The 72,089-nt window shown below is 41.0% G+C and overlaps 1 protein-coding gene across 1 annotated transcript; it reads right to left on the minus strand.

The window, feature by feature from the left end:
• Nucleotides 1-5,348: 5,348 nt before the first annotated feature.
• On the minus strand, nt 5,349-42,008 carry LOC136882945 (uncharacterized). The gene is made up of 2 exons (XM_067155164.2): nt 41,905-42,008; nt 5,349-7,029 (listed from the first exon to the last, which is right to left on the minus strand). Exon 2 carries the CDS (start codon nt 7,026-7,028, stop codon nt 5,349-5,351), a length of 1,680 nt encoding a protein of 559 aa, XP_067011265.1. The 5' UTR covers nt 7,029; nt 41,905-42,008.
• Between the last annotated feature and the right edge of the window lie 30,081 nt (nt 42,009-72,089).

Consider the following 72,089-nt stretch of genomic DNA (forward strand, 5'->3'; position numbering starts at 1 on the left):
TTATTAGTTGCTACAGGTTTGTACAGTCCTCACTGGGGGTAAGAAGGCAGTGGAGCGGCAGAAAAGCGCCATTGTAGGTCCACACAGCTCGCTAGTGAGGCAGGGAGGTCCAGCTGCGCCGCGTTAGTCTGTCCACATGGGATTCCAACTTCGATTTCGGGGCCTTGCATTGAAAGCAGGCAGAAAATATTTCGCATGTGGTTTTCTTATAGCACATCGGTTATGTTCACCTAAATTTTAAGGTAGGTTTTAGCATCAAGAGTGGGACATTTTTCTTGTCTGTCTACGCCCAGTCATTTAGCACCGGAAACTTTCGAGCGAGGATTTTGTTGTTTAAAAAAGCACGTACGGAACGGATAGCATACTTCTACACCGTATTAGGTTTCGCTTGGTTATCGTAAGTTCTGGGTCTCTGAAAAGTGTGAGCGGTTTGCTGTTCCGGCAGTTCTGCTAGATGTAGTAACGATATTAAAACATCTGTCATTGGTAGAAGTACAGTCAAGAAGTTGGACAAACTTGTCTTCAACGAACATCGAAGTGGGGTGAGAACTGTCAGGACTTCACCACCTAAGTGGTTTACATGAATTTAAAAAGAACTAAGTATAATGACTTCTAGGATAAATGCTGGTGGAAATGAAGCTACTTTCTCCAAATATCTACCGAAGTAGCCACACTAGACACAGTTAAGAGATTTAGAACATCCGAGCTTTGAAGTTTCAAAAGAATAGTTGTCATTTTCAAGATATTCGGCAGAATTTTACACATTCAATGAAGTTGTGCTATTTCTAGCCGCGTCACTTCTTTTCCTGTCTTTAACCTGTTTGACAGAATTCATCCCCATTCTTATTGCCATTACATATATACAAGTTATCTCACAGGTCTCTTACGTATTAACACTCACTGGGCTGATTGACCTGATGTCTCTGGTTTTTAAATGAAGCATTGCCACTAACAATGTCACTGATATTTGTTACAAACTGTAACATGTGTATTTGTTTTGTACTTTTGTTCTCCTGGTAGCTTAAATTTGCTCACAGAAAATTATAATATATTTTCGGGTTTGGTGGAAGAAGTATGGAGATCCAATAAATTAAATAGAGACCAAGAATTCTACTTATCGGTTGTTCAAAACACGTACAGTCACTAAAAAATAATGAGCACCTGGTAATGTTCAAATTCCTCGCTGGTATATTTTTCTCAGAAATAATTAAGCCTACAGATATAATGTTTATTGTGGTAATCCAAAGTTTTGTATCTGCATGGGAGGTTCATTATATTTTGATATTAATTCATATTCTGATAAAATACTAAATACCAGGAATATACATTACCATGCGCCTTTGTCTTTTTTTTTTTTTTTGCACGACTGTACATATCCCGAATTTACAATGAGACTTGCTCAAATAATTCATGTCTGGATATAAATCTTCATATAATTGTTGTAAATAAGTTAATATTCTGGAATAAAACAAAGACAGCAGCCATGTTCTGGATATTACATAGATCATATCTCAGAACTTCAGAATACAGAATGACTCTCTTAACTACAATGACTACTGCTTCAAGATTCAAAACATATCCTTTCGAAGAAAAATCTATATTTTTAATTTCTGTGGAATTTTCATGTCATAAATCTAGATTTTAATCATGCTACACTAAATTACAGCGATATACTTCTTCTGTCAAATCCCGCAGTTCCTAAATTCTGATGATGAGTAATACACAACAGATACGTAGAGGAAATGTTCCTTTTTTTGTTTATAAATATTAGAGGAATTACTCCTTTAAATATAACAATGAATGTCATCTTAAGTACAGTTTACTCTTCCCACAGCTGTATATTTTCAAAAATTTAGTATTTCTTCCCTAATTTGTTTTACGTCGCACCAACACAGGCAGGTCTTATGGCGAGGACGGGATAGGACAGGGTTTTGACTGGAAAGGAAGTGACCGTGGACTTAATTACGGTAAACTCCCAGCATTTGCCTGCTGTGAAAATGGAAAACCATGGAAAAACATATTCAGGGATGCCGTCAGTGGGGTTCGAACCCACTATTTCACGCATACAAGCTCACAGCTACGTGATTCAAACCCCGCACCCAACTTGCTCAGTAAAATTAAGTGTTAGTTACAATATAAAAATATAAGGAGGATTTAGGCCTTTGCTGGCGGGACCTAGTGTTGACAGTGCACTATGTCTTCTGTTATAGTCTAGAACAATTTTCTCAGTCTTATCCTTGGCTTTGACATTGTGAAAGTGACTGAGGTATGAGCGATGCTAGTAATGCCATTGCTTATGCAGCCAGTCCCTGCTATGAATGGTGTGAAAATGTTGCTCAGAGGGTCGGTTGATGCATGCATTTCAGTGGGCTTGGCAGGCTGATATGTAATAGCAACTTCTGGCTCGGTGAGGAAAGCAACGGGAAACTACCTCACTCCTCATTTCCCTAGTACGCCTCTTCAGTGATGCCTAGGCCAGCTGATGGCAGAGCTGTTGAGGACCCAACCAGGCCCAGGGCTGAGGACTGAACATACATACAAGGAGGATTCACTAAATACGTCTTCACCGAATTAAAGTATACGCTTATTACTACAAAAACTTCGAAATGATTTATAATTTGTTAATTTTAGGGAAGAAGTGATGAAAATTTTAAAATTATAAAAGTTGCCTTAATAATATTATCCGTATGGTACGCCATGTAATTACACAAAGCTTGTCAGTATCATTTGCATATTTTTCAAATAGGCTAGGTCTGAAGACACTCTTATGTATATTTCTCGGAGTAATTCCCCTTATTATTAGGAACTATAAAATGGCTGAACCTAATGTAATTATTGAAATTAAGAATTTGAAAACGGGTAGAAGATATATGAAAATATAGCAAATAATATTTTCATTTTATTTATTTAAAACAGTGTAACAGAATTTAACAATTTAAAATAAAGAAATACCTTTATATTCATAACGTAATGCTCTGGTAAAATATTCTCTATGTACAGTATATACAGTTATACAATAATGTACGAATAAAAATAGGTACAGTATTTGAAGTGGTTACAAACTAGAAAAATTGGATCCTCGCACGTTTATTATATCCATATGTGTCATTTTTTTCATAATGGAGTAAAATATATAAACTAAATAACTTTCTATGAAAGCACTGTAGCAATTTTTAACTCTGCGGTAACAATGAAATTTCTGAATTGAACAATTATTGTAATAAATGTTAAGCCCTTCCTCCTTTTTAACTCTCGTAACTAGTCACTAAATGGCAGCTCACGCTGTTATCGGTTGCGATATAGACACAAAATAATAATAATAATAATAATAATAATAATAATAATAATAATAATAATAATAATAATAATAATAATAATAATAATAATAATAATAATCGACTGGGGATAGCTGCTGCATGCCAGAAATTTGATTTGACACGATTTAGGCCGCCTGCTTGTCATTTTAGACGTTCCACCTTATTTTACTAGGTGGCAGAGAAGCGGATCTCTGTTGGGCAATCTCCTCCTGTGTGTGGGGGTGGTAGAATGACATGCATGGTGTTTCCTTCCTGTCATAGGAGGCGACTAAAAGTAGTCCCAGGGCTCTTAACTTGGGAGCGTGGGTAGGTGACCACGCGGCCCTTAGCTGAATCCTGACATTGCTTCCAATTAATAGTGCCAGGTTGCTCATTTTCATCTATCCTGCCCAACCTTCCTTGGTCAACTCTTGTTCTTTTCTCGCCCCTCGTGGCCCTTGCCTTTCTTTGACCGAACGCTCAGTTTTCGAAATGTTGGATCCCTTAAACATTTTTCCCTCTGAATAGTGTGAATGGAAGATGGTTGCCCAGTTGTACTTTTTCTTAAAACTATAATCACTATCACCACCACCACCTTTTGGGCGATCTATGGCTAAGTTTTAATTAATTTTGTCGGGTAAACACCAAATGTATCATCTGATAGGCCTACCTTGTACATGCCGATATCGTACGACATGGAGTGCTGAATGTACTACCTTTCGATATTCCAACTACCTCTGTAGGTTTTAAACCCGCGATTGATAGTGGACACTTTACCAATGATCCATAGAGAGAGCTTAGGTACATGATGTGAAATACAGTCGAATCTCACTTATACATCATAAAAGTTCTATAAGAGACAGTCAAGTGAAAATGGGCGGTCGGCGGATACAGAGTAGGTTTCGGTCCACAAGTGGCCACGACTGGTCCGTGGTCCGACAGTTCTGCACTCCAACCGGTCAACTGAGCAGAGGAGGGGTGGCCACGGCTCTGCCGTGGCTCTACGCCTCTGTATTCGAGAGACGGCGAGGGGCTGATCCCCACCGTCAGCTGTCTTGAGAATGGTTTCCCGTGGTTTTCCATTCTCCTGCACTAAGGCGAATACCGGGACAGTTCCTAGTATAGGCTACGGCCGCCAACCCTCTCACCTTCTCACATACAAATCTCCTGGCCTGAGAGATAGTGTCACCGTCTAGGAGGCCCGCCTCTCCCTTCAGGGGAGGAATGAAACCATTTAGTAGTAGTCAAATTGGGCCTCCTGCCAAAGAGGATAGTAGAATATTTTCAGCCTCAAATGTAATCACCAGGATTGTTAAGACACCCACTGGGTGATGATATGGTCAATCCCATGCTTGAAAACTTTTGTGGGCTATCAATGAAACCACATCTGTACCCAGTCACACATCTCATCGCCCGATACAAGCCGATATCCACGAATGTCTTTCTTCAGATCAAGTATAGAAGATCAATTTGACATCTTGTGCCTGTTTTTATAACCATTCCGCTATCAACGTGCGCTGCCATTCAAACCTTTCATGCTTCCACAGTCAAGCTACTTATGTATATCGTGCGCCAATGGTTAAACATAATATATTCAAGCAAGGGAAAGAAAACTTTTCTGTTTGAGTATCTCTTTAGTAGTGCCATCACATAATCTCGTGTTGTGGACTTGAAGAGATCTTTGGCAGGCTCACTATCAAAGTGTCAAGACAAGTGAACGAATGAAGTCACTTATTGCATTGAAGTGTTGGTTCGTTCAATCTCTTGCCTCACTACTGTAACATGAAGCAAGATCCGTTAGTTCCTATATAGAATGCCTCGGATGAAAGTATTGAGTGGGTCCAGAAATTCGTCTCAAACAGCACTGGAAATCTAAAATCGATGAGTTATTTTCAAGAGTTTCTTTTCAGATTATGGTTGACGTTGTTGATAATTTCCAAGGGCAAACACATCTTGAACCTGACTATTGGGAGGGGCCGTATCCTCCAGTATTCGTCTGGTCTGCTGGAGCAGTCGGCTGTGCTGTTGTTGTCGCCGATGCTGGGGACGATGTCACTTGGTATCCGAGTGACTTATCCCCGACGCTGTGACTCCTATCCTTCGCCGCACAACGGGCTCCTCACTGTCTTCCATGTCGCCTTCCTTGTCTTGGTGAGCTGTCATATGCCGCGTGAGATGATGTCGCTCCCTGAAACTCTCATTACACACAGGACATTTCAGTTTGTCCTGTTCCCGACGACGTCTGAGAGGGTCGGTAGTCGCCTGACTGTCACTCTTATGTTGGGAGCGCATGTGATACACCAGATCGGACGTCATCCGAAAGTTTATATTGCACTTGGCACATACGTTCTGCGCAGGTAGGGATAGTGCGGCGAATGATGGCGGTAACAGAGACGCCGATACCATGGCAGCAGCTGCAGCAGGATTGGTCGCTGCTAGTAGTCCTGTCGGAGGTGGCGCTCTTGTTACAAGCAAATCCGTCGAAAAATTGGCGGCAAAAGGGTACGCCGCCGCTGCTAGTGTTGAATACGCTGCTACGGACTCTGGGTGAGAATATAACATGCTTGACGAAGGACGTAACTTGGCAGCAGTCGTCGCCCCGCTGCTCATGCTACTGCTTCCCGGAAACCCGCTCAAAAGGTCCTTCTCACTCACACCACCATACAACTGATGGCCACCACTTGATATAGAAGCCTTCATTAGATAGTTGTCAATGTCACTCCTGAAGGATGTCCCGCTGTTAGCGGCGTTCACGACACTGCTACTGGAGTGCATATTCCCGTTGTTACACAATCCGTTGCTGGTTTTGATATGTTTACCGTTATGCTCCTGCTGTAACAGAAAAGCTGCCGAAGTATATGAGGTAGGAAGAGATTTAGATGCTACAGTTGAAGATGCTGCAATATGACTTTGCGGTGACAACAAAGGCATTGTCCCTGGAAGTGATTTGGTGGCCGTTGGCATGAAATGTGTTGGTAAGGGAGATGATGTCGGTCCCTCAACGATAACAGGTGGGCTCATACTTCCCTGATAGGTCATATGGTCCGGCGATAATCCTCCAGATAGAGACGACACCGATGAAGGAGAAGGTGGAACAGGCATACTCAAGAGAGACGATGCGTCGAACTTCGTTGACGTCGTTACTTTGGTGAATGCGCTTCTTATCATTGCTGTGTTGCTCAGAGAATCAAGTTCATGAGGTACAATAGTATGAGCTCTACTCGACTTCTCAATGATATCGTCCGGGAAACTTGAACGCAATCTCATGTTGATCAGATGAAGTTCTGGGCTCTTGCTTATATTATGGTGAGGTTTACTGACTTTCTCAACGAGGTCCTCTTGCGTGGTTGGTGAGGGAGGAAGGAGTAGACCTGGTACAGAGTGTTCGAATAAGACAGGCTTGCTGATAGGTAGACGAGGACAGGGTGAAGAAGGTTGCAAATGTTCTGGGGATGAAGAGTTGGCCCTCTTGAGGAGGGAGTTAGCAGCCACTAGACGTAACTGCTGTTTCTTGGCCAGATTCTCGTCTGGGGCCATGAGAAAGGCCACGTCAAAACTGCGTTTGACGGTCCGCGGCTGCGTGGTTGCCGTGGTGGGTAGACTAGGGGAGTAGGATGGTGTGGCTGGCGGCGTGGTACTGCTGCTGGATGTGGCGCTGGGGCTACTCACGTTCGTCCCGCTACCGAGGAGCGAGCTGGAGCCGCGTTGCTGCACGTTCATGTCCATAGTCATTCTGCTGAAACACAATGTGACAGTTGGTATTTATTATGTTCCGTTCCAAATCACTGTATATGGGGTGAAAAAGACATAAGTTTACAACATGTGAAGAACATATTGTAATTCGTCAACAAAGATGAGATAACTACATTTTAATGAAGCATTATTTATTTCATCTGATAACATTTCTGGATCAAATACTTTAATACACCAATACCGGACAGCTCTATCTCCACAGCATTGAGTGGAGTGCGAACAGCGACGGTAGTGACATCTAGCGTGCAGGTGTGACAAGCCCAGGCACTGCAAACTTGACTACGCTATAGTTAAGAGGAATGCATCTACACTCATTAGAAATATTTTTGTTACAATAATTGAACAATCACAATAATTAGGAAATAAATTTTAAAATATGAAATGCCTCCTTCATAAACCTCCAAACGAGCATTATCTTAGCCGTGTATTTCGATATGTCTTAAAAATTAAAAGCAGAATTTGTTTAAGGATCCACCCAGCCTCTGGGAGGAATTATTTAACAACTACTCTCTCCTCTTCTTTCTAGCCTTTTCCCATTTACCTGGCGCAGCGCTTTGTATGAATTTCGCCTAGTTTTGCGGCCGCATACCTTTCCTAACATCAACCTTATGTGGAGGGATATATATTCACTATTGCGTGTTTCTGTAGTTGTTTTTCGTGTGGTGTGATGTATATATTTGAATATGCGTACGAATACGAACATAAACTCGTAGCCCCCGACCTACAGGAATTAACAGACGCGACTAAAATCTCCGAATCAGCCGGGAATCGTACCAAGGCCCTCTGAACCGAAGGTCAGTACGCTGACCATTCCGTGGTGGTGATTATTGTTTTATGAGGAAGTATAACTGGCCAACTATTCTCTATTAACACTAATCAGAAGGGAAATGGAAGAGGTCCAACACTCCGAAGAATGAAGGTATCATCAAAAGAAAGAGAAGGGCCACGAAGCGCTAACCATTCAGCCAAAGCGCCAAAGGGGGCAGATAACAACATCCATGATTTATTAAGATTTCGAGAAAGAGAAGCTGTAATTAAAGAACAGGAATTTTGGTTCTTTATTTTGATATCTTCTTCTTTTTCCTCCTCTTCGGTACGACCTATCTTCCCGAACTCTACAGGGGAACTCATCTCACGCTGCTATCTCGCTTTTGCTGTACCGATACTCTAATTTTCCGTTTTACCTCTGAAGACAGAAATACATAATCTGGATAGGTCTATAGGTAATACATATTGAGGTTACGTGAGTGAATTACGATGTTCCTGACAAGGAAGAAATGTTCACAATTTCCTAAAGCCTCTTTCACAAATTTATGCGTGGAGAACTATCACACATACGTATTAAATTAGTTGGACTGGTGCTCAATCCTATGCCAATAATACACTGAAATAACTTTCTTACGCCGGGCTGAGTAGCTCAGACGGTTGAGGCGCTGGCCTTCTGATCCAAATTTGGCAGGTTCGATACTGGCTCAGTTCGGTGGTATTTGAAGGTGCTCAAATACGTTAGCCCGTGTCAGTAGAATTACTGGCACGTTAAAGAACTGCTACGGGACTCAATTCTGGCACCTCGGCGTCTCCAAAAACCGTAAAAGTATTTATTTGGACGTAAAGCCAATAACATTATTATTATCTTCTTTCCAGCCCCTCCCCCCATAAGTGGACTTTCCGAAAACAAAAAGGTACGTGTTTCTATTTCTTAGAGAGATTACAAATACTATTTTTCACGTCTGTAACATATTCAGTTTCTGAGATATAATTATCCTCATAAAAAAGAATTCAACATCTTCTTCACTTCTTTCCACCTTACTTTCTCCTTAAGTGGACTTTTCGAAAACAAAAATGTACGTGTTTCTTTATTTTTAAAGCAGATTCAAAATACCAATTTTCACGTCTGTAACATCTTCAGTTTTTGAGATATAAGTACCCTCATAGAAAGAATTCAACTCCATTTCAGCCCCGCACCCCGTTAAGTTGATTCAAGGCCCCCCCCCAATAAAAGTGCGTGTTGCTTTATTTTTAAAGGATTACTAACAACAGTTTTCACGTCTGTAACATCTTCAGTTTTTGATTTCAATAGTATTTATTCTGTACAGTCGCTATTAAGTAGGTTCTCTAGCAGCTGAAGATGACCTATTTACAGGTCGAAACCGGTACTGTCTTTTTATGTGAATAACACTGTGTAAAATAAAGTATTGATTAGGTGGAGAACTCATCCTTCATACTGTGAACTATCAATTCGGACCATGAAACTAATAGATTATAGTATGTAAGTATCCTCATAAAAGAATTCAATTCCTTTTTCAGCCCCGCCCCAAACGTTAAGTTGATTACCCCCCTCCCCAAAAAAATGCGCGCAATACGTTCTGTACTTAGCTGATTGCTAAGCGACTAACACTTTCATTAATATACTGATATATGTGACTTATCTTTAGTAATGTCATTGCATTCAGCCATGTTTGATTACTACCTGTCAAGGCAGAGAGCATACACTTCCTCTGATCACGGAAGAATACTATTTCCTGCTAGATACTCTTTGATTCTCTAGCCTTTTCCAGCTTCCGAATATATCCAACAGATGGCAGAGCGTTCCTAATAACTTACATGTTGCTAAGAGAAAAAAGTCTACGTGCAAATAGACCCCATCATAATATATGCCTTAGACATTATCTGGGAACACCTATTGAATGATAGCCTACCTACGCTAGAAAGAGTGATGGCCATGTATCTTAAAAAAGTTATCTACCTGACAAAAACCGCTCCTTCAAGACTAACCTATGAACTCACAAGATAACCGTTCTATATAGAAGAACTGCGATTAAAAATACCTTTGCCTTCTACGACACAATACCAGGCGTTACATAGATTTTTACCAAACAGACGGCATGATGGCGGCAGAATGAATGAATTTTCTGACTACGAACTCCGACATACCACAACGCGCTTCTTATTAAATGTTCATAAAACCATTGAAAATGGCAAGTAAAACAATATGACTACGAGTTATCTGACCTATTTATAACGAATGCTGTGGAACAGAACTGGTCCTCTAGTTTTCACTTAAAATTCATGATGCATATGACCAAAGAAACAATAAACCAACCTTTTAAAACTTCTAGTTTATATCTGGTTTGCCTTTTAAGGTAACTTGAACCATTCGAACATTTTAGGTGTAGATGGGGGCCTCCATGATGCCACATGAACATTTAGGTTTTAATTTTTAATAATGTTATTTGTTTTACGTCCCACTAACTACAAGTATAAGGTTTTCGGAGACACCGAGGTGCCGGAATTTAGTCGCGCAGGAGTTCTTTTTACGTGCCAGTAAATCTACCGACACGGGGCTGACGTATTTGAGCACCTTCAAATACCACCGGACTGAGCCAGGATCGAACCTGCCGAGTTGGGGTTAGAAGGCCAGCGCCTCAACCGTCTGAGCCACTCAGCCCGGCCATTTAGGTTTCAAATATGTGATCAAGTGTTATTCGAACCTCAGCCTTCCAGGTTGCAGTCAGCAGCTTAGCCACACTCCCAAATTGTTTAGTAAATGATTATTCAAAATATGCCCCAAATAAGGGAAGTATCATACAAGAAGTTAGACTTCAAATCTTAAGTTATTGAAATCATAGTTCAAAGATACATTATAAAGAAATAAAACTAGTGGCAAAGCCTAAATCAACGCTGGTGTGCTAAATTTTGAAATGTCTGGAAATGTTTGACAACTTCTAAGAGTAACTAAGTGATATATTTAAACATTTGTTAAACAAAACTAAAAAGCCTCACGCAAGAATTTTAATTAACCTAATATTTACATCAGACGACTAAAACAAAGAAAATGCAGTGAAAAATGTTGGTTGATCGGCCTGCTACTGTAGTAGACCAGTATACAGCGTGTAATATTTACTTCGTAATGCTTATCTATGTTGTAGCCTCTGATCTTTAAAAGTAATTTGCGAGTTGTCGGACTCGATTGCCAGAACTCAATATCGCTCGGCCACAAACCCGTCTCTGACTAGCAAAATCCTACCACTCTCCCCTATCTTTTAAATAACTATTGTATTGTCTTCTTATCGTTCCCTCAATCCTGATGATCGTAATACTTGATAGTGGTTGGTGTTTTTTCTTTTTGTCACCATTCTTTGATGTCTTCTGACATATGGGTTGCTTGAATGTGAGATGTCTTTGTGGCACATTTTATGCCACATTTTATGAGTCCATGGTCTCATGATCGGAGCTCGAGGCGCAATCCCTAAATTTCTTGTACAGCCATGGCATTCTCTCGGTCTTAACCGGACACGACTTCACAACATCAATACGAGGTTCTTCTTCCTCGTCTTCTTCATCTGCTTACCCTCCAATGTCATTTTCTCCCTCGGACTCAGCGAGGGATCCCACCTCTACCGCCTCAAGGACAGTGTCTTGGAGAGTGGGACATTGCGCCGGGGGATACAACTGGGGAGGATGACCAGTACCTCGCCCAGGTGGCCTCACTTGCTATGATGAACAGGGACCTTGTGGAGGGATGGGAAGATTGGAAGGGACAGGCAAGGAAGAGGGAAGGAAGTGGCCTCGGCCTTAAGTTAGGTACCATCCCGTGCCTGGAGAAGTGGGAAACCACAGAAAACAACTTCTATGATGGCAGAAGTGGGAATAGAACCCATTCCTACTCAGTTGACCTCTCGAGGCTGAGTGGACCCCGTTTCAGCCCTCGTACCACTTTTCAAATTTCGTGGCCGAGCCAGGAATCGAACCCGGGCCTCCGGGGGTGGCAGCTAATCACGCTAACCACTACACCACAGAGGCGTACAATACGAGGTTCAATAACCATATTCCGCAATCGTGTATATAACATTTGAAGAACCATACATCATGCCACATTCCAAATTTATTCCCGAGCCTTGTCATTGATATTTCTATCTGGCACACTAGCAAACTTACCAATAACTTAGAAGACAGAACACTATGTAGTTGACATACTTTGTCCTTGTGGCATCCTCCTCGTGGGGGAACTTGTATTAATTAATTAGTTAGTTAATGGTCCTAGAGGAACAATACCCATGATGTTTGACAATTTCTGTAGTACATTCGGCCTGAGACAAACTATGATTATTTGTGTCTATAAGCTGTGAATGTTTCTCTATGGATCCTTAAGGAACCTTTATACAGCAATTCATGAGTGTAACAGTATACTACCGAGCTCGATAGCTGCAGTCGCTTAAGTGCGGCCAGTATCCAGTATTCGGGATATAGTAGGTTCGAACCCCACTGTCGGCAGCACTGAAGATGGTTTTCCGTGGTTTCCCATTTTCACACCAGGCAAATTAAGGCCACGGGCGCTTTCTTCCCACCCCTAGCCTTTCCCCGTCCCATCGTCGCCGTAAGACCTATCTGTGTCGGTGCGACGTAAAGAAAAAAAACAGTATACTGATGTACTTTAATGTAATATATTATACACTAGTTTTAGTATAATTTGGTATTAAAGTTTTCTCTAAGTTAATACGGCTCTAAGTTTGTTGACGTATGGTGTAACTTCTCTAAAAAAATTGTATGCTTTCTTTCTTTCTTAATCTGCTTACTTTCCAGAGTTGGTTTTTCCCTCGGACTCAGCGAGGGATCCCACCTCTACCGCCTCAAGGGCAGTGTCCTGGAGCGTGAGACATTGTGTCGGGGATACAACTGGGGTGAATGACCAGTACCTCGCCCAGGCGGCCTCACCTGCTATGCTGAACAGGGACGTTGGTGGGGGATGGGAAGATTGGAAAGGACAGGCAAGGAAGAGGGAAAGAGGTGGCCGTGGTCTTAAGTTAGGTACCATCCCGGCATTTGCCTGGAGGAGAAGTGGGAAACCACGGAAAAACACTTCGAGTATGGCTGAGGTGGGAATCGAACCCACCTCTACTCAGTTGACCTCCCGAGGCTGAGTGGACCCCGTTCCAGCCCTCGTAACACTTTTCAAATTTCGTGGCAGAGCCGGGAATCGAACCCAGGCCCCCGGGGGTGGCAGCTAATCACGCTAACCACTACACCACAGAGGCAGACATTGTATACTTTCTGAAACATAATTTTACCCTTTTAACCAGTTTTATTGGTAGTTTTATTTCTTTATTGCAGACAACCTCTAACTACTGCTGAAGTAGCACAAAGATAGAAAAATGTTTAAATAAATCACCTACGCTATATCAGAGCTATATTGCACTCAACACTCTGAATGGTTCCACAGCCCTCCTCAGGAACCACTTCCATAGATTGAGACAAGTATTCATGAGTAATTCACCTGTCATATCACCGTTTTGGTATATATTCTAGTATTTTAGTAAGTATGATTTTTTGTAATAAACCTGTAGGTTTAATTAATTTTGAAAGTGTATTTTATTTTTTATTTTATGTACTAGTATTTACAGAACAACCTGCTCTCAGGGCAACCTCACTATCTGCAGATTCTTGCAATAAATAAATACGATTATCTTTACACAGGGAACACTATAAAGGTATTCAGTACAATTAAATATGTTTTGATTTTTCAGTACGCTTTATTGTACTTGAACTTTGAAGATCAGATCCACTCAGACATAGTGTCATTATTCAATAGCGGGAATACAGTACAAGTAAAAATGGTTTTCATAATGGAACAGGGCTTAGGAGCTTACGATTGAAGTATATTTTTCTTATGTCCACAACAAAATATGCTACTTGTGGCAATAATAATTTTAATACATGTTGTTTCAATGAAGTGTCAAAAAATTATAGAGCTGATAATCATGGTTGTAGGTCGACATCAATACCTCTTGTGTATCGAGAAAATACCTTTAGAAAAAAAATAATTATGAAATATAATTAACTGGCTAGATATGAGAACCTCTTATGGTTTACAACCTTAAAAGTATTTTTTTAAAATATTATATGTAAGTCAAAAAATTTAACTCGTCAAATTATATTGATTTTGCTACCTTTATAATCAACATGTAATCAACATACGTCTATATACGAAGTTTATCTAAGCCAACAATACCTTATCACATACTAATACTAAATTATCACCAGAAGAGATAAAGAAAACAAGAAATATTTACATTAGTCAATCCTCCTTAATATCAATACAGAATGTTTTTTAGTATTGCCCTCTTTATTCTTTTAAAACTTAACATTAAACCCTGGATAGTATAATCAGTCTTCATCACCCTCATCCTACAAACCACCCACATTGTTCCATTTTAGAATATATTTATAAAATTGTCTTCTTCCTCATACTGCGAAATGTATGGTAGAATCTGCTTAATATCCTTCAACTTGTTAGTGTGGATGGGAACAGAACCCCCAGGTAGGCCAAGCTGTGTGGAAGCGTAATGTCTCCTACACTTGGCTGAATTACCTTAGCCCTTTACTGCATGAATTATTTTTTGTTTTCGTTTGGTGAAGAAAATTTCAAGCTTCAATGTTCAACTTACATTCAGTGTTTCAGATTTACCAGAAATTCTTAACTGGGCTAATAGCTTAACATTGTCATAACGGGGTATAGGCCTATATACGATTTTTGCAAGAACATGTATGCGACAGGTATTTACACAATATATCAAACTGCCATACAGTTGTGTAGAATGTACGTGCCAATTATAAGCTTTCGATTGGTTTTGAAATTATCGCTAAAAGCGATGGCATACTGATAGAAAACGCGTTCTTTTTGAAGCGGGACGTAGTTTTACCCTAAGTAACCTTTCTGGTAAATTGGAGGCAACAGGCACCTGGTGTAGTGGACTAACCACATACGTGTTGACGCATGGTGTTTTAGATTTACCAGAAATTCTTAACTGCGGCTAGTAGCTTAACACTCGCATGTGATGTGGATGGCCATAACGGGGTATATATACGATTTTTCACGATTTCACGCTAAGCTTTTAACATTCAAAGACCGAACATTACTGCCTACTGGCCATTTGTACGTACTGCAAGGCGCAAGTACAACTTGCACGACCATAGGTCGGTAATGTCTTTGAGGTTGAACCAGAGGTGCTCCTGAAGCCTGTAGTAATGTGATAGGGAGGGCCCACGTAAAATAAACGGTGGTTGGTACGCGTGGATGTTGACGGGGTGGAAGGAGTACCTTTGGTTGGAGGGCTGTTTTGTCTTATGTTATGTAAAAAAAAAAAAAATAAGGCATCACTGATATATGTCTTTAAATGACTGTACAGTTGAAGGTGTGCCATAAAACTACCTGTATCTGTATCCATTTATACAGGTGAAAAGTTGTATGTTGCCTGAGGACAATAGTATGCAGTAAAGGGTTAAATGTGTGTTTCACAAAACTCCCAATGTAGGGAGAAACAATGACACATCCAGGATTTGGTCGATTTGCCTTTGCTGGATACCAAGTCGCGTTTAAAGCACTTACTGCGTCTTCACCGCACGACTTTTGCAAGAACATGTATGCGACAGGTATTTACACAATATATCAAACTACCATTCAGTTGTGTAGAATGTACGTACCAATTATAAGCTTTCGATTGGTTATGAAATTATCGCTAAAAGCGATGGCATACTGATATAGATTTTCTTTTTCTTTTTTTCTTTTTTTTTTTTTTTGAAGCGGAACGTAGTTTTACACTAGTAACCTTTCTGGTAAATTGGAGGCAGCAGGCACCTGATGTAGTGGACTAACCACATACGTATTGACGCATGTTGCGTTGGTAGCTGGGCTCGAATCACGCGAGCGATATATATTTTTATTCACATTTTAAATTTTGAGGATCAAATAAGATACCATTCGTGACACATTCGAACAATAGCATGCAATCCTGGTCATTTCTTCGCTATGTATTCAATAGATGAGTATCTTAACATTCACTTCATCTACGGTGAAGCACACAGACAGGAGGGTGGAGCGACGTTTGTGTATAACTTAGTCACTTTCCCGAACAGGTCCTGTAAGAGAGGCACCAATTACGTCCGGCGAAACTTCTGAGATGGTTTTGGACACCTTCCGGGAGAATCCTCACACGAGTACCCGGACAGAAGCGCAACAGGCCAACATCAGTCAGTCGTCTGTTGTAAGGATATTGCATTCCAGTTTTCTTCGTCCGTATCACCTGCAACTACATCAAGAACTCCACGGACAAGATTTCGAAACTCGTGTTGATTTATGTGCGGGATACTGACGCAAGTGACAATGATCCAGCGTTTGTATCTCACATTTTATTTTCGGACGAGGCATGATTTCATAATAATGGCTCTGTGAATCGTCATAATATGCACTACTGGAGTGTTGAAAATCCCCACTGGGTAAGGCAGGCGACATTTCAGGCACGATGGGGAGTAAATGTCTGATGTGGTATACTGGGTGATCACCTAATTAGACCATATTTCTTCGAGGATCATTTGACAGGAGCCTGGTACCTACAGTTTCTTCAAGACCAACTACCATTACTGCTAGAGCATGTGCTCCTGGGTGAGCGTGTAACCATGTGGTATCAACACGGCGGAGCTCTCCCTAACATGTCAGCAGATGTTCGCAACTACCTGAATATTACACATCCCGGTCGATGGATAGGAAGGGGGAGGATCTGTCATCTGGCCTCCTAAATTGCCTGATTTGACGCCACTGGATTTCTTCCTATGGGGCTATTTGAAGGATGTAGTGTACGCTCAGCAGCCGGAAAATCCTGAAAACTTTCGAAACCTTATTACGAAAGCCTGTGAATCCGTAACACCTACAATGCTACAAAGAGCCCGAATGGCAGTTCAACGGCGTGCTAAAACGTACATTACTTCAGAAGGCCATCTATTCGAACACTTATTGCGCTAACAGGCTGTTGCTCAGTCAAGCGGATTCAAACCCCCAACCATTCTATCCTCTTCCAGCCCAGCTTATAAAACATCCACATAAGCAGCCATAATGGCCTAGAACAGTGCCGAAATGAATAAATAAATAAATAAATAAATAAATAAATAAATAAATAAATAAATAAATAAATAAATAAATAAATAAATAAATAAATAAATAAATAAATAAATTATACAACCCACTACGTGAGGGCATTCGGATACATTGGCTCTGTGGATGATTCTCGAAGTACAAAATGCGAATAAAACTTACAGGCTCAAGTGAGAATCGAACCCACCTACCAAACGCAGCTATATTAACAGCACCGCACTTAACCTATGACATTGCGGCGACTCCAGCGAGTAGGTTTCCAGAAAGCCTATTACATGGACTACTACTTCCGCTTCACAAATGCACACACGTTTTCTATCAGTATGCCATCGCTTTTATCGTTTATTTCATACCCTACTGGAAGCTCATAATTGGCACGTACTTTTACATAACCGTGTGACAGTTTGATGCATTGTGGAAATGCCTGTCGCATACGGTACATGTTTCTGCAACGGTAATGGTCCAGTGAGTGATTAAAAGCTATTGTTGCTTGGTATAAGGCAAAGGAGAATAGACCATAACGACACCAGCGACGTTCGGTGGGATACCGGATAGCATAAAACTTCAGGCGCGGCTGACTCACCCGGCATAAACCGCCAAAATGTGGACTTAGTCCTTTTTAGCAATTCACGATCCAATTGTATTCGAGCAGTGTATTCTTCCTGCACCCATCAACGGATTTCAAGCTTGGACATTTACGGAAATTTATCAAGGAAAAAAGTCGGAAGATGCAAGAGACAAAGGTATCACAAGGAAAGATCGAAAAAGAGCAAATGACGTAGGCCTACGGTCTATAACGAAAGGAAAGGATGTTACTTCAGGTATGAAGACTGTGAAATGGCAAGACAAAAGGCACACTGCAAGGAGATCTGACGAAAAAAGGATAAAAGTAACATGGAGTGGGTGGTTGTGGTGATTATTGTTTTAAGTGGTCGTGGTGATGGTGATTATTGTTTTAAGATGAAGTACAACTGAACAACTATCCTCTACTGCCACTAATCGAAGGGAAAAAATGGAAGGTGTACGACACTTCTAAAAATGAAAGTATTGGCCAAAGAAAGGCATGGGACACAAAAGGCGTGAAAATACAAGACTCCCTAGGCCTCGAATGTTCTAATACCGTCGGGGTCAGAAAAGAACAAGAGTTGACAAAGAGAGGTCGGATAGGATAGATGAAAGTGAGGAGCCCTGGTACATGTAAGTGGAAGCAATGCCAGAACTCAGCGAAGGGCCCCATGGTCGTCAACCCACGTTCCCAAGTTACGAGTCCATGGGGTGATTATTGTTGCAAGGAGAAGTACAACGAGACACCCATTCCCTCTTAGATCTAATCAGAGGACAAAAGAGATTTCCGACCCTACGAAGAATGAGAATAACGGTAAAGGGCAGAGAAGAACCGTGGAGAACATGAGGTCCCCTGGACCTCGCTAATTCAATACTGTCGGAGTCGCAAGAGAACAGGAGTTGGCTAACTGAGGTTTGATAGAAAAGATGTGAGCAACGTCAGACTCAGACAGGAAACCTACGGTCACAAAATTATGCTCTAATTTTTTGCCAAATTGAGAGCCCCAGGGGTTAACCCCTTTACCGTGGATGAATTACCGTATATGTCCCCATACACAGGGTAAGGATTACCACCCAACTGTTGCAACTAAAGAATCAAGAAGTTAACGAGAATTAACAAGCAGAGGACTCCGCAGACAATTGTGACGAAATTGTTGAATATCGACTTATTGTTATACTTGTTGAAGCTACATCCGGTAAAATATTCAAGTAGCTACCAATAATAACAACAACGTGCATTTGTAGACCTAGAAAAGACATTCTATAATGTCGATTGGACCAAACTAAATGAGATTCTGAAGGTAATCGGGATCAGATACCCCAAAAGAAGGATTATCTATAATCTGTACAAAAATCGGTCTGCAGTGATAAGAATGGACAGCTATTAAAAAACAGCAATACAGAAAGGAGTGAGACAAGGCTACAGTTTGTCCCCTCTCCTCTTCAATGTTTATTTTAAGAAAGGCGGTTAAGGGAATCGCAATCCAAGGAGAGGCAACGGAACTCTGAGATTTGCCGATGATATTTTATTGTTATTATTTATCCGAACCCGCAGAAGACGGAGAAATCGCTGAATTGCATGGACACAGTCTTGGGAAAGTGAATCCAAAACAAAAGTAATGGAGTACAGTCGAACGAAGTCAGGTGATGCAGGAAATATCAGATTAGGAAATTAAGTCTTAAAGGAAGTAGATGAATATTGTTACTTGAATAACACAGTAACTAAAGGTGGCAAAAAATAATAATGACATAAAAGGCAGACTATCAAAAGCAAGGAAGGCCTTTCTTTAAAAAAAAATCAGTCACCTCGAACACTGATACAGGAATTAGAAATATTTTTTTTGAAGTTTTCCACCTGGAGCGTGGAATTGTATGACAGCGAAATATGGACAATAACTAGTCCAGAAAGAAAGAGCAATTTGACCAGAAGAAGGGATATAATTATAGGACACATCTTAGGACACCCGGGATTTTTCAATTGGTTTTTGAGAGAAGTGTAGGTTGTAAGGACGGTAGGGATAGACCAAGGTATGAATATGATGGAGGATGTAGTATTTACGTAGAAATGTAAAACCGAGTAAGTTGGCCGTGCAGTTAGGGGCTCGGAGCTGTGACCTTGCATTCAGGAGATAGTGGGTTCGAACCCCACTGTCGGAAGCCCTGAAGATAGTTCTCCGTGGCTTCCCATTTTCACACCCTGCAAATGCCGGGGCTGTATCTTAATTAAGGCCGCTTCCTTCCTAATCGCAGCCTCCTTTCCTATCCCATCGTTGCCATAAGACATATCGGTGTCGATGCGACGTAAAGCACATTGTAAATAATAATAATAATAATAATAATAATAATAATAATAATAATAATAATAATAATAATAATAATAATAATAATAATAATGGCATATTGATTAAAAGAAAACTACAGACCTGCACACAGCAACAGATAAGTTTACTGATGTCGTACGTAGGAGACGCTTGAAATTCTGTGGTCACATCTGTAGAATGGACAGTAATAGATATAGTTTTTAAAAAATATTAACTATAATTAATTCAAAGAACGTCAAGATCAACTGGTTGGAAGAAATTAAGTAGGATTTCTTTCTTTCTTTCTTTCTTAATCTGCTTACATTCCAGGGTTGGTTTTTCACTCGGACTCAGCGAGGAATCCCACCTCTACCGCCTCAAGGGCAGTGACCTGGAGCGTGAGACATTGGGCCGGGGATACAACTGGGGAGGATGACCAGTACCTCGCCCAGGCGCCCTCACCTGCTATGCTGAACAGGGGCCTTGGTGGGGGATGGGAAGATTAGAAGGGATAGACAAGGAAGAGGGAAGGAAGTGGCCGTGGCCTTAAGTTACGTACCATTCCGGCATTTGCCTGGAGGAGAAGTGGGAAACCATGGAAAACCACTTCCAGGATGGTTGAGGTGGGAATCAAACTCACGTCTACTCAGTTGACCTCCCGAGGCTGAGTGGACCCCGTCCCAGCCCTCGTACCACTTTTCAAATTTCGTGGCAGAGCCGGGAATCGAATCCGGGCCTCCGGAGGTGGCAGCTAATCACACTAACCACTACACCACAGAGGCGGACAAGTAGGATTTACAAGAAATAAATGTTAGAGACGACACCATAAAACATCGTATACTCTTAATGAAATAATATTATAATGTTATTTTGCTTTAGGCCTACGCCTCACTAACTAATTTTACGGATTTCGGAGACGCCGAGGTGCCAGAATTTTGTTCCGCAGGAGTAATTTTACGTGCCAGAAAATCTACCGACAAGAGACTGACGTATTTGAGCACCTTCAAAGACCACCAGACTGAGCCAGGATCGAACCTGCCAAGTTGGGCTCAGAAGGCCAGCGCCTCAACCGTCTGAACCACTCAGCCCGATGTAAACTCTTTGGAATTCTGGTTGTTAATCACACATTCGTGCAAAAAAGCTAAAAAGTCGACTGGAAAACAGTGGAAAGAAGAACGGAACTAACATCGCAGCGAATTCATGAAGAGATTTTGGTAGGAGGAAAATAAGAATAAGAAGTGCAAGCCGTCAGACCAAGCTAAGAAGTTCAAACGCGCTCTTTAATTGGTCATAACGGAGAGAGAAAAAAGAAAATAATAATAATAATAATAATAATAATAATAATAATAATAATAATAATAATAATAATAATAATAATAATAATAATAATAATAATATTTAACATTATCTGTAGAAATTCGAAACTAAAGCAAAAAGGGTAAATTTATGAATATTTGTCATTATGTTATGATAGAATGCGTAAGAAACATCTAAATGTAACGAGGCGTTAAGCCAGCGACTGTGACGGCACAGTGAATCCTGCTGGAGGAAGGGGAGCGCTCCCCCATTGAGTCAAGGCTAAAGGGGAGGTTTACAGCTTCTCGCTTGCCCACTTGGCTGGAGTTCATCTGATTTCACCATGATTAACAGTCAGGTGACCAGCAAGTACCGACAAACTGGAACAAAGACGAATTTAATATTATGCGCCTTGTCAGAAGAATAAAGAGGACGAGCAAGCTTGTAGGTTTATGAGACATTTGATGTCGTGATCATTGCCACTATCAATTATCACTCCAAAATCTCACAAGTATTAGCTGGGATTCGAACTGTGACCGCCTTGGTGCGAAGCCAGTGACCGTGCCAATCGGCTATCACACTCCATGTAAGAATTATTCTATATTATTTGATTGATTTGATTAGTAATATATTTATTTTGACAAAATTAATTTTATGTGGTCTCCTGTTATAGGTCTAACCAGATAATAGACTACTAACAGTAAGTTGTTTAAAATATGCTATATTTCAGGACAAGATCAAAGTTTTTTCAATGTACAGTACCGAGGGAAAGTTACAAGGATAAATTCAGTATTCATATTCAGTTGATCAACCAGTTCAGTTTTACCTACAAGATAAATCGAAGAGCCAAGTTAGCATGCAGCTGCTTTGGAAGTTTGAACATAATCTTCATAAGCAGTCTATCACTAAGCCTAAAAAGAAAAGTGTTCGATCAGCGTGTCCTTCCTGTAGTGACATACGGTTGTGAGACAGCCGGTGGTGATGGTGGTAATTATTGTTTTAAGAGGAAGTACAACTGGGCAATCATCCTATAACTTAGAGCCTAGGTTCAAAGAGTATCAACAAGCTCAAAGTAGCCCAGAGAGCAGTGGAAAGACAATCAGACCAATGTTTGGATTAGGTCCCAATCCTCTGTGACGGATGCCATCGCTACTGTGAATAATAATAATAATAATAAAAAGAAGAAGAAGAAGAAGAAGAGAAGAAGAAGAAGAAGAAGAAGAAGAAGAAGAAGAAGAAGAAGAAGAAGAAGTGGAGCCGGACAAGTCACCTGAGGTCCTACGCCGGATTCCTCTTGATCTAGAGGCAGACCTCACATGAAACAGGTTGATGAGATCAAAATATATATTGGGACTAAATGGTTGCAGAATCGTGAACTATGGAAGAAGTGGATTGATTGATGATGATGATATAATAATTTCGTGTGGCTATTTCTAGCCGAGTGCAGCCCTTGTAAGGCAAACCCTCCGATTAGGATGGGCGGCATCTGCCATATGTAGGTGACTGCGTGTTATTGTGGTGGAGGATAGTGTTATGTGTGGGTGTGAGTTGCAGGGATGTTGGGGACACCACAAACACCCAGCTCTCGGGCCATTGGAAGTAACCAATAAAGGTTAAAATCCCCGACCCGGTCGGGAATCGAACCCGGGACCCTCTGAACCGAAGGTCAATACGCTGACCATTCAGTCAACAAGTCGGACATTGATCATGATGATGATGATATACTTGCTATCATACCTGTCTTCGACAGGTCGGCCCTATAGATGGTTCAGGTAAATAGGGAAAATCAATCCAATTCGCGGCTGGAAACTTTATTCCTACCAGCGCCTCCGTAGCACAGACAAAATAGCTCGAATTATGATGGAACAGTGTGTTAAGTACCAGTAGTTATAATATCTTGAGGACTGGCAAGGTAAGAAAGTTATCTAACTCTCCAGGTTCTCCTAGCCAATAATCAGAGAAGTGACTTTCCTCTGGGCGAGGTAACTCCCCTAGATCGCACGTAGTGCAAGCATTCTACCCCGCCCGCTTTGGGACAGCATTGCAGGATGGGTAACCTTTCTACTACGGTAAACATGTACGAGGCATGGAAAATAAGAATTTACTATTCCTCCTCTCTTTCAAAGCATTCTTCTGTGAGATAAACATGAATAGCGGAAGATACAGGAAATAAATAAAACATCAAATCGTGAATATTTCCCAAGTTTTTCGCTTATTATGTATTCTATGTAAGTTCGGAAATGCATTTTCTACAACTAATTTTATGTAACATTTATCGATAGGTCCAGTATTAACGGATATATCTGAGAAGGAAGCTTTAGATCTTCCACTAAACTACTATTTCTCCCAGCGTGATTTAAGTTATCATTGTAGTGCCTTCTCTCCTGAGCATAAATGCCGATTTTCATCCCATTTTATTAAGTTGTTTCGTCGTGCTGCACATACATAGATATATACATGATGGAAATTTAAAACTTGCATTTCCCTTTTATTCTGGACGTGATCAATACATAAATACCAATTTTTCAAAAATCTAACAAAACTACAGGCAAAAGTCTTATATTTATATACAAACAATAAGAAATGAATATTTTGCTTTAGGTGTTAAACATAGTAACACGTTTAAAATATTATGTACAGTTTCAAAGTAATATCTACATTATTTACTAGCGAATGTACCCGTGCTTCGCTACGGTATTCTACATTGTATTCGAATATCGAAGTAAATAGTGTACATGCAGTAAATAAGATTGTTTTAAAATTGCATGTCTCTTAGCGTTATCCGAGAAGGAGCATGGGGAGGTCCCCGTACGTTGTTTCCAATGTAAAGTGTTTGTTACGGATTTGTGATATAACGGCAAGCTCACTTGCCTACTGGCATTCACAATCGAGTTGGGAAGTTATAATTGCAGGCCCCATTGCCTACTACGCGGACAGAATCGATTTGGGGAGTTTTCGTTAAAATGGCAGCCCCCCTTTCCTACTTCCAGACAGATTACAGTTGAGGAGTGTTTATTATAATGGCAGGCAATTACCGTACTATCACTCGAAATTGAGTTGTGCGGTTATCATTATAATGCCAGGCCCATTTTCCTAATGCCAGCCAGCTTACTGCCAGTCACACCAAGTTGGTGAATTTCCATCAAAATAGCAGGCCTCTACGCCTAATGCCAGTCACATTTTAGATGAGGACATTTCTTTATAATGGCGGGCACCCTTGCCTACTGCCAAACACAATCGGGTAGGGGAGTTTTATACAAAACTTCATGCTCACTTGCCTTCTGCAAGGCCTTCCTTACTAATGACAGTTACACAGGAGTTGGAGAAGGAACCCTTTCATACTGCCAGTCAAAGTCGGTGTGGGGAGTACTGATTACAATAGCAGACCCACACTTTCTCGATCGCTACAAATCGACATCAGTGAATATATATAGATCGGCATACGAAAGTATATGCGTGTTTACAATATTGAAGACCTTCATTTACAGATTAACTGCTACTAAACGTACGTCATATCGACAAAGGATTATACCATAAGACACGCCGGATTTAGTGGCCTAAATGGCTGGTCCTATGATATGTCATCTATTCTTGGGTCAGATTGAGTTAGAAACGTGGAACAGAGTAAAGGTTTTGTAAGATTATCTCACATTACATTACTTTTCGGATAATTATGTGACAGCTGCATACACAGCATTTGGCTCACCTATGGCTACTGGGTGGGCCAATTTTCGTGAAGAGTTTAATGATTCTCTATTTCATACAAGTAATCGAAAGTATGAATTATGCTTGTGAAAATTCCAAATTGACTTAACATCGATTAACAGAGAAAAATCAAACGTAAAAGGGATACAGATACGGCAAAAAGTCATAAGACCAAGGTTGTAGATCATTCCAAATTGAACTGAGATTGTGCAATCCGTTATGTGATAGGAATTTCCGAAGGTGTGCACCATCATTAAAATTGCCTGCATATTTCGATATTCTTCGGGGATAAAAAGTGAAAATTTTAATGATCTAGGATGTTTTCCGTTCGTTACAGGCTAAAACGTATAATTTTGTCAAATTTCAATTATCTTCTTTTTCTTCTGGCAGATTATGCCGCAATCTGGATTTTGGGCGAGGCGGGTAAAAATTAGGACTTTCAGGAAACTAAACCAAAAATTATGGAGATGGTCATTATTACCCCTTAAACGGAAAGCAGTACGAAAATTTCGCCAAAATAGTCAGTGTAGAGGCACACAGTCGTTACGATTTGATTTATAAAGATAAGGAATCTGCTCCATGTAAAACACCTTTTGGGCTATGTCCGCTGGACTTAACCTGCAAAACTGACCATTCATCATATCTCCCTTATTAATCCTCCTGACGAAAAAATGCACATGAAAAAAAAAGATTTAGAGGTGGAATTCCATCACGTTTGTTCGATTTCCAGTCAGGTTGGTCTTGTTCTGTATATATTGTGGAAGAGTAAAATCACCATTTCGGTTCCCTATAAACCGCCAGTCCATTCCGGGCATGAAATGTTATTTATGTTTAAAACCTACCTTTGGACAGGTGGATGCTAAATATAAATTTTGGTTTGAATGTCTTCAGTAGTTTTCAAGTTGTAAGGAATACGCTTTACACGCACCCGCTCGTGAGTTAAGTCCGATGGGACTTGTACAGAAAAACGGTCCGTTAATGATATCTCCCTTATTAATCCTCGTATCGAAATGATGCACATGAGAAAAAAGGTTTAGAAATTCATTTCTACCAAGGTAGGTAGATTTCCTTTAAGTTTGGTTGTGTATATTTTGTGGAAGTGCAAAATCACTGTTTCGGTTTCGTATAAACCCCCAGTCAGTTCAGGGATTTAGAAACAATATTTGCCCTAAAACCTATCAAGGACAGGTGTATTCTAAATATGAGTCTTGGTGGAAATACATCCAGCAGTTTGTAGCACTCGCGTACATACGGCGTAATTAAGGAAGAAAATAATACAGTTAAGAAAGTTGAAACTAATAGAAAATGGATTATAACTGAGGACAGCCGGATAACGACAAATATGTAAATGCCAAGTGAATGTATTGGAAAATCAAATGCCCCTCAATAAATTATGCTAGTGTGAGTTATGGATATAATAAAGCAGTAACAGAGGAGAAATTTAGGTCCAGTGATTCTTAGGTAAACAAATAATAGGAAGATGACTATTACTTAATCTATTCGAGGGCGGTTATAACCTCCAACGATATTCCGCCAATATCCCGCAGATAGGCCGATTGACGCCTCTCTTGCCTTCTACCCAAGGAACAACCACGAATTTAAAAGCATGATGAGGAAAATCGCAATACGTTACTTCCCTGCTGGCATGCAGTCAGAGACGTTGCCATGGTAACCTGTAGGTTCGTTATCGGTCTGTCGGTCACTCAATGCAGAGCATGATACCAGCGGAAAATTGTAAATTTCTCCGTCATGTGAAGAGTAAGGTAAATTATGAACATAACGAAAGTTGTTTATAATGAAGAGACGTTTCACGTACGGTAAACTAAGTTTACAGAAAATCAATAGTATAAGAGAAAATGGAGGATTTTAAATTTTAAAATAATATGCATATCGGAACCTTCCCCGGGATGAGTATACTCTAAATATGAAGTTTGGTTGAGATCTATCCAGCCGTTTCGAAGTGATGGTGGATAAACCATTCAGGTTTTCCTATAAACCCCCCGTCTATTCAAATATTTTAAAATGATATGCATATCGAAACCTTCCTCGGGATGAGTGTACTCTAAATATGAAGTTTGGATGTGATCTATCCAGCCGTTTCGACGTGATGGTGGAAAAACCATTGTGGTTTTCCTATAAACCCCCCGTGTATTCAAAGATTTTAAAATGATATGCATATTGAAACCTTCCCCGGGAGGAGTATACTCTAAATATGAAATTTGGTTGAGATCTATCCAGCCGTTTCGACGTGATGGTGGAAAAACCATTCTTGTTTTCCTATAATCCCCCGTGTATTCAAAGATTTTAAGACGATATGCATATCGAAACCTTCCCCGGGATGAGTATACTCTAAATATGAAGTTTGGTTGAGATCTATCCAGCCGTCTCGACGTAATGGTGGAACAGGCAAACATACAGACAAACAGACCGACAAACAGACAAACAAACAGACACGAAACGTAAAAACCACCATTTCGGTCTTGAGTTGACCTAAAACGAATAAATATCTGAAAAATTGGCAAAACAAAAGAAATTACAGACAGCGAACCCCCTACAATTTTATTTATATAGATAATTAAGTAAACTAATGGCATAACAAAAACCAACAAAACTATAAAATTCTGATTATACTTGTAAGGTCAGAAAAGAAGAGCAATCTACCACCTTGATGTAAGAGCATAGAAACTTCCCGATCGGTTGACCTGGATTCGATTTCCGGCTCAAGTACAAACTTGCGACTTACTTGAGGGGACAGGGTACACTAAGCATCGGGAAACACAACTGACTAGAGGAAAGGGTTAAATTCGTACACTCGGAGAGAAGTGTTTTTTTTTTAGTAGTTTCCCACTTTAATTCCAGGCAATGTCCGGCTCCATGCCTAAATGGTTAGCGTGCTAGCCTTTGATCACAGGAGTCCCGGGTTCGATTCCCGACAGGGTGGGGAATTTTAGCCATCATTGGTTAATTTTCCTGGCACGGGGACTGGGTGTATGTGTTGTCTTCATCATCATTTCATCCTCATCATGACGCGCAGGTCGCCTACGAGCGTCAAATCAAAAGACCTGCACCTGGCGTGCCAAACACGTCCTGGGATCTACCAGCACTAAAAGCCATACGCCATTTCATTTCATTCCACTCCATGCAAAGCCTGGATGATTTGTAACATACCTATGTATATACTACAGCAGCTTCCTTCCAAATTCTATTCGCTGAAAATCAGAAATACGTTAACTAGTATAGACATCTCAGCAATTGAAATTACCAGTCATTTTTACACAGAAAAAAATGTTGATCTATTTCTTTCTTATCCATAACACGACAAAATTGATTGATTGATTGATTGATTGATTGATTGATTGATTGATTGATTGATTGATTGATTGATTGATTGATTGATTGATTCTTGACGCTATTTATATTCTTGTTTGTTTTGTTTTTATTTGTTTACCTATTTCCTTGTTTTTATTTATTTATTTATTTATTTATTTATTTATTTATTTATTTATTTGCAGAATTAAAATAGCAGTGAATTTCAAAGAAACCTATGGTAGGCATCCAAACGTACATTCATAAACGAACTGGCTGGTACCGAATTAGAGCTTGGGTTCACAAAAAGTAGCAGTAAAAATGAAATAGCGTATGGCTTTTAGTGCCGGGAGTGTCCGAGGACATGTTCGGCTCACCAGGTGCAAGTCTTTTGATTTGACTCCCGTAGGCGATCTGCGCGTCGTGATGAGGATGAAATGATGATGAAGACGACACATCCACCCAGCCCCGTGTAAGCGAAATGAACCAATTATGGTTAAAATTCTCAACCATGTCGTGAATCGAACCCGGGGCCCCTATAACTAAAGGCCAGCTCGCTAACCATTTAGCCACGGAATCGGACAGAAGTAGCAGTGATGCAATGGTATATTATTTTATGTGGAGCAAATTCTTACCCACTAACTACTTAGATTTCAACCTTGCGCCGACCTCTCAAGGTTCTGTGCCTTTCAATAATGATATAAATTTAGTTTTGGAAAGCTGTCTGTATACCTTCCGTTACAAAAACTCTGGTACACAATCAGTATAGGCTTAGCAGACGACAACGCAGTAATGATTCATTCAAGAACGTGGTATCTTAACACATCAGTGCAAGAAAACTATATAAATAAAGTTGTAGGGGGTCCGCTGTCTGTAATTTCGTTTATTGCTTAGATATTTATCCGTTTTAGGTCAACTCAAAACCGAATCGGTAGTTTTTATTTTTCGCGTCTCTTTGTCTGTTTGTTCCACCATCGCGGCGAAATGGCTGGATAGATCTCGACCAAACGTCATATTTAGAGTATACTCATCCCGGGAGAAGTTTTTATATGCATATGATTTAAAAAACTTAGAACAGATGGGGCGTTTCTAGGAAAACCAGAACAGTCCTCCTCAATTTTCTCTTATGCTATTGGTTTCTGTAAAATCCGTGGACTGTATGTGAAACGTCTCTTCATTATAAACAACTGTTGCTATGTTCATAATTTAGCTTACTCATCAAATGACGGAGAAAATGGCTATTTTCTGCGGGTATCATACTCTGCATTGCGTGACCGACAGGCTGACAAGGAACCTACAGGTTACCATGGCAACGTCCTTGACTGTTTGCCAGCAGGGAAGTAACATATACCATTTTCGTCATCATTCCTGTAAACTCGTGGCTGATCCTTGGGTAGAAAGCAAGAGAGACGTCAATCGGACATTCTGAGGGATATTGGTGGAATATCGTTGGAGGTTATAACCGTCCTCGAATAGCTTAAGTAATAACACCATTAGTCATCTTATCTGTTTACCTAAGAATCCCGGTGCCTAAATTTCTCCTCTGTTACCGCTTTCTTATATCCGTAGCTCATACCATCTTAATTTATTGAGGGACATTTGATTTTCCAATACATCCACTTGATATTAACATATTTGTCCTCTTCGGATGTCCTCAGGTGTAATCCTATTTTATATTAATTACAAAATCCTTAACTGTATTACTTTCTTAATTACTCCGTATGTATGCGAGTGTTAAATCGAAACCTGGACACTATTTTCTTTGAGCAAAAATTCCAAGCTATGCAAATGTACAACTTTTGGCCATGGGAAATATCGAAATATGGATGAAATTTTAATGACGGTGCAGACCTTCGTTTCGGGATAGTTGGTGGCTAAACGGTAAGTCGTATAACACAACAGAAAGCACAATCGACGTTCAATTTGAAGAGATCTACAACTTTGGTCCCGTGACTCTTTGTCGTCCCTTATACTTTAAATAGAGCTATGTTTCTCGATTGCAAGTTAATTTTCTACCTTTTACACGTATATGTTACCGTTTCGCATACCCATAGGAAAGAAAGAATCATGAGACTGCCTTTATAATAATTTACGGAGAAATTCGTATACAATGTATAGTAGAATACCGTAGCGAAATACGGGTACATTTGTTAGTAAATAAAATAAAGATCGACTAACCTCAGGTTCACCCGAAACATTTTAGCTGTTTCTACAGAGATACGTAAGTTACAGTCAGAAAGATGAGAGGATTATGAACCCAGAGTTGAATATTTTGCTGTGGAACAGTGACAGTTTTAGTGAGAAAAATCCAGAATTGTATTTAAAAGCAAAACTAAACCTTGAACAGCATGCGGACATAATAAAACTGTGGGTCAACCATGTACTTGCCAACTTCGTTAAGCTAACTTATATCTGCCCGGAGTTCTATTTTTGGGATAGTAGTTACCATTCTTCATTTCTGCTAGATTTTCTTGCATCTCGGGAGATATTAATTTTTTATATCGGCACTTGTGAAGTCGTAGAATAAGTACACGGACAGAATAAGTAACCTAGAAAAATACAGTCGAAATTGGTTATAACAACCCTGAAGGAACCGCCATTCAAAGTCGTTATAGCCGATATTCGCGCCAACCTGTTTTTTTTAACTAAAAATATCGTATCTGTAAGTTTTAGACTGTACACTTACATGAATTTTTAAAAGAGTTAAAACTTCAGAAACGTAACTGAAATGAGTACTGTATTTGCAGAACAGTACCTTATTTGTGGAGTAAGACAGCCATGAATTTCATTGGCTTTCGTTTGAAGAGTAGGTCCCTTGATCGGCTCATTGTGTGTTCTTTGCTGCTAAAATCATCTAAATAATCATTCTTCAATATCTTTGTGCTCAGATGATCCGGCACGCTTGATTTTTCAAGACTTTTCTTCGAAAAGAGACTGTATTTTTTTCTAACCTTCCAAATCATAGAAATCTTTCAGTGTGAAACATCCAAACCCTTCGCGATGCTGGCGTTTGTATCCCCATTTCTTAATCGCCATATTGTGTGACCTTTTTCAGCATTCTTCATTATTTTCAGTATTCTTTCGTGTCATCTTCACAGCGATGTTTGCCTTGACTATTTATTAGACAGACTTATTTGAAATCTACAATAACAAGTGTTACACTGTTTTCAGCAATCCCGAAATGCGTAACAACCAAAAATCAACATGGGACGTTATAGCCGATATATTTATCCAAAAAGTTATCAAAATGCGTCGTTTTATAGGATATGTTGTAATAAGCGGCGTCGTAAAAAGCGATTTTTAAATGCAGTATTTATACAGGATTCAGACGGGACAGTCAGATTTTGCCGTTATATCCAGTAAGTACATCGTTAAAAGCGATGTCGCTATAAACGGTAAATGTGACACTATTCCAGCACAGACATCCAGAATACTTTCCCCAGGGGTACAATATTACTTTCTCTCATTTTCCCATACAAGCATAACACTACTATGGGAGACTATTACTAATAATAATATTATCCATTTTAAGGCTCACTACCCATATTACGATTCTTGAGACGCTGAGAAGCAGGAATTATGTCTCGCAGGAGTTCTTTTATGTGCCAGGAAAAGTACTGATGCGAGGTTGGCGTATTTCCGCACTAGACTGAAACGTGTTTGAACCGCAACTTGGACTCAGAAAGTCAGCAGTCTTCCCTCTGAGCCACTCGTCCCGGCATGGGGGAATGTGGGAGTAAGGTGCTTCCCCCACTTATAGAGAGGCAATACTGAATTAAAGGTGTACAGGAAGTTGTCTTTTAGAGATTTTATAGAATTACTATCAGTTTTATTGTTAAAGGGTAAGGTAAGGGTTGTTCTGCCCGAAGGCAGGTCCGAACCTCCGCGAGGTGTTCCTGAGCCGGAGTTTACGTGCGGTAGGGTGGCCAGTTCCTTTCCTCTCCTCCATTTCCTTACCCCCCCCCCCCACCAACAGCGCGTGGCAACCCATCCTACTCCTGACCACGCCCAATGTTGCTTAACTTCGGAGATCTCACGGGATCCGGTGTTTCAACACGGCTACGGCCGTTGGCATTGTTAAAGGAAAGCCTATCTATAACTGTTACAGTCGAATAGGCAACGGTAAGAATCATGTAAGCTCATGCTCAACAATATGCGTGCTCATGCTCGCTTTCTTTTAGGAAGGGTCACATTTATGTTACAGAGACAGAGTTGTATCCAAGCATGGCATTGTTGGTTAGATGTTGGTGTCATGTACTCAAACTTGTGAGACTGAATTCTGTTGTGGTCGCTTAGCATTTAAGAATTTAAGATCTCTCTCACTATATTTTACTAACATGTTGATAGACATTTCTTTACAATTTTAATATACTAGCCCGTTTCTCTCGCAAGAAATGACTAAAATGTCGACCTACCTTTCCAGGATTTGGTTCCGAATTTTCAGCACAGAAGACAAGTGCGTTATTTTCAGTTCAATACGGACCCAGTATGAAGTTCTTAACTTTAAATTAGTTTAATTGAGGTTAATGTTGTGTGTGGCGTGTAAGTTGCAGTAATGTTGGTGACATCACACAACACGCAATTCTCGAGCGAAAGGATATAACCGTACAGTATTAAAATCCCACGACCCAGCAAGAAATCGAGCCTAGGCCAAGATGCTGACAAATCAGTCATGGAACCGTATACAATGAAGTGTGAGATGGTGGGAGTAGACTTCACACATTTCTCGAAGGATGCGTACGTAGATAAGTATACAATACTATACCGCGGCAGTTGGCTCCGCGACATGGGTCGCATTCGGAAGAACTGGCCGAGTATGCAAAGACGATGCGTCCGGGTGTCAGAAGTTAGTGATTTTCGGGTAAAGGGAGATAAACATGAAGAGATAAGAGATAATAGTGTTTTATAGGTTAAATAAAAGCGAACAGAACGGTGAAAGGCATGAGTCTATCATGAATATCTATGCTAAAGAAATCGACTAAGTGGCTATGCGGTTTGGCTCACTCAGCTGTCAGCTTGCATTCGGGAGATAGTGGGTTTGAACCATACCGTCGGCAGCCTTGAAGATGGTTTTCCGTGGTTTCCCGTTGTCACACCAGGCAAATGCTTGGGCTGTACCTTAATTAAGGCCCCGATTGTGTCCTTCCCTCTCCTAGCCTTGTCCAATCCCATCGTCATCATAAGATCTGTCTGTGTCAGCACGACGTAAAGTAAGGTAAAACATAATAAAAATATCGTGCCTACACTTACGACATACGAATTCGAGACTAAAATTTCAGAGAATATGTTTGTGACAAAATCGTGCCACCTCAATGTTCAGCTCCATAAATACGAACACACTGTACTGCGTAGAATAAAGAATTGCTTCTAATGGTGCAATCGATTACACCACACTGTAACAATTATATTAGTCCGTAAACAACTAAGTTTGATTTCAGATCTATTCAGTGTTCCTTGTTATGAACAAATGTATCGATTATTTTTAACTATTTCTTCGACTTTTAAATCACTCGATTCAAGTTGCGATGACGCGGAGGATATACAGATATACTTTCCAAAGAACCTAGTAAACAGAAAGTCTTAAGCGGGAAAACGCTTTAGGCGGGAGTTGCTTCCTGACGTTACGTTCCTCCTAAATCGTTTTTACATATATTAGCCCTGAAGATTGTTTTCCGTGGATTCCCATTTTCACACCAGACAAATGCTGAGGCTGTACCTTAATCAAGGCCACGGCCGGTTGCTTCCCAATGTTGAAGCCCTTTCCTTCCCCATGGTCTCCTAAAACCTTCTAAAGTAGTGCGACTTTAAACCACTAGCAAAAGGGGGATTTTTCTTTTGCCTACATGTGATGAAATTTAAAATTTGTTATCTAAATACAAAGAAGAGTAAGGAATCTCTTCTATTTACAGTAGGAGTTCATTTTTTCAATTTACATTATTATTTTGTTAAATGAGGGATTTATCATGTCTGCGAATTCTTAAATTCTCTTCTTGTGTTACAGTCAACATATGAAAATAATGGCATATGTTAGCAAAAGTACACACTCTATCCCTATCTAGCTATCAACGGACGAGAAAGAGGACTATTTTTATTAGTATTATTTATTACGGCTACTTTTACAGAAACAGGTTACATGACAATTTCCAAAGCCACTAAGGCAATGGACTTCGATATCTATGGCCTCTAAAATGAACATTCCATTGAGTCTGAGTTAATGAATTGCAAATTAAATTGAATAATACTTCTAGACACCTCAAATTCCACCTGTTGCCACTGACTGCCCGCCTCTGTTGCGAATATTGTCCCGGTGACGCTTACATCTCATTGTGCTGCGCAATATGAGTCACAGATAACCTACATACATACAGCACGGCTGCGGACGATATTCACTGAGTGCCTCGCGCCAGCGAATCTGAGATCTGTATTCCTAGATGATCTGAATAGAGTTATAACACTATGCAAAATTCAAAAGCTGAATTAATATATAGAATTTATATTGCTTTTACTTCGCACTGACTCTCGACAGATCCAATGGCGACGATGGGACAGGGCTGGGACTGTGAAGGAAATCAAAGTGGCCTTAATTGAGGCACAGTCGCGGCATTTCCTTGCTGTGAAAATTGGAAGCCACGCGAACACACCACTACAGCTACACTGTCCATACTACGCAGCCATCTCGCTTCGTACATCTCTATTGTTTTGCTAATGGCTTTACGTCGCACCGACACAGATAGGTCTTATGGCGACGATGGGATAGGAAAGGGCTAGGAGTTGGATGCATGCGGCCGTGGTCTTAATTAAGGTACAGCATGGTGCGGAAATGGGAAACCATGGGAGACCATCTTCAGGGCTTCCGACAGCGGGATTCGACCCACTATCTCCCGGATGCAAGCTCTCAGCTGTGCGCTCCTAATCGCACGGCCAACTCGCCCGCTACATCCTATTTTAATTGGGGAAGTAGTTAGGTACATAATAATTTTCACTTTATGAGATAAGGACACTATCTCTCTGTCTCTCTCTCTCTCTCTCCCTCTCTCTCTCACACACACATGCTGTGGGCAAGGGCAGTAGATTAACATCTACGGTATCCCCTGCCTGTCGTAACTGGCAACTAAAAGGGATCCCGGGGACTTTCAACTTCGGAGCGTGGTTTGACGACCACGGGGCATTTAGCTGAGTCATGGCATTGCTTCCACTTACTTGTGCCAGGCTCCTCACTTTTATCTATCCCATCCGACTTCCCTTCGTTAACACTCGTTCTTTGTCGACCCAAACGGTATTAGGTTCCCGAGGCCTAGGGAGCCTTTGATTTTCACGCCCTTCGTGGCCCTTGTTTTTCTTTGACCGATACCTTCATTTTTCGAAGTGTCGAACCCCCTTTCACTTTTTTCCTCTCTTATAGTTGCCCAGTGTACTTCCTCTCAATGCAATAATCACCACCACCACCACCACCCTCTCCCTCCCTCCCACTCTCTCTCTCTCTCTCCCTCTCTCTCTCTCTCTCTCTCTCTGTCCGCTGATGGCATAATTATCCCTCAGTCATTTCTAGGCACATTCCGTTACGAATAAATAAATGCCGAAGAACACAGTGTCAAATCGTTCAGGAAACTTCTAGTTTTATGAGACTGTTGATACCGTCACAGGTCCTTCAGCTTTACGTGGAATCCGAACCACATTTTAAAAAATCCACCTGCTTTGGTCGGGTCGTCTTGGTGAGAATCCGTGACGCAGCCACTCTCACGCCCCTAGAACAGGATTCGATTTCCGAGTCTGTCATGGATTTAATTCCCAGCTTGTGGAATTATGCCGCGTGTACCATTGTCGTAAAAATCATAGAAGTAAGCTATTGTCCTAGTATTCCTTGTGGTGGTACAGCTCTTTTCAGACTCACGCCCGATGGAGGAGAGCCAATAGCGCTAACCCTTACGCTACGGATACCATCCTTGAAGAAATAAATGAGAAGAGGATCCCCCCCTCGAGGCTATGTTACTGCGGTTTTCCACTTCAGCAGGTTATCGGACACTAAGTCCATGAAGCTGCTGACTGATACCCCAATCCCCTTACATGAAATAATTAACAATGAGGAATTCAAAATTATTATCTCTTGAAGCCTTACACCTTAGTTTCTTCACTATACCCTCGTTTAAGAATGGAGACCTCATATCAGCAGTTTTTTTTCCCGAAATATTGTTTTATTATTTTGTTGTAGCTATACGGAGCTTTCGGATTGTTCTGTAAAGCTCGTGTAACACAATACCCAATATAACTGCTTAAAATAAATAAACACTGCCATCTCGTATAGTATGACACTAGGTTACGAGTAAGTAAACTCGTGTCCTCATCCCGAGGTGGTGCAGCTCTTTTCAGGAACACCCCCATTGGAGGTGAGCTGCATGTACCATTTCAACCACACACCAGCCCTCCTACCAATTTTAAATTCCTGGCAGTACCGGGAATCGAACTCCGACCCACGAGGACGGCAGCTAATAACACTAACCGTTACGCTACGGAGGCGGGCACTAGTTTACAGATATGTCCTAAATGCTAAATGGAAATTTTAAGACTTTTATGCTGGACGATGCCAAAATATTAATATTATATGCCAGAAAATTGAACCTTAATTTGGCTAATTATGGTTCAAGTTTCATTATGATACAGGTTCTCCACCAATCAGAGTTCAGATTTTAATTGTGATACAGATTCTCCACCAATCAGAGTTCAGATTTTCATTATGATACAACTGTTTGATCAATTAGGTAAGGATAGCATCGCACCTGCGCTCAACGCAGTGGCTTCGCACTTGTTTCCAAAATCAAACATGTCGGACACACATATTAACATCAATGCACCTTCTACTTCCAATATTCCACAACCACACGCCACATACCCGCAAATCCACTTCACCAACTGTACAATAAACAATTTGTATTTGAAATAAACATATGACATTGTCAAGGTCTCTGATCCACTCGCGGAAAATCAATAACCCAGCGCATGCGCTCTGTGCTCTGTTCAGTAAATTCAACTGACAAGCGACATCTCGACAGAAATTTATGAATATTTAAAAAATAGAGTTGTAATTATCGTCGAGCATGAACAGTCGTATGCAACTCGCCTATAATGGTATTTATAGGTTTGTTGCATAATGTACTATATTTTTACTAATCATATGATTACTCATCATCATCATCTGTTTACTCTCCAGGTTCGGTTTTTCCCTCGGACTTAGCGAGGGATCCCACCTCTACCGCCTCAAGGGCAGTGTCCTGGAGCTTCAGACTCTTGGTCGGGGGATACAACTGGGGAGTATGACCAATACCTCGCCCAGGCGGCCTCACCTGCTATGCTGAACAGGGGCCTTGCGGAGGGATGGGAAGATTGGAAGGGATAGGCAAGGAAGAGGGAAGGAAGCGGCCGTGGCCTTAAGTTAGGTACCATCCCGGCATTCGCCTGGAGGAGAAGTGGGAAACCACGGAAAACCACTTCCAGGATGGCTGAGGTGGGAATCGAACCCACCTCTACTCAGTTGACCTCCCGAGGCTGAGTGGACCCCGTTCCAGCCCTCGTACCACTTTTCAAATTTCGTGGCAGAGCCGGGAATCGAACCCGGGCCTCCGGGGGTTGCAGCTAATCACGCTAATTCATAATTTGTAACGGCACATTTTTACTTTCTGTTCTGAACATCAGAACCCTTTTTTCTCTATTGTAAAATCCGCTTTTTGTTACATGCGATGTTTCCATTCACAAGGGAGGATTTTCTGTTGAGAAGAATGCAGTGATTTCTGTTAAATTTATTTACAAGAATTCTGACACCATAGCTGTAGCACAATTAGTGGGTCAGTGGGAGAGTGGGATTCCAACATTTCGGGTTCAAACTCGGCAGAGGAAATCGAAATTTTGAAATTCGGAAGAAAGTCCATTTGGTACTCCATGTCGTTCGATGACTCCATTTGGTGTTTACCCGATAAATTAATTACATCGCAGCCACAGACCAGCCAATAGCCATCCGTTTCTCTGTCGTCTGGTAGAGTAAAACGGAAGGCATAAATTGACTCTCATGCAGCCTAAATGGCATCAAATTATAAATGAGATTATTATTATTACTATTATTATTATTATTATTATTATTATTATTATTATTATTACATACTGTAAAATCTTACAGTAAAGTACCAAGACATCTTCACCAATCACACCCTGTGAGTTGGGGCGGTAGAATAACACCCGCGGTAATCCCTGCCTGTCGTATGAGGCGACTAAAAGGGGCTCCAGGGGCTCTAAAGTCTGGAGCGTGGGACGGCGACCACAGGGCCCTTAGTTGAGTCCTGGCATTGCTTCCACTTACTTTTGCCAGGCTCCTCTCCGACTTCACTTGGTAAACACTTGTTCTTTTCCAATCCCGACGGTATTAGAGCACTCGAAGCCTAGGGAGTCTTTAATTTTTTCGGGCTTCGTGGCCCTTGTCTTCCTTTGGCCGATACCTTCTTTTTTCGAAGTTTCGGGTCCCTTCCATCTTTTCTCTCTGATTAGTGTTATATAGAGGATGTTTATCTAGTTGTACTTCCTCTTAAAACAATAATCACCACCACCACCACCACTCTTCACCAGTCAAAAGAACGATTAATCACAGCTAGGCATATTAATACAACAGATGTTGCAATAGTAGGCCTGTAAGTTACTGTTCTATATTCCTTCACATACAAGGACATAGCACTAATGGCATCAGTGTAACAAATCCGTAAATAGAGCAAAACATTTCAACCGTTATCAGTTGAAAATGATTCCTTTTTATAGGCCAACTGCTGTCATGTGTTTCAGTTGTGAAGGAATAAATCCAAGCTGTGAGCTTGCATTCTGGAGATGGTGCGCTCGAATCCCACCGTCGGCAGCGGTGATGATTTTTTCCGTGGTTGCCCATTTTCACACCAGGCTGTACTTTACTTAGCGCAAGGAACACTACCTTCCCAATCTTAGCCCGTTCCTTTCTTTGCGTCAGCGAATGTCGAATGACAGCAAGAAACTATCGTAGCAGAAATATTTATTTACAGTGAAATCTCAGTACAACGATTAATTCCATTATTTCAATATAAAATTCATCTCGATATAACGATGCTCTTGATAACGATAAATCTCTCTATTATGATTGCTTGTTTAGACCCCGCTGACATGCTTTCCTCCCGGTACTACGATAATACAAACCATGAAAGAGGAAAACATGGCGCCGTCATTTGAAGAGCAGAAATCAGAATGAACCATCGTTATTTACGGTAGGAGCTATTGCGTCTTGTGAACCACTCACAAATTTTCTTTATAGTTTTGGTTGTGTTCCAAAGCGTCATTTGGTGACTCTCAGTGAAGTAAGATTTGTGTGCGTTTCCCTGTCTCTAAAGAATACAAAAGACTGTCATTTCTGATGTTTACAGTAGTGATGAGCAGTGTAACAACAATATACTCTGGTTCTTTGCTAATATAAACATATTTGATCAAACAGAACAAAATAAGTTTACATAGTAAATAATAACGTATAGTACATTGTTGCCAACTGAACATGATGCAAACTATTCTAGTTTCAATTTTTGTGTATTCTTTGTGCTTGGTGCTCTCAAATATCGTCTCTGTCAGAATGACATGTTATGAATTGTGAAGCAATTAGTGTAGTTCAACTGCAGTATGTTTACCTGTACATCTTTCGAAATGAGAATGAATTACGGCTAAATCCTCGATATAATGATAACTCCCTCTACAACAACATTTTTGTCTGTTCCGCCCGGTAACGTTGTATTGAGATTACACTGTATTTATTTATGTATTTATTTATTTATTTAAGGTAGATTTATTTACTACTCTAATGAATACAAAAGAAATTATCCGCTTACGTTCTTGAAAAAAATAAGAGTAAGTTCTTCTAGAGTTCAACACTGTAAAATACACAAACGACTTAACTAGATTTCAGGTCATGACTGCTGTTCGAGCTATGTTGTACTTCCTGGTTTTTCTATGCTTGAAACCAAACCAAACCCCATGGCACAAGAGCCCCGGAGGGCCATGGCCTACCAAGCAACCGCTGTTCAGCCCGAAGGTCTGCAGATTACGAGGTGTCATGTGGTCAGCACGATGGATCCTCTCGGCCGTTATTCTTGGCTATCTAAACCGGGTTTTCTACGCTTACTTGCCGAAAATGTTATTTCTAATTACATGACAGATTTTTTCAACTCCAGCCCTAATTTATATTTTTTTGCTCGTAAAGATGTCACGACACAGAGCATCGGACTCTAATCACGCACAGAAGATACATGATAGGTTACTAAACGTCCCTAAGTTTGTTGCTCATACCTAAATTATAATCAACAACCACCTGTTCCAGGACAAAATAGTAGGCCTACCAAGGATATTCTTCCCTACTTAATTATCTGCGACCACAGTAAAAGTTTGCAATACACAGATCTTTGTGTTTTTTATCAACGAATCATTAATGTTTCCCTAAAGCACACTTCCCTGCAAGCGTATTTCCACGCTCATTTTCATACAACTTGAAATGTTTCCACTAAATTATGTTTAAATTTGCGTCTCACTCTTCAACGATGATCAAAATATATATTATTATCTTCTAGTAGCAATGAATATTCATTGACATTCCGCACAGCTCTTCCAAAGCAACGTAAATACACTTACGTTCTAACAGATGAGTCATAGGCCCTAGTACAATCTTTGCTGATAATCTGGACAGAACTTTGTTGATATAATGGGACGTTAAATAATATTGTTATATTTTCGTTACATAAATCTAGTTAACGTTTACTTTTCACATGTGTTGCTTATCTTCGCAATTTCATCAATTCTTTCCTCATTGTTACAATTTCCGTAATAATAACAATAAATTATATAGTACGTTTAACCTATTAAATGCCTTGGCCTACTGAAACGACAACTGCTTGATGGCCCACAAGTATTAGAGTATCACGTGGTCAGCATGATGACTTCCTCAAACGTTTAGTTTGGCTTCCATGACGGGGTTCAATGTCTCTCATGTGAGAATGATCCTTATTTGACATTTAACATCACGATGCTTAGGGAACACCATTCTAGCCCTCAGACCAAGATGAAAACACTCCGACGAGTCGGAAATCGAACACGAGACCTAGCAATAATAATAATAATAATAATAATAATAATAATAATAATAATAATAATAATAATAATAATAATAATAATAATACCGAGCTCGATAGCTACAGTCGCTTAAGTGCGGCCAGTATCCAGTATTCGGGAGATAGTGGGTTCGAGCCCCACTGTCGGCAGCCAAGAAGATGGTTTTCCGTGGTTTCCCATTTTCACACCAGGCAAATGCCGGGGCTGTACCTTAATTAAGGCCACGGCTGCCTCCTTCCAATTCCTAGGCCTTTCCTATCCCATCGTCGCCGTAAGACATATCTGTGTCGGTGCGACGTAAATCAAATAGCAAAAAAAATCATAATAATAAAACAATTAAGCCCTAAATACTGTTAAGTTTGTTTATTCGGTATTTAACACGATTCAATTAATCTAACGACACTGGCCTCTCACATGTAAACAGTGTGCGCGCCGGCTTTTGACCACGCCACCTCGAGAGCAAGTGATCCGTTTGTTATATAATCATAACTGAATATTGTGTACTTCGTACCTTAATATAATAAATAAAGAAGTAAATAAAACAGGTAAATTGACCAGTAAAAACCTAACCTAATAAATTGTAGTAGGCCAAAGTAAACGTCATACGTACCTTGAAGTGTTCGGTTAGGCCTGTCGTCCAGACCTTGTGGTGTCGGGGTGATGGGTGCCTCGCAAGTCTGTAGTCACACTTGACATATCGAACAACACTGTCGCACTATACGGCTTCCCCGACGGACTGGGTGCGCCACGCCACCTGCCACTTATAAGCGCGACGCAGGGGCGGGGAACTCCCTCCGCTGGACCAATGGATGCTGTGGCGGGAGGCGGGGCGTGTCCACTTGTGATCAACCAATAGCCAGGGAGCGCCGCGACGCAAGTTGTGGTAGGAGGTGGGGCCACACTGACTTAGATTAGATTCGATTTAGAATATGTTACTCATTTGTGGGTTTCTCGCCAGTCTTCTTTCTTGCGGCGACTTCTGTTTTGCCTTTTTAAAACTGGTATTTGCATCTCATAAATATTTAAGTGCAATATGCATACTACTTCCAATGGCTTATTATATAGCAATGTTTATATGTCCTCTTAAAATGTACTCGCCAACTGCAATAAGAAGCGTCTGTCTCGAAGGAAGTCTCGGCTATTAGTGGCCATTCACAAGACGCACTCCATCGTTAACAGTGAATGATAGAGAACATAATGCCAACCCACGGCTGAGTACCGAGGATATATGGTAATAAAATATGTTTATGTGAAAATTATAAGGAAATAGTATTTCAAGAAATGTTATTGATTATCGATTAGTGTGGAACTCCACCCTGCAGTTTGGATGAAATGCTACTTTGTTGGTCAAGTCTAATTCCTTTATAACCTATAGCATATAAACAGTTCTTCACTGTAATTAATCCGCAATTGTTGATCAATGTAATCTAATGCAAGCTTTACGTGGTCAGAAATTTAAACTCTTGAGGAGAGTTAAATTATGCATTTTAAAGGAAAAACAGAACGAGAATAAGTCCTTCATAAGAGTCTAGTAATAAAGAATTTCCACTTGGAGAGAAACTCAAGAACTTAAAAGACTCTGAGGTAAAGCCATGCAAGAACGAAATGTGCATGGGTACGCTTTCACAAGAAAGAATCTCAACATTCCCTGGGGAAAAGTTGAACAAGTGTCAAGAATGTAATAACTCAATACGTCTTCGCGAAATGTTGATCTCGAAAGACACCATTGGAGACACTCGGAGATGAGACTACACAAGTGTACAACATGCAGTAATATGTTCTCACGAAACAAATTAGGAAATGACCAATATAATAATGCTCTTCAGGACCTGCTCACCTGATAAGTGTCCGACGCGTTGACTGAATGGTCAGCGTATTGGCCTTCGGTTCAGAGGGTCCTGGGTTCGATTCCCGGCAGGGTCGGGGTTTCTAACCTTAATTGGTCAATTCCAATGGCTCGGGGGCTGGGTGTGTGTGGCGTTTTCAGCATTAGAAATCATCCTAGGTAGGGCCCTCATCTTCACAGACATGAAGGTCACCTAATAGGCCGTCTACGAGAAAAAGACCCGCACCAGGCCTCTCCGGAGGCCATACGCCATTATATATATTATACCTCATAAGTTTAGTAAAGTGCATTGCAGAAGGCCATACCTCTTAGGGGATTTACAAGGCTTTTTAGTTTTTATTTATTTATTTATTTATTTATTTATTTATTTATTTATTTATTTATTTATTTATTTATTTAACAGTCTAGCGAGGTTGTAAAATGAATACGAGAATGGTTTGGTTTCTTTGCCTGAGTATTCTGCATGTCCGCGACGCAGCTGAGACAGATTTGAAGAAAATTATCCCTTGCTTCAAATTCTTTACCTCTTTGGCTGTGACATATCTGCAGGTGCATTTTCTTAGATCCAATATATATTGAACAAAATAATATAGATTCATTTACAATATTAGCCTATGTTATCGAAAATCGTAAAAATTTCACAATATATGATAAACATTTACACAATTCATGAACAAACTATGATTACTGTTCAAGTGTGTCAAAGTGGTTTGCTCGACTTAAGTAGCCTACGTGAAATTTTGCCTAAAAACCTTGGTCGATCTAGGGAAAATGACAAACAATGACTTAAATATGTTATGTTAAAATTATTAATCTAATTAAATCACTTTTCCGGACTGATTTTCAAATATGAATCATTGCTAAATAATCTTAATTCACTACATTGCACAAGATTACTTATGCACCAACGGGTCAATAATTGCAGCGTTGTTCCATTAACATTACTCCCTTTCAAACTTGTGGGTAGTGTTGCCATCCGTCCCAAATTTTGCAGAATTTCCCAGAATATGACCCAAATTCCCGGGAACATCGTATTTGGACTAATTTGCACTCATTACTGCCCTCTTGCGCCAGGAAAAGAAACTCGATTAGTCCAGTAAAAGCAGACCGTTTGAACTTCCTCTTCCCATTTCATACAGGATTAGGACTGTCCAAGAAATGGTTAAGAATGTTGTCATTAATCTTCTAAGCCCTTAAAATTTGTTAGAAGTGAAATAAATTCAAGTCATGCTAACACATTTAGGCCTAATGTATTGTACTCTATTCGGCCAATAAGAATTAATTTTGTTAAGGATTTTTCTGGATTCTTTTCGTACAATATTTCGTCTCCCTCTCTTAACTGAGGTTAACTTTGTGGATGTTACAGTTTGGAATGTGTTTAACGCATGAATCACATTTTATACGTTTTCGTTGCCATGGTAGAATTGACTACCGTACTCTATCAGTATCGACTGCTTCATAATTCATATTACAGGACATATTCGCACAATACGGATGAAAAGGGCGTGTTTATGTCAGGCGTCTAAGAAATTATTATTATTATTATTATTATTATTATTATTATTATTATTATTGTTGTTTTTGTAGCTGTTGTTATTGTTGTTGTTGTTGTTGTTGTTGTTTCGTATAGGCCAAGTAAGGACCACGATACTCAACTATTGCGTTTGGGGTGAGTTTTGATGTTTGCCCAGTAATTGCGCACCCTCTGGTTGTGTTGTTCCTTCTTCTCCTTTGTCCAGAGGGTACCTGTCTTCCTTTTTGGTTGTTTATCCTGAAACCTCATTTGTTTAAGCATCCACCTGAGAAATGACCAGTCATTAAGTCTCTTCCTGTTGCTCCCAATTCCTGCAGATCTTTGTTTACTTCCAACAAGCAGGGTGACTTGGTCTTTCTCTTTTGTCAGCAAACGGGAAGCTAGTTGGTCAATGCGGCGTGATACCTCCTACAGACGTGTCCATAAAATGCTAGGCGTCACTTCCTGGCCACGACCGTGATGCTTTTGGTTGGGTCGCCCTTTGTATTCGTTCCCTTCCTTGACTGGTCCTAATTTCTTCTTCTTCTTCTTGTTCTTCTTCTTAATCTGCTTACCCTCCAGTGTTGGTTTTTCCCTCGGACTCAGCGAGGGATCTCACCAGTACCTCGTCAAGGCGGCCACACCTGCTATGCTGAACAGGGGCCTTGGTGGGGGATGGGAAGATTGGAAAGGAGAGGTAAGGAAGAGGGAAGGAAGCGGCCGTGGACTTACGTTAGGTACCATCCCGGCATTTGCCTGGAGGAGAAGTGGAAAACCACGGAAAACCACTTCCAGGATGGCTGAGGTGGGCATCAAACCCACTTCTATTCAGTTGACCTCCCGGGGCTGAGTGGACTCCGTTTCAGCCCTCGTACCACTTTTCAAATTTCGTGGTAGAGCCGGGAATCGAACCCGGGCCTTACCGGGTGGCAGCCAATCACACTAACCACTACACCACAGAGGCGGACCCTAATATCTTACTGAATATTTTTTCTCTCTTGGACTTCGAGCTTGTCCGTGAGTCCCTCCTGTTGAATATTAGACTTTCTGAAGCATATAAGGCTTCATGGCGGATGACTGTCTGGCAGTGCTTAATTTTAGTGTTACGCGAAATAAACTTTTTTATTGCAAGTGTTCTTGGTAAGTTGCTATGCCAGTTCTAGCTTATTAACTCCAGTTAATAATGCTACTCCTTCGAAGAGATGAGGTTCCAACCATTCTTCCAGGTACTTAAAAGCTGTTGGTTTTCTTGATCGTTCCTTGCTCCAGCTGCAATTATTATTATTATTATTATTATTATTATTATTATTATTATTATTATTATTCAATGATGGCGGCTGTGTGACAGGCCGTATCGTTTGCGAGTGATAGTGTATTGGTACTTATAAAGGCAATATTGCACAATACAGACTGTATTAGTTGTGAAGAGTGTAAGAAGCAAACGCTGATCAACGGACAATAAAGGTGAGTCTGTGTGAAGTAGTGTCGTTAAGAATCACGAACTATGATTGCACGAAGGTAGGCCTACTTAACCTAAATGAATAAAAGTTAGGATCGAAGCTTAGACAACATCGAAACGTAATAAGTAGTTCACAAGATCACCGCTAAAGGCGTATTGGAGCAATAAGTTTGTGGATATATCCACCGCCGTCTCGATCCTCTTATACTGCCTGCTCTATGCCACTATTTTAACACAGGAAGGCGCGACTACCGATATTTCTCCAAGTCGCCGTAAGAGTGCAGCAGTAGACGCACAATCTTCGCTGTCAATGTGGGGGGTAGCACCGTGTTGTTGGTGTATGAATGTGTGGAAAACCTGAGTTATTTCGTACAACGGGTAAACGTGTCTGGTCACTTCCGTTCGTACAAGCGATATTTTGTATATAACAGTGAAATGAATTAATCATGTTATGCTTATAGATATTTCAAAAGTGATTTTAAGGTGTTGGTACTTGTTTCTTTCCGTTTGTGTAAGGTATATTTTTCGCAGAACTGAAACTTCAGATTCTTTCCCCCCAATATTCAACTGTTGTGTACCATTTTGCCAGTCTAGGCAAGGTTGTTCACAGCCAGAGAAGATACCACTCCATGAAATACCGTCTAGACGGGAATTAAGAGAAAAGCGGGTGTCGGCTTTATCTAGGCTAGGACCTAATAAAGGAAGTAATTGGATATTCTCAGATTACTCTCGCACCTGTGCCTTTACACCTTGTTTCAGAATGTGATGGACCCTCCGCAGCTCAGGCGGCAGCGCGCCGGCCTCTCACCACTGGGCTCTGTGGTTCAAATCCCGGTCACTCCATGTGAGATTTGTGCTGGACAAAGCGGAGGCGGGACAGTTTTTTTCCGGATACTTCCGTTTTCCCTGTCATATTTCATTCCAGCAACACCCTCGAATATAATTTCATTTCATTTGTTATTCATTAATCATTGCCCGGGAGGAGTGCGACAGGCTTCGGCAACCGGCACGATTCATATCCTCGCTGCTAGATGGGGGCTTCATTCACTCCATTCCTGACCCGGTCGAATGACTGGAAACAGGCTGCTTTTTTTTCAGAAGGAGATTAACGCCGTGGAGGATGGTGGATTCCTTGTGATAAGAATTGTGACGGGCAATCACACAACAAACGTCTTCATGTTTACACATTTTGGACAACATCAGGTATCCAGACGATAATATTCTAATCAAATTAGAAACAGGAAATCAGATCCTAATTTGCGGGTGCTCGGTTCGTGTTGAAGAAGAGAGGATGGAGTGTGACATTTGTGTCAGCAACATCTCACTGCCTAGAGCTTCGACACAACTAAATAGAACTGATTATGCATTAGGACAGAGGAGGAGTTCGATACCCAAAACCTTGTTTTGTCGCTCTGGTGAAGCATCTCTAGGAGTTTGTTTAAGCTGCTGTGCCCTATTGTCGAAGTTCTTCAAACGTACGATCGTAATACGAGGACTTGCGACGTCTGCCCTTTCAGAATACCGGGCGTGTTGTCCGTACGGTTAGGAGCGCGCAGCTGTGAGCTTGCATCCGGGAGATAGTGGGTTCGAACCCAACTGTCGGCAGCCCTGAAGATGGTTTTCCGTGGTTTCCCATTTTCACACCAGGCAAATGCTGGGGCTATACCTTAATTAAGGCCACGGCCGCTTCCTTCCCATTCCTAGGCCTTTCCTATCCCATAGTTGCCATAAGACCTATCTGTGTCTGTGCGACGTAAAACAAATAGAAAAAATACCTTCCAGAATGTGTTTTGTTACAGTGTGAGGTCAAAGAACATCAGCAAACTGTTAGTGATATTATCCTAACCAAGTTTGTAAGACCTCTATTATTTGATATTGCGTTGGCAAGAACACAAAAAGTGCGGTACCACTCCAAGCCTTCGTCCAGGAAAATCTTTAAATTGTGCATGAAGAGGCCAACTGCGACTTCATACAGGTAATATTGCCGATATTTAATATCTCTGATGTAATTTACGAGCTTTAGTGAACATATGACCAAACTGCATAGTGTTTTGTAGGCTGTCGTCATTAGAATAATTTTAGAACATTGTGCGTCTATGTCTGCCATCTAGCGGAGAAATTTTGTCGCAGCGCAGTCGCAAAAAGGCTCGCATAGAGCAGGCAGTATAGGAGGATCGAGACGGCGGTGGATATATCACTTGAGTTGTGAGAAAACAACACTAGAGCGCAGTTATACACCTAGCGCTAATGTGGGTCGTTCGCGTAATGTTGTGGTGATAAATGGAAACATCTACTAACACAAACACGCGTGATCAAAATCAAATGGTTACTCCGAGCATCGAATCATCGAATAAATTGAAAGAATCAAACGATGTCTCGCGAGATACCGACCTAATAATACTGTCTACAGCTGTACAACAAGGTGAGGGAGAGGGGAAGATACCCAAACATGGTCGAGGCGGCAGAAACACAAAACAAGGAGCTTGTATTTGTAACGTTAGTCAATGAGATTAAAGAATGCGACAAAGTAAAATGGATCGAAAGATTGCAGCAGATGATTGATGCACGGTTTAGCAGGATGCCCCGAGGATGGTGGCCGAAAATAACCAAAGAGTTTCAACAACGCTTTGACCAAGGAGCTCGTCAAATTGATGTCAGGAATTTATACAATCGATTCAGACACAAGAGTCAGAATATTAATGCATGTGAAACGGATAACCTCAAAGAAAATAATGCAATACAAATGCCATCTATGGTGAAGAACACAGACTTGTTCCTCAAAGTGAAACGGACGTTATTGACAAATATTGATGAATATTGTAAGAAGAAAGAGGCAAAAACAAGAACTAAGAAAATATTTAGCCAGGAAATAAATCAAGAAATACTCGAAATGATGAATGAATGTAATCATAAAATCGAAACGAGTAGAACAGCAAATAACTACGATAGCCGAAATGAATGATGTGTTGTATGCATGTCAACAGACGTATGAGATGGTGACAGCTAAAGAAAAGAAGGTATCTGGCTGGGAAAAGCTCTATCGAAGTCAAGATCAACAAATTGAATAGAAAATTTGAGAAAATTGGAAATAATTGATGCCCACCACCCAAATGAAAGAGCAAGTAAAGAGTTGATTAGAATGTGTAGACCGAGCTCGATAGCTGCAGTCGCTTAAGTGCGGCCAGTATCCAGTATTCGGGAGAAAGTAGGTTCGAACCCCACTGTCGGCAGCCCTGAAAATGGTTTTCCGTGGTTTCCCATTTTCACACCAGGCAAATGCTGGGGCTGTACCTTAATCAATCAAGGCCACGGCCGCTTCCTTCCCACTCCTAGCCCTTTCCTGTCCCATCGTCGCCGTAAGACCTATCTGTGCTGTGTCGGTGCGACGAAAAACAACTAGAAAAAAAAAGAATGTGTAGAGAAAATCGAATTCATTCAAACAAGAGTAGTGATATTCAGAAGATGCGTGATACGATTCTTGAGAAAATAGCTATTTACAAGAAGAAGATAGTGATGGCTGAAAATCGTATAGCATCTAGGAACACAAACCGAAAGACCTTCTATCGTGACCTTGAAGGCGATAGATTTACAGTAAGTAAAATATTAATCTTGAAGAAACCAAACGCTTTTGGACTACAGTTTGGAAATATGATGAAAGACAAGATTATGGACAACTGATCCAAGAATTAAGTCCAGCGGAAGTGGAGGTAGACATGGATAGAGAAAAGATAAAAGAGGTCATATCCAGGTGTATAAAGTACCTAGCGAACTGGAAAGCAACAGGACCTGACATACATACATACATTATCATTATAGACTGTTATGCCTTTCAGCGTTCAGTCTGCAAGCCTGCCTGATTTTGTATATAATTACTTTATTAAGAGGATGTATGCATTACATGAGAGTTTAGAACAACTAATCTACGAAATAATTCAAAACCCAGACTTGATCGATGAAGAACTTTATGCTGGGATAACATATTTGATTTCAAAAGTCCCGAATGTAAACATACCGCAGCTCCTGAGGCCAATTACATGCCTTTCGAATTTATTCAAATTATTCAGCAAAGTGTTCGCGGTAATAGTCAATGATTTCTGTGACGTGAACAATATTATCTCAAGTAATCAAATGGGAACACGCAACCGATGTCAAGGCGCTAAGGAACAAGCACTTTTAAGCAAAACCATAAACTAAAAGTACAATAATAAATTGTGCACTGCTTGGATGGACATTCAGAAAGCATATGATTCGTTGTCACATGCATACCTTTTTTTTTTTTTTGCTAGGGGCTTTACGTCGCACCGACACAGATAGGTCTCATGGCGACGATGGGATAGGAAAGGCTTAGGAGTTGGAAGGAAGCAGCCGTGGCCTTAATTAAGGTACAGCCCCAGCATTTGCCTGGTGTGAAAATGGGAAACCACGGAAAACCATTTTCAGGGTTGCCGATAGCGGGATTCGAACCTACTATCTCCCGGATGCAAGCTCACAGCCGCGCGCCTCTACGCGCATGGCCAACTCGCCCGGTCACATGCATACCTAATTGAATGACTACGGAAGATACATTTGCCAGAAAACATCATTAAATTTGTCAATTGACAAACAGAGAACAATATTAATATGTGGAAATAAAGTGGTCGGTGACGTGAAAATAAATAGAGGAATATTACAAGGAGATGCTCTATCACCCAAGTTGTTCGTAATTGCTATGGAATCGTTAAGCAGAATCTTAAATAAGAACTGCGAGAAGATCCAAGCAGATGAACATGGAAGAATTGAGTGCAACCACCTCATTTTCATCGATGACATCAAATTGTTCGACAAAGATGCGCAGACATTGAACGAGCTGATCCAGTGGACGAATCAATGTCTCAACAACATGGGTTTTACAATCAATCAACAAAAGTCAGCGAGCAATATCAATTCGAACCATATCTTTGGAGAGAAGATAAATGACATGGAAGGATACAAATACCTAGGAATATTAGAAGACTCGAGGAATGTAATTAAACCCGAGAATAAAGTTATCATAGCCAACAAGATCGAATCACGGGTAATACATGTATGCTTATGCCAAACAAAGTTGAACGCGAGAAACCTGTTTGGAGCAATAAATGAGTATGCGTTGTCAACTATTAACTATTATATTGGCCTGATTCCGTACGAGCACGAAGAATTTAACAACATTGATCTGAAGGTGAGAGGAATCTTAAGAGAGCATAATATCGTCAGAACAGCAGGTAATATGGAACGACTGTACCTGAAAAGACATGAGTTAGGAAGAGGACTACAAAATATTTCTGAGAAGGCCGAATTGATTTTACTTGAACTTTGAAAATATTTCTCAACAAACACAAGAACGAAGTTTATCGCAGAAAGTGAAAGAAGAAATGCAACCCATCTGGGACTGATTGAAGAACATCTGAAACGGAAGTACCTAATTGAGGACGGAGAGGATGTAACGGTAAAGTAGTTAAGCAGAAACAAAAAGAGATGCGAATGGATCGAATCATGGCTAAGTCAATGCATTCCACATTGTTCCGTGAACAACAGGAGAAATTTGTAGACGTAAAACAGTCATCGCTATGGCTAATGAGGGGGAATATATCTCCACAGGAAGAAGGAATGTTCTGTAAGATACAAGACAGAAACATCTTCTTTAGTCATGGGAGTATATTCCAGAGGTGCCCACACTGCAACCAGGGCAATAAGACACTAGACCATCTGGCAACATAATGTGGACGAATGCTTAATTTGGATTACAAGAAACGCCACAATGACGTTGTCAGATGCTTGCATTTGATGTTCACAAAAAAGTATGGGATGAATAATTCTAAGAAAATAAAGAACTATAAAGTGGAAAATGTCATATCTAATCAGCGAATTAGAATAGTCAGACGTCATCATACAAACTGAGCTTCGCATTGAACACAACAAACCGGATCTGATGATACATGACCTTTTAAAGAATGAAATCCTGTTAATTGAAGTTGGAATCACAAACAAAAATATCCTAAAACATATTGAAACCACTAAAGGAAGAAAGTACGATATGCTAGCCAACGAACTCTCACTTATGTACCTACAATGGATCCAAGGTGACGATGGTCCCTGTGGTAATAACGTGGGACGGGCTAGTTACCAACTTGTTCAAGAAGCACATGGACAAATTGGAAGTGAGCAAACAACTACAGGCCTACCTACAGACCATCGTACTAAAAAGAACGTGTGAGAGTGTGCTAATCGACTTCAGACGAGGCGACTTGGATATCGAGTTGTGGACGGAGGACTTACAAAGAATGATGGACCAGATGGAGGCGGTCCTGGTGCCGTAAATGGTGTGCAAAAAGTCTGTATATAAATGCGTAGAATCATTGGATGTAACATGGACTTGAAAACTAATTGAATAAATTATTATTATTATTATTATTATTATTATTATTATTATTATTATTATTATTATTATTATTATTATTATATAATTCACAATTTTACAATTGGGTTTATGACCTTCTTCGGTACAATGTACATGGAAGAAATACTACTTAGTACATACGCACATATGCTTCATACATATCGGTATATACTTACATTGTTGACAAATAAATTTGACAGATATATATGAGATATTTACTACATATAAATGGTCAAAATTATTAGTGGACGATTTTCACTAGTCCTCTGTATATGGTGGATGGTTCATGCCTATTATTATTATTATTATTATTATTATTATTATTATTATTATTATTATTATTATTATTATTATTATTATTATTATTATTATTATTATTATTATTATTATTGTACCGGGCGGTACACCTCTACTCCGGTCATTTAAAAGTTGCGCCAGTTGAAATTCCTCTTCTGGTGGAAATCTGAACTTTATCTACTCTATTGATTTTCTAGTTTCTCAGAAGATGTTACCACTTGGAAATTTTTGAGTTTGTGAACTGTGTCATTTTTGATGTGTCTTTGTTTCGCTTGAAGTAAGAAGTGTGAACTTTCTCTTCTAGAGGACACTACTGAAGAATTACAATAGTGCAACTTAGTGCGAAATCAAAGAACTATTTTGTTGGAGAAATTTTTATTTCAAGACTTTGTTCTTTGTTAAATTTCTTTCTGTCATGGTTTAAGTTGGCTGTATACCCCTCTTTTTCCCCTTATTTTGGATCTAGCCAATCCCGAATTTCTTTAATTAATTTTCCACCAATAATGTGTTTCTTCTTCCTCTATGTAGGGGTTTCTTTTCCCTAGCCAATAAAAACATTGTGGGCGGGTGTTTTCATTCCCCTAACGCCTAGAAACTTCCGCGAGAGTATATAAACTGCTGATTTTGGGGTCTCCGGGTCACTTCTGTTCCATCTTTCAGTGTATTAAGTACATAGCAGGAGGCGGGAAGCGCCTCTTTCTTCTTCAGCCGTTCAACACCAGGTAATGGCCTATTAATAACTTCTTTTCTTGCTAGGTCGGCAGTTTAACACTCGCGGCGGGTTCGAAGCATTTCCATCATGTAACCTTTTCCTAAAATGTAATTACTCTTTTCATCTTTTTCTTGTAAAGCTACATATTGGGATAGAGAGTGCTAACCCTCTCGAGCTCCCACTCACATTTGTTTTGAGGTGAACTTATTTTCTCAAACTATTCTTCGTTTATGTAATGTAAAGTGTTCTTCTCTAAGTCACCTCTGTAGTATGGGATTAGCCCTTGCGTTAGCGGCCCAGAGCCAGATTAGGTTTTAAAAACAAAGTGTATTAGGAGTGCAAGATCGCCTCCTCTCAAATTGTTATTTTAGAGGTCATGTAATCAACCTTCTTTTCATGTAATAGACCTCCGTAGGTTGGGTATTTTACCCCTGTGAATACGTCCTTAGAGGACAGCTTGAAGGTAGAGTTTGGTGTGGCCTTGTGATAGGCTTACAATTTTGAGAGCGGATCGCTCTTTGAAATTTGTTTCTGTATGCCTCGTGCAGGCTTTATGTGTAATGTTTGGAGCCAGTGCTCCTGGGCATGAATGGGGTTTTCTGCCCCTTGGCTAATTTTTTTTTTGGAGTAAGGCGGGGCTGATTGCCCAAGAGTTATGAAGTAAGGGCACTGAGCCCGAATCCAGTAATATTGTACCTACTTTTTTGCTACTCTGTACCTGTTATGATTGTTATCTCTTGTTTTTGAAAAGAAAATATAACCTAGTTAAATTTTAAATTAATTTTACATTGCACGTTAATTTCGTAGCTTGAAACCCATTCACACCCGCACCTTCTTTCACCTCTACCTACCACGGATATCTCCGTAACAAGTGGTAGCAGAGCGTGGTTGAATGGGTCTCAATTTAGCCCCTTTTGACGGCTAAACATTGCTTTGATTCGAACTCTAATAATTTTCTCAGTTGCTGGAATTTTTTGAGTTTTTCAAAATTGTTCTGTCATCATGCCCGGCCCTCGCGATGTTCTCCTCCTTAACTACTTGCGCAAAGAGGAGTTGATATACGAGTTAACTATCAGAAATGTGCAATCTGGAGGCACGGTTGCAATCGACACCAACAAGCTTAGAGAGTCCCTTGATTTGCCCATTTCCATCCCCAATTTGGGAGAGAAAGAAATTGATGACTCTCTTTCCACGATCGTCGAGAATATTACTGGGCTAGCATCTGTAGTCAGCTTTTTTGATGAAAACGATCCGTCTCCTAATCAAATTAAGCGTGTGCAAGGCAGGCTGTATCACTTTGCAAATAGAGTTAATGATCTGTTGTCTCTAAAGGTGAATGACGTTCAGAGGAAGGACGCTAATACGCTCCTTGAAACTATTTCTGAATTGTCTAATAAGGTCACTCAATTGCTAACCGGCGAAGTTCCTCCCAAAACTGATCAACCCGCCACGGTGAATGTAGGTAACGAGGAAGAGCCTCCTCAGGGAGAAGTCAATAGGATAACCGTTGCTGCTCAAACTATCTCTGCCCCATCGAACAACGAATCTGAACGCCGTGCGTCATTGGGTAACATCCGCTCTGAATTAACTTCTTTGCCATTGAAACCTTTAACGACTATGTCACCTGGGTTCAGTAGCTTGCCTCATCCATTGGCAATGTTGCTTAGAGGTATCTCTAAGTTTTCCGTCAACACCACCAGTGATGTAATTTCATTTTTAAGATTTCTAGTGGAATTTCAGGATCATGCTCTTGTTTTTTCTCTTTCGCCATGTCAAATTTTGCAAATTATCTATCCGTATGCTATTGGTATTCTCTCTGATAAAATCGTAAGAGCCATTGCCGAGCAATCATCTATTGAGGATTTCCATGCCCATTTGCTAGCTAACTTCATCCCGGCTAGGGCCAGGTCCTCCCTGATTCAGAAGTACTATTACCGTGTACAGCGCTTGGATGAAAACTTGGCTGATTTCATTCAAGATATCAAATTCTACACTAGGGTGTTTGCTCTGCACTTTCCTGAAGATCAGATTGTGCAGGCTATTGTAGAAGGTATCTCGCCATCCTACAGGTCATATTTGTGTTTCGCGGCGTGTCCGCAAACCTTCTCTGAACTTGAAGCATTGGCCGTCTCAGCGGAAGGAGTTAGATACGCCGATTCTTTGCGTGTCGCGAAAGAACCCCCGCCTTCCTTTAGTAACACTCGGCCTCCACCTCGCCGACCAGTCAATCCCCGTAAATGTTATGCTTGCGGGTCGCCTGACCATCTGCGGAATAAGTGTCCTCTGATCAAGTCAAGTGGGACAAGGACTGGAGCAGGGTCATCACAAGGCTGTTTTAAGTGTGGGGCCTTCTCACATATCGCCAAGAATTGCCCAAACTCAAATAGCACCCCCTCCTGCTCAACTTCTGGTGCAAATTCCAGCTATGCCAATAATAAAAAGTGACTAGTGGCGTCGGCTGAGCCGACTAATCCATCTTCCCGAGACTTAGCCCCTAGTAAACAGGTTGTAAATGCAGAGAACGACCAGCCTTCAAATTCATCTTTTGAATGCCCTAAAGAGTGTCTTAGGATTGCGGCGGATACCCCCGCACCTGTTCCTTTTCTTAAGATTGAGTTAAATAACGAGCCTATAACAGCTCTCTTAGATTCAGGCAGTGTTTGTTCCATTATTTCGGCTGATTGGTATTCTAAATTGAAATCTGTTTGTAAACTCCCTGACTATGACTCATCTCCTGTTAAATATGTTTCGGCTAATTCATCTCCATTAGAAATTCTAGGTTCCTTACATGTCAAAATTCGGGTTTTTAAATTTACATGGAAGATCAAATTGTTTGTGGCCAAGCGTTTGTCTTGCCCCATCATATTGGGAGCGGACTTCATTTCTCACACTGGTCTTGTGCTCGATCTCCAGAGTAGGTCGTGCACATTCAAATTTGCGTCCAATTGTAGAATTCCCTTGTTAAAGTGTAATTCTGTATCATGTTCATCTATTTCGCCTACCCAGGATGAGATGTTGTTAGACCTTAGACATCTACCTGAGGAGCAGGCTGATAGTATTCGGAAACTGTGTCAGTCGTTTCCCGAGGTGTTCTCTGATACTCTTGGTGTTACTGACCTTATTGAATACAAAATTGAGGTCACGGATTCGATTCCTGTCCGTTTTCCACCGTATAGGCTATCTCCACCTAAAATGAAGGCTCTGAAAGAAATCATCGATCAGATGTTGAAGGATGGTATTATTAGGCCCTCTAAGTCAGCGTATTCTTCGCCTATTTTTCTAGTCCCGAAACCCCAAGGAGGCTTCAGGCCTGTCATTGATTACAGGGCTCTCAATCGGAAGGTGGTGTTGCAATCTGTGCCCCTCCCCGACCTTCATTCTTGCTTTTCATGGTTTCGTAAGGCCAAGTTCTTCACGATCTTGGATTTGAATCAGGCCTACAACCAAATTCCCCTTGCCGAAGAGTCTAAACATCTTACAGCGTTTGCCACGGACTGGAATTTATATGAATACAACCGCGTGCCTTTCGGGCTCCCCACGGGGGCAGCTGTGCTCACTAGGCTACTAGATAGGGTCTTTTCCGACATCAAATTTGGGTACTTATATCACTACTTGGATGATGTCGTCGTATTTTCCGAAACCTTTGAAGAACATCTAGATCATCTGCGAGAAGTTCTCAATCGCCTTCGTAAGGCTGGGTTAACTGTTAAGTTGTCCAAGGTTGCCTTTGCTAAGCCCTCTATGTCATTCCTAGGGCATATTGTGTCACCTGATGGTGTAGCAGTCGATCATTCTAGAACACAGGCCATCCGTGATTTTAAACCTCCCAAGGACATTAAAGGTATCGCCAGGTTCATTGGCATGGTGAATTTCTTCAGGAAGTTCATTCCTAATTTTGCTAATAGAGCGGCGCCCTTAAACCTTCTCCGTAGGAAAGGCATCAAATTCGAGTGGGGACCGTCTCAACAAGCCGCTTTTGAAGACCTTAAATTAGCTCTCTGTAATGCCCCTGTACTTGCTATGCCTGATTTCTCGAAGAAATTCATCGTCCAAACCGACGCGTCGTCGTCGGCGGTAGCTGCAGTCCTTCTTCAAGAGACTGAACTAGGGAGGCGCCCCATCGCCTATGCATCTAGGACTCTCTCGGCTCAAGAAGCCAAGTACTCCATATATGAGCTTGAAGGTTTGGCAGTTTTATTTGCCTTAGAAAAGTTCCGTCTCTATCTGGAACATGTCAAATTCGACTTGGAGACAGATAATCAAGCCTTAAACTGGGTCTTAGGTAGGCCGCGTCGTACTGGTCGTATAGCCCGTTGGGCCATCCGTATTTCTGCCTTCCAATTCGATGTACGGCATATCAGAGGTACTGAAAATGTCGTTGCTGATGGACTCAGCCGTATGTTTTCTAACGACGTCGAGACCCATGAACCTGTCGACAGTTCATCACCTTCCGAGTCCATACTATCTGAGGTTAATGCCATCCTAACAGATGCTCCCATGCTCTTTAGGGATATCGAGAAATACCAACGTGAAGATCCGACGCTGGGTCCGATAATGGAAACCCTTTCTTCTGGGGAACATGTCGTCCCTTATGTTCTGAGGAATGGTGTTTTATGTTGCCCATCGAGGCATGATAAGATGATGAAGGTTGTCGTGCCAGCGGTTCTTGTGCCTATGATCTTCAAGTATTATCATGAGACCCCATTAGGAGGGCATCTTGGAATCTTTAAAACCCGTGAAAAAATTCGTGAAATGTTCATTTGGAAAGGTATGGACGGTGAAATCCGTGAACTTGTAAAAGCGTGTAAATCTTGTTTGCTTAGTAAACCCACCATGTCCACCAAGGTAGGCCTTTTGTCTTCGCATCAAGCGTCGCGCCCCATGGAACGCCTGTATATCGATTATGTAGGACCCTTCCCCCAGTCAAAGGGTAATGCTAACAAGTTCATCTTTGTGTGCGTAGATGGCTTTACTAGATTTTCTTGGTTATTTCCGACTAAGCTGGCTACCGCTCAGTCCACCATTACTTGCCTAAATTCTATTTTTGCTTCTTTTGGTCCTTGCCAATACATTGTATCTGATAATGCTAAAGCTTTTACATCAAATCTGTTTCGTAAATTCTGTTTTGACTTGTCCATCTCTCATGTAACTACATCTGCTTATTACCCTCAACCATCTCTGGCTGAACGGGTTAACCGTAATCTCAGATCCGCACTTATTGCCTATCATCATGAAGATCATTCTAGGTGGGACACGTCCCTGCATTGGTTAGCTTTTGCTTTGAATTCGGCGGTTCATGAATCACACAAATTTACTCCAGCTTCTTTGATGTTTAAGTTCGTTCCCAACACGCCGCTCTCTAACCTCTGGTCTCTGAATGACATTCTGCCCGAGACAATAGATCCGGACAACATTAAAGATCTTTGGAAGAAGGCTAAAGCTAATCTTAAAGTATCTCATGAAAAGGTTAGGGAAAGGTATGATCGTGGACGGAGACCCACCACTTTGAAGGTAGGTGACCAGGTTATGGTCAAAAATTTTGTTCCCGCGGGCAAGCTTGCCCCCAGATTTCATGGGCCTTGTATCATTCTCGATTTTCTTACGCCGGTTACCTTATTGCTAAGTAATCCAGCCACCGAGAGGATATTTAGAGTTCACCTGTCCCAGGTGAAACCGGTGTAATTTCTGTGTTAACTTGCTTCATATTATTTTGAAAGGATATGAAGGTTATATATATTTTTTTTTTTGAGTTTCACTTTTAAGGCATTCTGCCCCTTCTGTAATATTTTGGTTTTAGATGTAAGCCTTGTGTAAAACCTGTCCCGACCCGTTAAACTGCCATCCTGTTCTTGCCACGGCCATTACCACGCTCCCGTCTCCTGCTCCACCTTACACTGTGGCTTCATAATAGTAAATGCCATGGATATCTACACGCCGCTGGCCCCTCAACCTCTCCACAAGCCTGTACCCTCAAAGAAGATGATTGTCCAACACAATTCTGCCGCCTAGCTTTAATGTTTCAGCGCCCCCGCAGCCGCGCAGCGCCGTGCAGCGACTGGGGAGGGGGATGGGCCCCCTCCTCTCCAGCGAGGACGACATGTGCACGGCGAGCCGGAGCTCTCCTCCCGGCCAAGGCTGATGTGCGGCGCACGACCTGCTACATGCCCGCAGCCTGTATCTGTTCACCGCGGGCGCGGCGTACTTCAACACCTCTGCTCCCCTCATAGTGCGGGCGAGCGGTATCTCAGGGTACTTGAGGGGTCCGAGCGGCCTCCGTTGGACGCAAGCTGCAACGGCCGGTCTGGCCATCCGACTCAATCTACATCAACTACATGGACAGTCACCATAAGCAATAACTACACTTGGGAATTCAACAACAATATTTGGTGGACATTGCAAAATTTTTCTTCACCTTTAAGTATTAAAAGTTTATCTTCAGAAATTCAACTTCTACAAACAGAAAAACTTTACTTCACCTGTAACAACAAATTTTGAAATTGAAACAAACCTAATTCTCATGAATGCTACTGCAAACTATCTTCACATTCACATTAAAACTTGGACCTTACTTTCAATCAAAAGTTATGCTCTTCTGTGTTACCCCTTGGAGGAACTTTTGGGGGGGGAGGTCTGTACCGGGCGGTACACCTCTACTCCGGTCATTTAAAAGTTGCGCCAGTTGAAATTCCTCTTCTGGTGGAAATCTGAACTTTATCTACTCTATTGATTTTCTAGTTTCTCAGAAGATGTCACCACTTGGAAATTTTTGAGTTTGTGAACTGTGTCATTTTTGATGTGTCTTTGTTTCGCTTGAAGTAAGAAGTGTGAACTTTCTCTTCTAGAGGACACTACTGAAGAATTACAATAGTGCAACCTAGTGCGAAATCAAAGAACTATTTTGTTGGAGAAATTTTTATTTCAAGAGTTTGTTCTTTGTTAAATTTCTTTCTGTCATGGTTTAAGTTGGCTGTATACCCCTCTTTTTCCCCTTATTTTGGATCTAGCCAATCCCGAATTTCTTTAATTAATTTTCCACCAATAATGTGTTTCTTCTTCCTCTATGTAGGGGTTTCTTTTCCCTAGCCAATAAAAACATTGTGGGCGGGTGTTTTCATTCCCCTAACGCCTAGAAACTTCCGCGAGAGTATATAAACTGCTGATTTTGGGGTCTCCGGGTCACTTCTGTTCCATCTTTCAGTGTATTAAGTACATAGCAGGAGGCGGGAAGCGCCTCTTTCTTCTTCAGCCGTTCAACACCAGGTAATGGCCTATTAATAACTTCTTTTCTTGCTAGGTCGGCAGTTTAACACTCGCGGCGGGTTCGAAGCATTTCCATCATGTAACCTTTTCCTAAAATGTAATTACTCTTTTCATCTTTTTCTTGTAAAGCTACATATTGGGATAGAGAGTGCTAACCCTCTCGAGCTCCCACTCACATTTATTTTGAGGTGAACTTATTTTCTCAAACTATTCTTCGTTTATGTAATGTAAAGTGTTCTTCTCTAAGTCACCTCTGTAGTATGGGATTAGCCCTTGCGTTAGCGGCCCAGAGCCAGATTAGGTTTTAAAAACAAAGTGTATTAGGAGTGCAAGATCGCCTCCTCTCAAATTGTTATTTTAGAGGTCATGTAATCAACCTTCTTTTCATGTAATAGACCTCCGTAGGTTGGGTATTTTACCCCTGTGAATACGTCCTTAGAGGACAGCTTGAAGGTAGAGTTTGGTGTGGCCTTGTGATAGGCTTACAATTTTGAGAGCGGATCGCTCTTTGAAATTTGTTTCTGTATGCCTCGTGCAGGCTTTATGTGTAATGTTTGGAGCCAGTGCTCCTGGGCATGAATGGGGTTTTCTGCCCCTTGGCTAATTTTTTTTTTTGGAGTAAGGCGGGGCTGATTGCCCAAGAGTTATGAAGTAAGGGCACTGAGCCCGAATCCAGTAATATTGTACCTACTTTTTTGCTACTCTGTACCTGTTATGATTGTTATCTCTTGTTTTTGAAAAGAAAATATAACCTAGTTAAATTTTAAATTAATTTTACATTGCACGTTAATTTCGTAGCTTGAAACCCATTCACACCCGCACCTTCCTTCACCTCTACCTACCACGGATATCTCCGTAACAATTATTATTATTATCCGATTCTTTGGTCGAATATTCAATGTACTGCCCTTCGGTTCAGATGGTTCTGGGTTCGATTCCCAGCCGGGTCGTGAATTTTAATCTCTTCAGATCAATTCTTTTGGCTCGGGAACTGGGTGTTTGTGTCTGTCCCAACGCTCTCCTCCTCATATTCAGACAACACGCCACACTACCAACCCCCACAGAAACACGTAATAGAGATTGTATCGCTCCATAGGCCTATATGGTTCACGTCAGGAAGGGCATCTGGTTGTAAAGCAGGGCCAAATCCACATATGAGATGTAGTTCGCACCCGCAACCCCACAGGTGTGGGAAAAGCGGTAGAACTATTATTATTATTGTTACGGGGATACCCGTGGAATGCAGAGGTGAAAGAAGGTGCGGGCTGGAATGGGTCTATTCACAAAGCCGAGATATGAATTAAAATTTCATTAAAGGTTATATTTTCGAAAATAGCAAAACTTAACAATTTTCACATAGAATTTGAAAATGTAACAGGTAACAACAAGTGAACAAGTAACCGACACTCAGGTACAAGACCAGGAAACGCCAAGATTTAGAGACAATTTAACAAGCTGGGCTTCAAGCCCCAAGTTTTACATTTCCTGAGCTCTCAGCTCACAAACACATATTACCAAAGGGCAGAAATCCCCTAATTACATGGAGCACTTGCTCCCACCTAGCAATGTCAAGCCTCCTAGAGGCACTTCTCCAATACATAAAAGAGCTGACCCGCTCTCATTTTTCCAAGCCTATTAAAGGCATACCGTACCTCACAATCACTTGCCATCAAGGCAAAAATTACACCACTGAAACGGGGGTATCTTGTACCCAATCTACTGGGCCTTAGCAGAAAAAGAATAGGTTAAGTAAATGGCCCAAAATACAAAATGAATGGAGGCGTATACTTGCATTCCTGACTGAAACTCCTTAAAACCTAAGAGGACCAAGGCCGATGGAACAGGGGCTATTCCCAAACTATGAAGGTGACTCGTATACAGAATAAATTTAACACATTAAGGAACAGTAGAAAATCGGTTACGAAAACGTAGTCACCTCAAATAAAAAATGAAGGGGAGCTCGAGAGGGTAAAGCACTCTCTATCCCCGATTTACAGTTAAAGATATATGAAGTTTTACAAAAGCGACGGCAAATTACATGGTTGAAGATAGGTTACATAGTAAAGGTTTCGGACCTTCCCTGCGGGTTAAACTGCTGAGCTGGCAAGAAATAAAGATGTTAGGCGGCCATTACCTAAACTGTTGCCTGAAGAAAGAGGCGCTTCCCGCCTCCTGCTACACGCCCATACACTAAATTAAATGTTGAGAAAATCAGCAGTTTTTATACCATCGGGGAAGATTCGAGACCTTTCATGAATAATTAAGACACACCCACAGGCGTTTATTGGCTAAAGTACACAGTCACACACAAATTCGAAGAAGAAAGACACGATTGGTCAAAAATTAATTACAGAAATAATTGATTGGCTAACTTCAAAACTGGCGGAAAGAAAAGATTAATACTGCCAACCCACAAATGAAAGAACGAAATTTAGCAAAGAGAAAACTTATGAATCCAAAATTTCTTCAAAAAAAGTTCCTTCACTTCGCACCAGGATGCATGATCAAAGTTTTTAGTAGAGACATCTATGAGACAATGTCCAAACTTCTTGATAAATAGTAAACAAAAACACGACGAAATTAACACAGTGACATCTTCAGAGCAAAAGTTTAAGTAGATCCAGTTTTAAGTGTACAGTTTCTCCTGTAGAGGAGTACTTTACGGCGGAAAATTCAAATGTGCGGCGTAGAGGTGTACCAGCCGGTACAATTATTATTATTATTATTATTATTATTATTATTATTATTATTATTATTATTATTATTATTATTATTATTATTTATGCTGTTTACTTTCGATTTCTCATATGCTGTCATTCGTGAAGGGACAGGTCCAAACGAGTAACCTTTTTTTGGTCCAAGCGTACTGTTGATTTGTCTGAAATATTAAGGACCTGGTCCGTTCCCACGCCGTAATTTCGAATATCCTGAGTGAAAATCTTCCGGGACGCGGAATGTCTCAAATTCGGTTTGTTGTCTATGAATTGATTATATTTTTTAGGGGCCTATACCAAATAATGTATGATACGAGGTCCGTCAACGGAAAAAGTGACTGTGTCGGCAACACTACTTTTCTGCAATTGAATCATTATTATTATTATTATTATTATTATTATTATTATTATTATTATTATTATTATTATTATTATTATTATTATTATTAAACGGTCTGTACCTGAGGTATGTTAACAGTTTTCTGCTGTCTTCAGTCCACTGTTGAGTGTTGAACGTTAAATTAATAAGATAGAGTGCGTGTTACCGTATACATACTGAATTTAAGTTTTATAGCAAAGACGATTTTCAAAACCGAGCGAGTTGGCCGCGTGGTTAGGATCGCGCAGCTGTGAGCTTGCATGCGGAAGATAGTGGGTTCAAACACCCCTCTGCCTGTAGTTCTGAAGATCGTTTTCTGTGGTTTCCCATTTTCACACCAGGTAAATGGTGGGGCTGTACCTTAAATAAGACCATGGCTTCTTCCTTCCCACTCCTAGCCATTTCCTATCCCAACGTCGTAGAAAAACTTTGTTAAAGCTACAAAGAAGCTGGTGAAACGACACAGCTGTAGCCACCTGATCGCCGGAAGCTGCGAACCTTAAGGATGAAGAGTAGAGTGATTCCCTTAGCCTATCAAATGTGCCATGTATGACCTACTGTATGTATGTATGTATGTATGTATGTATGTATGTATGTATGTATGTATGTATGTATGTATGTAGAGTACTAAATTCGAAGGATGGTTGTATCCCCAGTAGGTCCATCATCGTCGAGCAAAGTGGCTCAGACAGTTGAGGCGCTAGCCTTCTGAGTCCATCTTGACAAGTTCGATCCTGACTCAATCCGGTGATATTTGAAGGTGATCAAATACGTCAGCCTCGTGTCGGTAGGTTTACTGGCACGTAAAAGTACTGCTGCGGGACAAAATTTCGGCACCTCGGCAGCTCCGAAGGCCGCCAAAGAAGTTAGTGGGACGTAAAAACAATAACATGAAATTATTTCCTTTCTTTTTTTATCTGCTTATCTGCTTACTCTCCAGGGTTGGTTTTTCAGTCGGACTCAGCGAGGGATCCCACCTCTACTGCCTCAAGGGCAGTGTCCTGGAGCGTGAGACATTGAGTCGGGGATACAACTGGAGAGAATGGCCAGAACCTCGCCCAGGCGGCCTCACCTGGTATACTGAACAGGGGCCTTGTGAGGGGATGGGAAGATTGGAAGGGATAGACAAGGGAGAGGGAAGGAAGCGGCCGTGGCCTTAAGTTAGGTACCATCCCGGCATTTGCCTGGAAGAGAAGTGGAAAACTACGGAAAATCACTTCTAGGGTGGCTGAGGTGGGAATCGAACCCACCTCTACTCATTTGACCTCCAGAGGCTAAGTGGACCCCGTTCCAGCCCTCGTACCACTTTTCAAATTTTGTTTCAGAGCCGAGAGTCGACCCAGGGCCTCCGGGGGTGGCAGCTGATCACACTAACCACTACACCACAGAGGCGGTCAACATGAAATTCATTTTATAAAATTAGTTCCACCATCAGGAGCGCACAGAGGAGAAGATAGAGTCTCTCAGAATTTCCTCACGAGTCAAATGATATTATATTTAAAAATGATAGGTACTAGACCTGCTGGAACAACAATTTTCATCTTTTGATCGTGCCTTGAGGGGCAGCACAGGGCCCCATTCCTCAGTTCATAGAGGACGACATGTTCCCCAGAAGAAAGGGTTTCCTTAATTGGAGCTAGCACCGGACCTTCACGTTGGTATTTCGCTATGTCGTGATATAGCATAGGGGGATCATTCAGAACGGCGCTAACACCAAGAAGTGTGGAAAGAGAAGGCGGAGGGCTTTCCTCTGAGCCAACAGAATTAGTATCATTGGAAAACATTCCGCTTGACCCATCTGCGGACAGGCTCCATGGCTAAATGGTTAGCATACTGGCCTTTGATCCAGTGGGTCTTGGGTTCGATTTCCGGTCGGTTCTAGGATTTTAACCTTCATGGTTAATTCCAATGACTCGGTGGATGGGTGTGTGTGCCGTGTTTAGCATTAGAATTCATCATAAGTAGGGCCCCATTCTCACAGACGCGCAGGTCGCCTATAAGACGTCAACTCAAAACATCGGCACCAGGCCTCTTCGGAGGCCACACGCCATTATATAAACCATCTGCGACCACATTCTCGGATTCCCGAATGTGTCACATGTCAAACTGGAAAGCTGAAATCCTAACAGCACAGCGGGCGATGCGCCCTGTACGACGGGGCCTAGCCAAAGCCCAGCTTAGAGCCTGATTTTCGGTCTCTAATTCAAATCGAACATGCTCTAGGTAAAGGCGGAATTTTTCTAAGGCTAAAGTACGGCAAGTCCCTCTAACTAGTATATAGAGTATATGGCCTCTTGTGAGGACAAGGTCCGAGACGCATAGACCTTGGACCGCCTTCCGTGTTCAGATTCCTGTAGAAGAACCGCAGCGACAGCCGATGAAGACGCGTCGGTCTGTACAATAAATTTGTCAGAAAAATCCGGCATACCCAAGACAGGGGCGTTGCAGGGGGCTAATTTGAGATCCTCGAAAGCGGCCTGTTGAGAGGGGCCCCATTCGAATTTGACACCTTTCCTGCGAGGAAGATTTATGGGTGCCATCCTATTAGCAAAGTTGGGGACGAATTTTATGAAGACATTCACCGTGCCGATGAATCTAGCAACCCCTTTAACATATTTGAGAGGCCTGAAATTACGGATAGCTTGAGTTCTGGAATGATCTACCGAAACTCCATCAGGTGAAAGAATATGCCCCAAGAAAGACATACAGTATAGTAGATGGTTAAGCAAAATAAACTTTTGACTGCTTGACCGTCAAACCTGCGTTACGAACTAATTGTAGTGCTTCCTCTAGATGAGATCGATGTTCTTCGAATTTCTCAGAGAAAATAACAACATCATCTAAATAATGGTAAAGATATTCAAATTTAATATCAGAGAAGACTGTATCTAGCATACTAGTAAGAACCGCTGGGCCCATGGGGAGCCCGAAAGGCACGCGGGTTTTATAGATACAGGTTCCACTAGGTAGCCAAAACAGTCACATGCTTCGATTCTTCCTCCAGAGGTATCTGATTATAGCCTTGGTTGAGATCTAAGACGGTGAAGAACTTAGCCTTACGAAACCAATAAAAACATAAATGCAAGTCGGTAAAGGGTACTGACAGTAGAACAATCTTACGATTCTTTTTTTGCTAGTTGTTTAACGTTGCACCGACACAGATAGGTCTTATGGCGACGGTGGGACAGGGAAGGTCTAGGAATGGGAAGGAAGCGGCCGCGGCCTTAGTTAAGGTACAGCCCCAGCATTTGCCTAGTGTGAAAATGGGAAACCACGGAAAACCATTTTCAGGGCTGCCGACAGTGGGGTTCGAACCTACTATCTCCCGAATACTGGATACTGGCCGCACTTAAGCAACTGCAGCTATCAAGCTCGGTAATCTTACGATTCAACGCCCTGTAATCAACTGCTGGCCTGAAGCCGCCATGTGGTTTTGGCACCAGAAAAGTAGGTGAAGAATACGCCGACTTGGAGGGTCGAATGATACCATCACTCAACATCTTGTCTATAATTTTCTTGAGGGCTTACATTTTAGGCGGAGACTACCTATGGGGAGGAAATCTTACGGAGATGAAATCCATAACCTTATCTTGTATTCAAGTAAGACAGTCACTCCTAGATTTTCCAAAAACACATCGATAAATGACTGACGTAATTTACAAATGCTGGTCATCGATTATTCGATTATTTCGCCACCTCACTCTGAGGAGGCAAAATAATCGAACATGAAGCAGAATTACACGTCAAATAGGCATATGGACATTATAATCAAACTTGAATGTGCATGACTTCTTTTGGAGATCAAGCACTAGACCGGAGTGAGACATGATATCGGCCCCTAATATTACAGGGCATGACAACTTTTTTGCAAAAAATAACTTAAATTTCCATGTAAACTTCGAAATACGAATTTTCTCCTGTATGGATCCTAAAATTTCTAAAGAGGAAGAATTGGTCGAAATACATTTTATGCAGCTAGAAACATATTCAGGAAATCTACAATAGAATTTTAACTTAGAATACCATACTTCAGAAATAATGGGCTCAAGACGTCCAGAATCCAAAAGGGCAGTAACAGATTCATTGTTTATTTCAATTTTGAGGAATGAAATACATCCTGGAGTATCAGAGGCAATTTTCATGCATTCTTTAGGGCATTCAAAGAAAGTTTTAGACGGTATTCCTTCCTCAGTACATGAAATAGTATCATTAGATTTAAACTGGTCTGAGCCTGGAGACACAGACAGGGGAGATGACTCAGCCGGTCACTCTAATCAAACTGTGTTGCTGTTGTTACTAGATGTAGAACAAGAAGGTGTACTATTTTGTAATGTACAATTCTTAACCAGGTGTGTAAATTATCCACATTTCAAACAGCCTGAAGAAGACGAAGTTCCATTCTTGTTTTCAATAGAGGACACTTGTTTCTAAAATTGTCCGCAGACCCACAAGCATAATATTTGCGAGGAGTGAAAGTCTTACGAAGGGGTGGCCGAGAAATGTTATAAGAAGATAGTGCGTCGCGAGCGATTCGCAGTGTATCGGCATATTTTACACCTTCCGCAGACACGGACATGGCCTCAAGTTCCCTAAACGTTTGAGGACGGGAATCAAACCACAAGTATGATCTATAAAAAGGCTAAATACCTTCAATAATGGTCTGTACTATTTGACTTTCAGAATTTGACTTGCTAAGCAAAAACCCTAGTGTAGAACTTAATATCCTGAATAAAATCAGCTAGATTTTCATCTAGTCTTTGGACTCGGAAATGAGAGATGACACGGCTCTTGCAGTGATAACGTTTTCCAGCAAGTGAGCATGGAAGGTTTCAATGGAGCTCCTTTCCGATATAGCCTTAACTATCTTATCTATAAGACAACTGTGTAGGGGTAGATTATTTGTAAAATTTGTGAGTGCGACAGGGCAAACACCAAAGCATGGTCCTGGAATTCGACAAGAAATCTTAAGAAAGCAATGACGTCATTAGTGGAGTTAACAGAAAATCTGGAAATCCCTTTAAGCAACATGGCTAAAGTATGGGGTAAGCTGCTAAAGCCTGGAGATATTACTGGAGATGGCGCCGGAGGTTGAGGAGGTTCGAAGGCGGCATTACTAATGAAACATATTGGAAGATGTTTGGGAATGCCAACAGGATTAGCAGTTTATTCAGATGGGGCAGAAGCTTGTTGTTGCTCAACAGATTTACTGGCAAGTAAAATAACTCCTGCAGGCCTAAATTCCGCCACCTCGGCGTCTCCGAAAAGATTGGTTAGTAGGACGTAAAACCAATAACATTATTATTATGAAGACTTATTCGGGTCCTCATCCGTATTCACAGTTAATGGGGCAACATAGTCGCTCTTCCCACTAACAAACCCAGATAATAACTGGTTCACCTTACTGGACAGCTCAGAGATATGCTGACACGAGGAGTTAGCCATACTAGAATGTTCTACACTAAGCTTAAGAGGCAACAGATCCCCCACTCTATTATAAAAATGAAATAGTCTAGCCTGAACACGTTTAAGTTGATTACCGGAGGGCTCTCCTTCTTTAAAATAACTCACAACAGATGCAATATTGGTGGCGATCGTGGATAAAGCTTTATCAACTTCCTTCTCTCCATAAACAGGAATACAAATAGGTAACTCTAAAGAATCTTTTAGTCTAGACGCATCTGTCGCAACCGTGCCACCAGACAGAACCTTTCTAATAGTTAATTCATAAATGAACTCTTCCTTGCGCAAATACCAAGGAGCAAGAACCCCTCTAGGGCCAGGCATAATGAAGGAAATTTTGACAAATTTTTGAAAAATCGGAAAACTGAAAATTGTCTAGTGTTCAAATCCAAATTTTAAAGAAAAACGTCAAAATCGGTTTTGTCCAGGGCCATTAAATCACGCTCTGATACCATTTGATCCGGAGTTTCCGTGGCTCACAGAGGATTAGGAAGCGCCTAGTCTGATTGGCTGGACAAGGAATTTACTACAGCCGAACTTAACACAACAAATTTTGAAATGTTACTTATTTCCTTTCTTTCTAGTTCAAAAATTGATAAATAAAAATCTGAATGAACAACAATAATATTAATGAGGCGGTCAGCTCTAACAATATAGTGGACTTAGAAGTACGAATATCAGGGACAAAAACTTGAGAGAATTACAAATATTATTTACACAAAAAAGAGCTGAATTGTTCGTGCCATGTACAACATTTTATAAGAGCAAGAAATGCTCCAGGAAAATACACTTCGTAGGAGTCTGCGCTCCAACTATATCATAATCTAGCCACGCAGATGCATCAGTTTTATTATGGCGCACTTAAGTTCCACCTGACAACCATCGGTTCTCCTCAGTTAAAATATTTACACGCCGTTGTACTGATGTGGGCTCATCTATTGCTCAACAGTTATAGGGTTCACTGTTCCTAAAGGGAACTGACACCAGAAAAACTTTACACACACACCAATAAATATACAGGGGCATAACTGCCCATACTAAGTGGCCTTAGAGTAAAAATGCTAGGTGGTTTCCTTATAGAAATAGTTAAAACCCTGAATAGGCTTATGGCCCAACGATACAGAGTCCAATCTTATTCTACACCGGGGTGACTAAATGCGAAACATTAATGCCAAAAGGTTTTAAGAAATTTAGAGGTTTAAACAAATTTAGTCACCCCATGCTAAGTTGAATGGCAACCGACCAAGAGTAATCACTCTTTGTTCCCTTACATTACATATTTCCCAGTAGGGAATAAAACAGAGTCCTCAGAGCCGATAATTCTACATTTAAACCACAATATTTAGAAGTTTACATTACGTAAAAGAGGTTGAAACCTCCCCCTCACTCTATCCGCCGAAGCTATCGCATGTCTATGAAAATTCTGCCATTACCTTCAGTCGCTGGGCTTTCCTCACGCAGGCCGCGCCCCTGCCTCCTTGTTCACGTCAGTACACCCTCCTCACACTGGAGCAATTCACACAATATGGCCTTAAGGCACCCTGCTTTTATAGTATTCTTAAGGGGAAGCTTTCAGAACTCTTTATTCATAGACTGGATTCCCGTACACTCCCAATTTTAACTGGCTAGATAAAATATTTACAAGTTTCTGATAGGTTGATTACGATTGAAGAAGGAACCAGCTGAAGTGTAGACAACTTCGATACATAAACAAAACAATCCTCAAAACATAAAGTTTTCCAACTGCAAAAATAAACATTCCTTTATGAAATAATTAGAGTTCATCGCGTTCATCATCATTAGTCGTTGTGCTCATTACTGAGCGTCGTGACCTCATAACTCCATCATTTCCGTGTTGCAACCTTGACAAGATGTCTCCATCCCGAGCGGTTTTCACATTTCGTTAATATGATCTGAAGTGGTAGCCCAGTGATCCTCTTTGACTGATCTATCTATCTGCTTGCTGTTCTTCCTCGCGGTATACTGCCTTCAATTTTGCCTTGCAAAATTACCTTTTCCAAGTTCTCTCCGTCTTTTCTTAGAATGTGGCCAAGGAACTGGAGGTAATGCTCACTCACTCGGGAAGATAGGCGTTTCTTGATGCAGAGTTCGTCCAGAATGGAAACATTAGTTCTTCTTTCTGTCCAGGGTACACGTAGCATTCTCAGCCAACACCGCATCTCAAAGGCATCAATGTGTTTTTTGTCTTTAGCATTCACGGTCTAGGTCTCACAGCCGTACAAAAAGACGGAGAACACTAGTGATTCTACCAAGCGCATCTTCGTGGCTTTTGATATTGCCCGGTTCTGCCAGATCTTAGTAAGTTTAACCATTGGAGCACGACCTAAGACAATACGTCTTTTTACCTCTTTATCACAGCTTCCCGTGTCATTGATGACAGACCCCAAGTATACAAATTCCTTAACTATATCCAGGTCCTTTAGGCATCCCGTAAGTTGGATTTGACCTTGCCGATCAGCTACCATTAGTTTGGTCTTTTTGATATTTATCTCTAGACCATACTGAAGACTAGTGTTCTTCACCCTTGTAAGCAGGTTATGAAGTTCCTCTTCACTACCAGCGATGAGGGAAGTGTCATCTGCAAAGCGCAGGTTATTAATTTTTCTGCCACCAATCGAGACTCCACCATTCCAGACATTAAGAGCTATTTAGATGATACACTCTGCATAGAAGTTGTATAGTTGAGGTGATAATATACAACCTTGCCTTACTCCATTTG

Source organism: Anabrus simplex, chromosome 1 (genome assembly GCF_040414725.1).
Source record: "Anabrus simplex isolate iqAnaSimp1 chromosome 1, ASM4041472v1, whole genome shotgun sequence".
Taxonomy (NCBI): Eukaryota; Metazoa; Arthropoda; class Insecta; order Orthoptera; family Tettigoniidae; genus Anabrus; species Anabrus simplex.

Excerpts from the sequence above, each read along its gene's own strand:
- LOC136882945 (XM_067155164.2), bottom strand. The coding sequence starts at position 7,028 with ATGACTATGGACATGAACGTGCAGCAACGCGGCTCCAGCTCGCTCCTC.